At 41.3% G+C, this 72,089-nt stretch overlaps 2 protein-coding genes across 3 annotated transcripts in view; one reads left to right on the top strand and one right to left on the bottom strand.

Annotated features, from left to right (window-relative positions):
* ZNF669 (zinc finger protein 669) overlaps window positions 1-10,600 on the bottom strand; it is a 17,090-nt gene extending 6,490 nt beyond the window's left edge. The window contains exon 1 of one of the 2 annotated variants that reach the window (XM_012472738.3): window positions 10,446-10,600. In XM_012472738.3, the coding sequence (XP_012328161.2) occupies window positions 10,446-10,448 (3 nt within the window). In that variant the 5' untranslated portion in view covers window positions 10,449-10,600. Of the gene's footprint in view, window positions 1-8,591; window positions 9,008-10,445 lie in introns of those variants that run through there. The other variant, XM_012472739.3, reaches the window with a different exon arrangement.
* Window positions 10,601-37,368: 26,768 nt separating this feature from the next.
* On the top strand, window positions 37,369-52,466 carry LOC105731123 (zinc finger protein 678). Its single transcript, XM_064383703.1, is given in 6 exon segments — window positions 37,369-37,461; window positions 39,697-39,823; window positions 47,803-47,889; window positions 47,892-48,007; window positions 48,327-48,799; window positions 48,801-52,466. Coding segments are annotated over 6 exon segments (1,593 nt in total). The 5' UTR covers window positions 37,369-37,383; the 3' UTR covers window positions 49,513-52,466.
* The last annotated feature ends 19,623 nt before the right edge of the window (window positions 52,467-72,089 follow it).

Genomic DNA, 72,089 nt, shown 5'->3' with positions numbered 1-72,089 from the left:
AAAAAAGGTTTTCCTATAAGAACAGGAAAAAAAAAAAAAGAGATCTGCTTTGATCACTTTGCTCAAGACAGTACAGAAAATTCTAGCCATGAGCAATTAGGCAACAAAAAAAGGGGGAAAAGGAAGAAGAATAGAAATGCATCCACACTGGAAAGGAAGACATAAAAATTATCTCTGTTTACAGCAATCATATATGTAGAAAATCCTAAAGATTGCACACAAACACAAGAAAAAATACTCCCAAATATTTGAAACTAATAAAGTCAGCAAAGCTGCAGGATAAAAAAGTCATCATGCAAAAATCAGTTGCATTTATACATACAAACTGAATAATCTGAAAAGGTAATTAATACCATTAATATAATTGAAATAATACTCTGAAATTAGGCAAAATATTTGTACATTGAAAACTACAAAATTCTGAAAGGAATTAAAGATACAAATGACACCTTGTGTTCATGGGTCGGAAGACTTAATTTTGTGAAGATGTCACTACTACGCAAAATGATATGCAAACCCAATTTAATCACTATCACAATCTCAATGACATTGTTTTTACAGAAATAGAAAGCACCATCCTAAAATTCGTATAGAACACCAACAAAAATCAACAGTCAAAACAATTTAAAAAGCAAAGTTGGATGTCTCACTCTTCCTGATTTCAAAACTTACTCAAAGTTACAGTAATCAACACAGAGTGGGACTGCCAGAAAGACAGACATATACACAAAGGAAATGGAAAAGACAGCCCAGAAAAATACCCTCAATATGATACACTGATTTTCAGCAAGGTGCCAGGATCATTCAGTAGAAAGTCTTTAGAAAAAATGATGCTGGAAAACTGGATATTCACATGCAGAATTATAAAGCTGAATTCTAACATTACACCACATCCAAAAATGAAATCAAAATGGTAGTAGGTCATGGTGGTGCAAACACCTGTAATCTCGGCTGCTCGGGAGGCTGAGGCACAAGAATGGCTTCAGCCCGGGAGGCAGAAGTTACAGTGAGTTGAGATGGCATCACTGCACTCCAGCCTGGGCAACCGATCGAGACTCTGTCAAAAAAAAAGAAGAAGAAAAGAAAAAGAAACCTAGGGCTAGACATGGTGGTTTACACCCATAACCCTAGCAATTTGGGAAGACTAGGGGAGGACTGTTTGAGCTCAGGAGTTCGAGACTAGCCCAGGCAACATAGGGAGACCCCATCTCTATTTAAAAAAAATTCTAGCTGGGTGTGGTAGTGGCACCTGTAATCCCAGCTACTCAGGAGGCTGAGGCAGGAAAATCACTTGAACTCGGAGGCAGAGGTTGCAGCAAGCCAAGATCTGCCACTGCACTCCAGCCTGGGTGACAAAGCAAGAAAAAAAAAAACCAACAAAAATAGCCAGGCATGGTGACATGTGTCTATGGTCTCAGCTACTCAGGAGGCAGAGGGGAGGACAACTTGAGCCCAGGAGGGGGAGGCTGCAGTGAGCTGTAATTGTGCCACTGCACTCCAGCCTGGGTGACAGAGCAAAACCCTGTCTCAAGGAAAAAAAAAAAAAAGGATCGCAGACATAAAAGAGCTAAAACTTAACAATTTTTAGATAAAAATACAGAGCAAAAGTAATACTAAATTTTGAAATAATTCTTGCATATGACATCAGAAGCTCAGTCAACAAGAAGAAAAAATAGACATTTGACAGTGTTGAAATTAAAAACTTTTGTCCCTCAGGTGCTATTAATAGAATAAAAAGGCAATCTATGGAATTGTTAAAAAAAAATTGCAAATGATAACTCTATCTGGCAAAGTGTTCATATCCAGAATGAATAAAGACTCAGCATTTCACAAAATTAAAGCCCCTAGTACACTAGGAATAGAAGAAATCTTCCTCAAGGTGCTAGAAGGCATCTGTAAAACCCCACAACTAATATCATATTTAACAGACTAAAAGCAGCCAGGCGTGATGCATCTGTAATCCTAGCACTTTGGAGGGCCCAGGCGGGCAGATCACCTGAGATCAGGAGTTCAAGACCAGCCTGATCAACATGGAAACCCTCATCTCTACTAAAAATACAAAATTAGCCAGGCATGGTGGTGCATGCCTGCAGTATCAGCTACTTGGGAGGATGAGACAGGAGAATTGCTTGAACCTGGGAGGCAGAGATTACAATGAGCTGAGATTATACCACTGCACTACAGCCAGGGCAACAAGAACAAAACTCCATCTCAAAAAAATAATAATTAAAAAAAAAAAAGACTAAAAGCTTCCTTTTTATGATCAGAAACAAGACAAGGATGCTTGGTCTCATCACTGCTATTCCACATAGTAAGAGAGGGCCAGGCGCAGTGGCTCATTCCTATACTCCCAGCACTTTGGGAAGCCAAGGCAAGCAGATCACCTGAGATCAGAAGTTCGAGACCAGCCTGGCCAACATGGCAAAACCCCATCTCTACTAAAAACACAAAAAATTAGCCAGATGTAGTGGTGAACATCTGTAATCCCAGCTACTCAGCAGGCTGAGGCAGGAGAATCACCTGAACTCAGAATGCGGAGGTTGGAGTGAGCCAAGATAGCACCATTGCACTCCAGCCTGGATGAAAAGAGTGAAAAACTCCATCTCAAAAAACAAAACAAAACAAAATAGTAAGAGAGGTGCTATCAAGCTTGGAGGTACAAAATATACAAAATTTTCTTTATGCATACTTGCAATTAAATTACCTGACAATGCAGTTAAAGAATAAAGTCCATTTACTATAGTACCCAGAGAATACACAGAAATAAATTTAATAAAGTATAAAACTTCTCTGAAAACCACAAACTTTGCTGAAAGCTGAAGATCTTTAAAAAAAAAAAAAATCCCATTCTCGTGGATTAGTAGGACTAATATAATTAAGATAGCAATATTCGGCCGGGCGCGGTGGCTCACGCCTGTAATCCCAGCACTTTGGGAGGCCGAGGCAGGTGGATCACGAGGTCAAGAGATCGAGACCATCCTGGTCAACATGGTGAAACCCCGTCTCTACTAAAAATACAAAAAATTAGCTGGGCATGGTGGCACGTGCCTGTAATCCCAGCTACTCAGGAGGCTGAGGCAGGAGAATTGTCTGAACCCAGGAGGCGGAGGTTGTGGTGAGCCGAGATCGCGCCATTGCACTCCAGCCTGGGTAACAAGAGCGAAACACCATCTCAAAAAAAAAAAAAAAAAAAAAAGATAGCAATATTCCCCAAAAATCAACAGATTTAATGCAATCCTATCAGAAACCAAGGTTACCACTTTGCCGAAACTGAAAACTAGATATGGAAATTCATATAGAATTGCAAGGAACTCAGAATACCCTGAAAATCTTGAAAAAGAGCAAAGTCAGAAAACACACACTTCACAATTTCAAAACTTGCTTCAAAGCAAAGTAACCAAGATCGTGCAGTAACAGCACAGGAAAGTCATTCAGATCAATAAACACCACAGACTCCAAGAGGGTGAGATCAGCCAGTAGAAAGGCAGAGAGAGTATCTACTCCAAACACCTGTCCCTTCACAGAAACAGGAAAAACAAGCCTAACCATCAGAACAACTTTGTCAAAACTCTTGAAAACCAACAAAGGTTTACAGCAAATAGGTGAATGCAGAACGAAGAAAAACAGCAGAAAACAGCAGAAAAGCCTCTTGAAGTTTTCAGTTGTCCTTGCCTGAGCCTCCCGGCTCAGTGCCAATTTTCAAAACAGCAATATGAGTTTGTAGTTCCACAGAGAGAAGAGCAGATGTGACTTGCAAATTAATGTATCTTTATGGTATAACCTGTCTGAGGCTACTTGCAGGTCTGAAATGAGGCTCTGTTCTCTATTTCGTCTAAGCTGGGAGCCAATCAGTGTAAAAAAAAAAAAATGGCAGGAATTGCTTGAAAACAGGAAATAAATAAAACACCCACAGGCACCTGAAACAATAGATTATGACTGAGACGTGCATTACAACACCTAAAGCCCAGGAGGAAAAGCTGGAGTAAATGTTGGTTGTTTTTATTTTATTATTATTTTTTTTATTTCTTCTTTGAGGTGGAGCTTTGCTCCTGTTGCCCCAGCTGGATGCATTGGTGAGATCTCATCTCACTGCAACCTTTGACTCCGGGGTTCAAGTGATCCTCCTGCCTCAGCCTCCCGAGTAGCTGGGATTACAGGCACCCACCACCACGCCCAGCTATTAAATTGGTATTGTTAGTAGAGACTAGGTTTCACTATGTTGATGACCTAGGCCGGTCTCAAACTCCTGACCTCAGGTGATCTGCCCACCTCAGCCTCCCAAAGTGCTGGGATTACAGCCCTGAGTCACCACGCCCAGACTGGATCTTTATTAATCTATAATATCTATGAGGTATCCAACTCCAGAAATCAACTCGCCAGTTCTGTACATGATTCTGTATGGAGATCAAACTAAAGTTAAGAATTTAGGCCTTGGAGCTGGGAGCGGTGGCTCACGCCTGTAATCCCAGCACTTTGGGAGGCCGAGGCGGGTGGATCACGAGGTCAAGAGATCGAGACCATCTTGGTCAACATGGTGAAACCCCATCTCTACTAAAAATACAAAAAAATTAGCCGGGCATGGTGGCGCGTGCCTGTAATCCCAGCTACTCAGGAGGCTGAGGCAGGAGAATTGCCTGAACCCAGGAGGCGGAGGTTGCGGTGAGCCGAGATTGTGCCATTGCACTCCAGCCTGGTTAACAAGAGCGAAACTCCGTCTCCAAAAAAAAAAGAAAGAAAGAATTTAGGCCTTGGAAATGGATTAGATTAGATCTACCTGAGCTTATTTTAAAAAGAAAAAGAGGGAGAGAGAGACTGAGAGAGAAAGAGAGAGACAGGGGCAGAGAGAGAGAGACAAAACACAGATAGAGAGGCAGACAGAGGAAGAGACACAGACAGAGAAAGAAACAGAGACAGACAGATGAGAGAAAGACAGAGACAGAAACAGGAAGAGAGAAACAGAGAGGCAGAGAGAGAGAGACAGACAGATGAGAGAAAGACAGAGACAGAGGAAGAGAGAGGCAGGTGCAGAGAGAGACAGCAAGAGAGAAAGAGAGACAGAAGCAGAGAGAGAGAGACAGACACAGAGAGACAGAGAGAGGAGGAGAAAAGGAGTACTCAACAGATACTTACACGTATCTTACATGCTTTTGATGCCATCAACAGTGGCCCAGGTATGCTTTTAAAACAACAACAAGAACAACAGCAGCAGCGGCAGCAACAGACAGAGAGAGAAAAAAACAGAGAAAGAGCAAGAGAGAGAGAGAGAAAGAGAGATCGGAAGAGAACGAAGGGGGTAATCAAGAAATAATTACACATATTTTATAATGCTTACGATGCCACAGACGCTGGCCAGGGTAGGCTTTGAAAACAACAGCAGCAGCAGCAGCAGCACTCACAGATTTCCAGAAAATGAGACCTTATGAAGCACCGTTTACATCAGCCTGGGAGGCGGGGCTTGCAGTGAGCCGAGATTCATGTCACCATGAAGTAAGCGCTCTCAAATAGAGTCACTGTTTTATTGAGTTACATAAAATTCAAAACTAGGTTTGTTTGTTGGTAACATAATGAAAATTACTTCCAGAAACGCAAAGAAAAGACATATGTCTACCAAGATCCAAGATGTCGTCCAAGATCCAAGATGTCAGGAAGTGTTATAGATTGAATGTCTGTATATTCTCTAGAATTCTTATGTTGAAAACCTAATCTTCAATGTAATAATATTAGGAGGTGGCCTCTCTGGAAAATAGCTGAATAGTATTAGATGAGATATAAGGGAGTTCTATAAATGGGGTTAATATCCTTATTACTCAGATCTTCAAACATGAAACTAAAAATCTTACACACTAATCATGGAATAAAATTCTTAAATACTTGGGCAAACTGAAATTATATAGCAGCAAAATTTTACAAAGGAAATAAAAGGGAAGCAGCTCTGGTAAGAAGGCTGTTTCATCCACAGTTCACAAGAAACCCCATACTTGGTAGGTTAAATACTTTCCCATACTTAGGGACCACTCTTAGTGTGGAGATGTAACCCAGGTGGCTCACTACTGGGTAGTGAGTGATGGAAACCTGGGCAGCTGGGGAATTTAATTGTGGGAGCTCCACACACCTGCCAGTCCCCTCCTCACATCTAAGAAAAGCTCTCTCATCCAGGGACTCCCACTTTCACCACATATCAAAACTTGCTCAAACTCAGTTTAAGATTCTGACTCATTGTTTTTTTCTGACACCAAATGTGTGGAGCCTGCTGAACACCAACCAATTCTCCAACATCAACTAGTGTCTAACAATTCAATTGTGACACCACCCAGAATCAACACAGACCCCACAAATTCAGCTCTCATCCCTTAACACTGCCCTCACTGCAGATGCCAGTCCCACTCCCCAGGGGACCATCAATACTTCTGAACAACTACTTACAAATAGGGGGCTCCATAATTCCCTCCTTGAGTTCAATACTTTGATGGAACTACTCATAGAACTCAGATCAACATAGTGTTCATCTAAGTACTTTTACGTACTGGCACTTAATGTTTACCAGTTTATTATACAGGATAAAACCAAGGGATAGCCAAATGGAAATGATGTACAGAGCAAGGAAAAATGGTGAGAGGCAGTGGTAGGGGAAGGGTGGAGAGGGTAGGTAGTCCTGCTAAAACACTGTAATTACAGCTGCTTTTCTTTTCTGATTGCAAAGCTAGACACAGATTTAAAAATCTCTGTTGTTCCAATATTATCAATTAGGTGAACAATTCTGTCTTTAGGCTAAGTCAAAACATTCAACCAAACATTGCTTAGGTTTTTCTCCTTCCCCCAGGACCTTGAACTTTGTCTCACTCTCAGCTTGAGCCAACATACAACCCCTCTTTACGCCTCTCCTAAGAACAGGCTGCTTTCAGAGTAAAACATTCTCTGATCTAAAATCTGATTTTGCCACCCACCAATTTGGCCTACCTTCACACCTTCTTTCCGATTTTGTTTGCTTCTCTCTATGAAACAAAGCCCATGTCAGCCAAACATGTGAGATGCTGCAGATCTTATACTCGGTGATTTCCCCCCACTGCAATACTCCTTTAGAATAAAGTCCCTTCTTACCTAAATCTAAATTTGTTTAATTAGACAATGTCTAGAAACAGCCCCAGGACATTAACAGCTACACCCTCAGAAGGGGCATCACAACTCTCCTCCCATCCTTACCCCAAAAGCATCTGGCCATGGAGCCCCAGCTTTCCAGGGTTCTGTCGCTTCTTTCAATACAAAGAACTTTCTCCATGGTCTGTGTCAGAAGGTTGGAACACCAACAGGGAAGGCTACCCAGGAAGAATTGACTGGGCGTTCAACAACTTTCCTTCGCAGGATCAAGACCGATGTTAGCTTACAGTCACTGAGCTCAGGTCTGATTCCTGGTCAAGGCTATTTACTTAGTTTTAAATGAGAAAGTACTCAGTGTTTGAAGAAGCCAACAAATACTTGGTGTTTATGTTTATAGGAGGGGAGAAGATTTTAAGACACATTTCATGCCACAACAGGATAAGCAAAAATATCTATTCTTTCCACCAATAAATATATCATTTAATTATTATTTCCATAATATATCCTTTAGTAAACAATCACATGTAAACATTCTATGAGTTCCCAAATTCTGTCCCAAAGAATTTGGCATTAAACTCAGATATCCAGGTAACAGGATACAGAACAGATGTACTCACTTTCATAAATTCTTCACCACGCTACAAGAGGGGAACTGACGTTTTGGTGAATCTTTGTAAATCATCAATTTATCTATCACATTTTTATTTCACAAGTAGCATTTACAAAGCTAAGTCCTACAATTCCATTTGAAATTGTCCCTAAAAAGAACAGGCCTTTAAACTTACTGCAGTCACTCTGGGGAAGAAGTAAGGTAAGTAAGAATTTTTAGCAGATGAAAGACATCACTTTACCTTACCCCTTTGGAAATAGTATTTTTATCTTTCAAGCTGTACTGACAAAATGTATTTTACAGCCAACGAAAAATTGAAACTGAAATAAGTGAACAAACCTTTTCAAAGTTACAAACTCAAGGAGAGGCAGTGCTGACTGCAACACAGACTTTTCTGACTTAAATGTCAAGCCAGGCCATTCCTTCACTCAGGACATCCTCCCATACCCATCCTGTTCAGTGAAGTACTCAACGACCACCTAGGAGGCACTGGCACTGCTCTTTGCCCTCCTGTGTGCCTGAAGTGCATTTTAATTTTCAGGTTCTTGCACATGCTCTCTGGAGTGGCTTTTCCTTGTTCTTTGGGACAGTTTTTCTCTCTTCACAAGTCTGAGACAATCCAAAAAGCAGAAATCATTTTTGCCTTTTCCTCTAAATACCAGCATCCAATTGGCAGACCACCAATGCCTCTTTGAAGAATAAAAACTTGGGCTGGAGGAGTAATTTTAATGACCTAAGTTGAAGGACGTTAAATTGTATTGTCCACTAATTTCAATGTTCTAATTTTAATGTCCTAAAATTTTAATGACCCTAAGGTGTCACCATCAGGAGATCCCTCTTGGGCCAACAGCATCCAGCTGCTCTCCTGAAAGGCTCTACCCCTTACCTCAGGCTGTCCTTGGGGATGAGATGACCCAGGAGCTGATATTCACTAGACCCTCCAATAGACATGGCCATGTGGGTACTCCGCGTTATCCCCAGACAGTTCTAAATGCCAGGACTAAGAAAAGACAAGATGGTGGCTGAGGACACAACATCCTATAAAGTTTTCACATGGGAACGTCAATCCAGACATTTTGGTAAAATATGCACTTAGGAAAGACGAAGAGAGGCACGAAGATTCTTCACAGTAGAGTGTCAGATGATTTATTCTCCGCTTTCCTCTCATGTAAAATGTTTGGAAACAGAAAACAGATATTTTGGGCGGGTGCAGTGACTCACACCTGTAATCTCAGTGCTTTAGGAGGCCGAAGTGGGTAGATCACTTGAAGTTCAGAGTTCCAGACCAACTTGGCCAACATGGTGAAACCACATCTCCACTAAAAACACAAAAATTAGCTGGGCGTGGCATATGCCTGTAATTCCAGCCATTCGGGAGGCTATGGCAGGAGAACTGCTTAAACTCGGGAGGCGGAGGTTGCAGTGAGCCGAGATTGCGCCACTGCACTACAGGCTGATGACAGAGCAAGACTCTGTCTCAAAAAAAAAAAAAAAAAAAAGCAGAATATTGTTTGCTTCCTCATTAACCGTATCAAAGCCTCTCCTTTACACTCCTCCTGTGGACCCCAAACCACAAACCACGACTGTGATACCTGGTTTATGAATCGCCCTTTAACGAAGCCTCAGTTTAACTGTTCGATATAGTGAACCCCAAGTTTCTCTTCAAAGAATCAGTATGTCAGTATGTTCAGCTCTCTTATGCTTTAATTCTCCATGTTAAAGTTTAACTTCCTTGTAGTTTCAGTAAACAACCTTTTCCACCAGTTCTAATCAGTAGTTCACATCTGTTACCCCGGTCCCCTGCACCGTCCTGAGTCATCCCGGTCACCTGAGCTGGTCACCTGCTTTGACCCCTGGCCACCTGCTCTGACCTGCCCGAAACCGTTCTTCCCGCCAAACTACCCACCCGCCACTCCTGCTCCTACCCCAACCCTACTCCCTTTAAAAATAGCCAATTGGGATTAGTCTAGACTGTGCGGTGTAACCCTAGCCAATAGGAGAACGGCACAGTAGTAGGAGCGCCCCTCCCTCCGCACCAGTGCCCCTTTCCCTCCCTTGGCCAGCTGTGCGCCGCCATTGTTCCATCTGTGAGCCGCACCCTTCCATAGAAGTAAATTGCCTTGCTGAGAAAATTTATATTCAGTGCTACTTCTTTTGTGGCACCGAAAATTCTACTTATAACATTAATTTTAAGGAGAGAAAGGCGGGGCTGGAAGCCCCATGAACCACAGCACTCCCACACTGGAACCCCGCACACGGGTCACAGGCCCCGCCCTCAGGAAGCTGGAGGGCAGTGTCAGGCCCAGAGGCTGTGGCTCAGAGCGGCCTGCGGTCCAAAAGGCCTCCTGGGGCAGCGCCAGTGCCTCGGGGCCTTTGGAGGCCTCTGGAAGCACCCAGTCCTCTCTCCCTTTCTCTGGGAGTTGACAGCGCCCGTAATGATACCAACGGTTCACCTGTGCGTCCCGAAACAGCAGCGGTGTGTGCAGGGACGCCGCGTCCCGCCGGGAAGTTCCGCCACCTCGGCTGCCTCTGCAAAAATACCTTCCGCCACACAAAAGTGAAACTGGCAGGTAGAGACGGGACGCGGGGTCCGCTGCCGCCCCGCCCGGCCCGCACAGGCGGGGACTGAGACCCGGCCGCACGGGGAGGCGGTCCGCAGGCTCCGGCGCCTACCAGGCAGGTCCGGCAGGTTTCGAGCAGCCCTCTTCCCCACCTCGGACACCTGGCGCGGCCCACTCACCATTCCGCGGCTTCCCGGGTCTTCCGGCGTCAGCCAGGGATGTCCCAAGACCCGCAGGTCACAGGTGGCAGAGGCTGCTCTGTGCCTCCCAGAGCCCAGGAGAAGAACAGCGAGACGCACTGGAAGAGCCCACTCCGGCAAAGGACAAAGACGCCGCCACAGCCCGGAAGCCGCCCTCTCCTTTCCGGCGGCGTCCCTGATTGGATAGGCCTTCAGTCCCCGCCCCCCTCAGGCCCTGAGTGACAGGAGACGCGATCTCGCCTGAGGCTGACTGAGGTCAGAAGGACCGCTTTTCATTGCCGCGGTTTGTAGGCGGTGTGTCTTTCCTGAGCTGGCATCTGACCATGCCCGGAGGGCATTCGCATTTAACCTTGCATACAAAGTTATGGGTATTTGTGCATTACATATTTCTAAAACTGGAAACAATATAATGACAATTCTGTAACTGCCAGACGGGTTCATCTTGCTCTACCGACACAGAGCCAATTTCTTAACACGGGAATTGCATTAAAGAGTAATTCACGCAGAGTGCGGGAGACCAGAGTTTTGTTTTATTTTATTTTATTTATTTCATTGAGGCAGAGTCTTGCTCTGTCGCCCAGGCTGGAGTGCAGTGGCGCCATCTCAGGTTCAAGCAATTCTCTTGCCTCATCCTCCCAAGTAGCTGGGACTACAGGTATGCGCCACCACGTCCAGCTAATTTTTTGAATTTTTAGTAGAGACGGGGTTTTGCCCTGTTGTCTTGGCCAGGCTGGTCTTGAACTCCCGACCTCAGATAAGCCGACCACCTCTGCCTCCCAAAGTGCTGGGATTATAGGCGTGACCCACCGTGGTTGGCCTCGGAGTTTCATTATTACTCAAATTAGTCTCCCTGAGCATTTGGGGAACAGAGTGTTTGCAAAGTTTATTTTGCAAGGTTGGGGATGCGTGTGCATAACACAGCCTCAGGAGGTCCTGGTGACATGTGCCCAAGGTGGTCAGAGCACAGCTTGGTTTTATACATTTTAGGGAGACATGAGACATCAATCAACATATGTAAGATGAACATTGGTTTGGGCCGGGACAAACTGAAGCAAAAGTGAGCCAACAGGAAGCCAGGATGGGGCTTCCAGGTCAAGGGTAGGTAAGAGACAAACTGTTCTGTTCTTCTGGGTTTCTAATTAGCTTTGCCAAAGGAGACAATCAGATATGCATTTATCTCAGAAAGGAGACAATCAGATATGCATTTATCTCAGGTAAGCAGAAGGATGACTTTGAATAGAATGGAAAGCAAGTTTGCCCTAAGCAGTTCCCAGCTTGAATTTTCCCTTTATCTTAGTGATTTGGGGGTCCTACTTTCCTTTCCAATTTCCCACTCTTCTTTTTGAAAGTATTTTTGAGAAAGCGTTTTAGTAGAAAATCAGTCTCTGGTCCCAGGTTTTGTCTGATCTCTCCTGGCTAGGATGGTTTATTTTTAGAAGGCGGTTAAGTTTTATGAGAGAATATAGGGGGAGGAAAGGAGAAAAACAACAACGAACAAAAGAACAATCCTGGAGATACCGATATAAACCAGATGACTCTGAAGTCCATACGTCAGTTCGTAGGGCTTTAGGAAAGCTTAGTTTTCAGTGACTCCAAATTAGGTAAAATGGGGGATAAAAGAAAAAAATGAAAATATTATTTTGAAGATTTATACGCATGAAAAATTAGAATTTGATCTAAACTGTAGAAAATTGAAATACATTAGGCAAAACTAGAATCTAACAAGAGGTGTACTATAGTTTTTGAAACATAATTTTTCTCTCTCCAGTTTCCCATTTTTTTCCTAAAGACAAATCATGGTAGGACTGGTTTGCTTTATTATACCTAGCCTAATTATATGTATACAGTGCAACAAGAATAATTATTTTTTACAAAGCCTTTAAAATTGGCTTTGATGGAACTTTGTTCCATTAAAGGAATCTCAGATAAGACTGTATTAAAGCTGAGCCCAGCCATAGATTTGTGCCATCAAATACCTATAAGTTGGGTAATAATCTCCTCTTGAGGTTCCAAAATCAACTTGGGGCTCTGCACCTGTCAAAAAGTGACATTCATTACCTACCACAGTTCAGGAACCCCGTACAGGGAATGTACAGACAAAGGTATGAGGCCAGATTTTCCCAATGGGTTTGTATTGGCTCCATAAGTCAAGTTTGATTCCTGAAAGGAAAGTATACCGTTCCAGTCAAACCCTTGGTAAAATAACCAGTTTCCCAAATTGTGTCCTGTTATAAATAAAAACAGATTCTCATTGCACTTATGCAAATAATTGTATTGTCATAAGTTAAGGATACTCACAAGTAGTTTCCAAATTCTGGAGAAATAGAGAGGAACAAATATGCTCCAAATTTTGTTCAGATGAGTATACTTTACTCAATTGTTAAAAGCTGTGAATAGCTTAAAAGAAAAGTTTCCTTGATTCTGGAGAAAAAAAAAAGGATCAGCAACATTTTAAGCAAAAAGTTAAAAAAATTACTTTAGTGTTCTATTAGTTCACTTCACACAGTTAACTCCTGTTCTGCTTGATATTCATGAAAATTTCAGCTCTCCATGAGAGTCCTGAAAGTTTCTTCTTCTATTCTAATGTCACAATCTCCAAAGTTATCAGAAACCTGCTTTTAAGAACACCGGTTAGAGTTCTACTGCTAATTATAAAACCACTTTCCAAGGAGGATCAAAACAAGACAACAATAGTTTATGGATGACAAAAGGTTTCAGGGCAGCCATCATCAAAGATGCAATTGACAAAAAAATTTGTTACCTTTGTGGCACAAAATAATTTAACATAACAATTATAATTATTCCTGATAATGCATACTATGTCATATCAGGATTAGAGGGGTTTCCCATGATTTTGGAATACATACCAATAACATATTTATACAAATACAGCCTAAAGAAAACCAAACACCATTTCACATCTGGCAAAGTTTCCTGTATAATTTTTATATTAAAAAAGCCAAATTATGTCATTTTGGGACTTGAGGGAACCTAATATCTTAAAGGATTAATTGGATCATTAAAGGACATAATTTATAATTTGATTTTCAAAAGTTTGTCAAATATCAGTGGCTTAAAACACTTGATATCACAGGTCATTGTAAAATAAGTCATTCATTTGACCAAAGTGATAATTCAAGGATTTCCAAAAAGGTGAAAACCATCATTCTCTAAGAGACTTAATTTTCCAAACAATAAGCCCTAATAAAAACAGTATGAAGCCAATTTTTTTTTTTTGATACAGAATTTCACTCTTGTCACCCAGGCTGGAGTGCAATGGCACAATTTCAGCTCACTGCAACCTCTGCCTCCCAAGTTCAAGCGATTCTTCTGCCTCATCCTCCCAAGTAGCTGAGATTACAGGCATCCACCACCACACACAGCTAATTTTTTTTTATTTTTAGTAGAGATGAGGTTTCACCATGTTGGCCAGGCTGGTCTTGAACTCCTGACCTCAAGTGATCCACCTGCCTTGGCCTCACAGAGTGTTGGGATTACAGGCGTGAGCCACCATGCTGGCCTAAGCCAATTAAATTTGTTTTTCAGAATTGTATACACAATCAATAAAACTTTAATTGTGACCATAAGATATAACTTCCAAAGCCTTTTATAACCTTTATAGCTTTTATTAGGAGTTGGTTAATACTTCAAGAAAACTTTGTTAATCTGATACAGGGACCCATATACTGGTCGCATCAATGTGCCTTTGACATTAATGATTAATTTATGGAGAAACTAAATTTATTTTATTTCTCAAAATCTCACATGCCCACCTCTTCTGCAATAGTCCCTGGTCCTTGAGAAGTTGAATAGCTTTAATTTTTGGCCCTGTGTCTCAGGAATGCAGTTTGTTTTTATTGACATCTTCTACCAAGCCTCAAGTTGGTGCTTTAATTACTGTTAATGTTAAAAATTTAGCAGGACTTGGTGTCCTTTTTAGACATAAGAGTCAAAGCCCTGTAACTCAATGTCACAAGTACTTTAAAAGGAAATAAGGACAGATACATGGGTGTAATAACCTTAATTAAAAAAAAATTAATCTGTTTTTTTCCTAAGCAAATGCAAAACTTAATAATAATATGACAGCTTGATCATATAAAAGGTTTTAGTAGTCATGCACGGTGGCTCACACCTATAATCTCAGCACTATGGGAGGCTGAGACAGGCAGGTCACCTGAGGTCCGTAGTTCGAGAACAGCCTGACCAACAAAGAGAAACCCTGTCTCTACTAAAAATACAAAATTAGCTGGGCATGATGGTGCACGCCTATAATCCCAGCTACTTAGAAGGCTGAGGCAGGAGAATTGCTTGAACCCATGAGGTTACAGTGAGCCAAGATCGCACCACTGCACTCCAGCCTGGACAATAAGAGCAAAACTCTGTCTCAAAACAAGATGGTTTTGTTTGTTTGTTTGTTTGTTTGTTTTTAATAAATTCTTTAACTGTGACTTATACAGATCATTCATGACATGTTTGGACTTTCTGGTTTGTCCTGAACATCCCCTTTCTTTCTTTTTTCTTAAAATTTTGTTATTTCCATATGTTTTGAGGAACAGGTAATATTTGGTTATATGAGTAAGTCCTTTAGTGGTGATTTGTGAGATTTTTGGTGCATCCATCACCTAAGCAGTATACACTGCATCCAATATATAGTCTTTAATCTCTCATCTCCTTCCCACCCTTTCCCTGCAAGTCTCCAAAGTCCATTGTTTCATTCTTAGGCCTTTGCATCCTCATAGTTTATTTCCCACTCATGAGTGAGAACATATGATATTTGGTTTTCCCTTCCTGAGTTACTTCACTTAGAATAATAGTCTCCAATTCCATTCAGGTTGCTGCAAATGCCATTAATTCATTCTTTTCCCTGCAAGTCTCCAAAGTCCATTGTTTCATTCTTAGGCCTTTGCATCCTCATAGTTTATTTCCCACTCATGAGTGAGAACATATGATATTTGGTTTTCCCTTCCTGAGTTACTTCACTTAGAATAATAGTCTCCAATTCCACTCAGGTTGCTGCAAATGCCATTAATTCATTCTTTTTAATGGCTGAGTAGTGTTCCATTATATATATATACACACATATATATATATATATGTATATATATATGTATGTATGTATATAATAATTCCATTGTATATAATATGTGTATTATATATGTATTATATATAATATATACATATATATGTGTGCATATATATATTAGGAGCATTAACCAACTCCTAATAAAAGTTATAAAGGTTATGAAAGTCTTCAGAAGTCATATCTTATGGTCATGATTAAAGTTTCTTTTGAGAATTGTTTATTCATGTCCTTAGCCCACTTTTTGATTTTTTTATTTCAGAATTAAATGTGTGTATCAACATTTGCTATATTCTCACAAACTTTTGTAATACATGGAAATTCCTGGTCCACATATGTAAGCCTCTACCTGAATATTATTTTGAAGCATTTAACCTTTTTTTTTAATATTCCAAATGTCTAAATGAAATTGAGATTTGGGTTTCTGAGATGAAATCATGGAAGGTGACTTAGAAATGCTTAAAAATTAGCCAAAACTTAAAATTAAGTTGAGATTTACCTTCAAGATTCAACCTGAATGAGTCTCTCTGTATTGCTGACAATAAAAAATAAGTCTTTAAAGGTATAAAAGCAAACTTCAGAGAATTTTTTCCCCTGGTTGACATCTAAATTAAAAGCTATAAAAAATTTTATGGGCTTATGCACTTTTTACTGTAGAATTCCAAATTTTTCTAGTTAAAATTTTTCTAAACAGATTTCTGTGCATTTGAAACAAATGGCTTTTTAGTTGAAATGCTTAAGCAGCTTTTAAAAAGTTAAAGCTGTTTTGTTTATATTTGTTTTAAATAGTTTATTTATTATAGCTACATTTTAAGAGTTTGATTTAGTTTGATTTTAGCTTCTTAAACTTTGGTTAAGAAGCAGAAAGCATTATGTGAGATTCTTGACATACACTTTCAAGAAATCTCTTTAAAATGTTAAAGGTAGAACTATTCAATTTAACATAAAATTGAATCTTTAATTATGTATTTGCATAATTTGAAAAATTGTGTCTCACAGTTTTTTAAATAAATATGAGGATAATCATCCTAGTTACCATGAGCTAACTATATGCCACGCAACATGCTAAATTCTTTGTGTATATGTATCTTCTACTCTTCAGAATTGTTTAATAAGCTTGGCAGTTTTATTGTCTTTATTTTTATAAACACTATTCTTGATTCATTATATAATCTCATCTTTCTGTGCTTGATTCTTTATGTATATGTTCATTTATGTGCTTTTATGTCTAATAATGTAATAAACATTTAGAAACTACAAATTAGAAAACTGAGATTTAAAAGTGGAATAAATTGTCCGTGGGACACCCAGGTATAAGACGCAGAGCCAGGATTAAAACTGGCATCTGTCTGACTCTAAAACCTGCAATGGTGAATACTGTAATTGCAGAAAAACTTCCTCAATTGTTCTACATGAATTGACTTATCTGTCTCTTTTTCCTCTCACTCTTCTTTATTTTTGTTCTTAGTACTCATTACTACTTGATGTGTGTGTGTAGACTTTTTAAAATGGAGATGGGGTCTTGCTTTGGTAATAATACAGGTATAGTTTTAATTTGGTATCCATTTCTCTTGATCTTTTTTTCACTGTTCTCCTAAAACAATTCCAGGCATTTGCATGTGGTTTGTAGGTATTGGTTGATACTTAAATAAATGAATGTAATTAACATATTCTGTATACCATTAGTGCCTATATTATTAAAGATGTGATAGATTTTGTGTTTTCCTCTCTCTATATTGTTATTTCTGTATTGCAGCAGTCCCCACACTTTTTGGCACTAGGGACTGGTTGTGTGGAAGACAAGTTTTCCATGAACTGGGCAGGGGGATGGTTTCAGTATGATTCAAGTACATTACATTTATTGCATACTTTGTTTCTATTATTATTGCATTGTAATATATAATGAAATAATTATACAACTCATTATAATGGAGAATCAGTGGAAACCCTGAGCTTGTTTTCCTGTAACTAGACAGTTCCATCGGGGGTGATGGAATACAGTGACACCCAAAATATGATGCTTATGTCCAGCCTGTAACTAGACGGTTCCATCGGGGGTGATGGAAGACAGTGACACCCAAAATAGGGCGCTTATGTCCAGCCTGTAACTAGACGGTTCCATCGGGGGTGGTGGAAGACAGTGACACCCAAAATAGGGCGCTTATGTCCAGCCTGTAACTAGACGGTTCCATCGGGGGTGATGGAAGACAGTGACACCCAAAATAGGGTGCTTATGTCCAGCCTGTAACCAGACGGTTCCATCGGGGGTGGTGGAAGACAGTGACACCCAAAATATGACGCTTATGTCCAGCCTGTAACCAGACACTTCCATCGGGGGTGATGGAAGACAGTGACAACCAAAATCTGGTGCTTATGTCTAGCCTGTAACTAGACGGTTCCATCGGGGGTGATGGAAGACAGTGACACCCAAAATATGGCCCTTATGTCCTGTCTACTCTCTAATCTTGCTTTGTTTGCTGTCACTACAAGAAAACCCTGCTTCACAGAGACAGGATGTTGGAAATGGAAGCAGATATTTCAGTGATACTATTGACAAAGAAATGTCAGTGCTCCTGTGGAAAACAGCAATGGCTTCACTATCCTTACTTTTTAGATAACATTTGCTACTATTGGTCCTTCTCTGTGTTCTTATTTTATTTATTTATTTATTTTGGTATCTCTCCTCTCTTCTTCCTACTCTTAAATGGTACATATAATCCTGTTCTTTTATTTCTAAATTGTTTAATGCTTTTCAATGCCTGCAGGTCTTTACTGAATACTTCCATAATTATTTAACTCCAATTCTATTTCAATAGCTAAGCTGCCCATCTGGTATTTCCATTGGTTATTGTACTTATTACAAACTTGACAAATCTAAAATTTGGTGCTATAGATAATCTTCTTGTGGTAGTTTAAAAATATGTCCAAAAATTATTTGAAACTCTTCAAAAAGTATGAGGGATCTTCAGTTAATAGGAAATGCATATTATGAAGAACTATGCATAGATTTCAAAAATATTTTGCACCTGAATAAACTTGTACTAACTTGTTATAACATGTCTGAAACAATTTGAAGAATTATAATAAGAAAACTAACAGCAATTTGAAAAGAGGTCCCATTAGAGCAACACAAATTCTGCTAAAATTAAAGCAAGAGTAAACATCAAATTTATGGCAATTTTGGGTGAGAAAATAGTAAAATCACTGATTTTTTATGACAAGTTTATGTGGACAATGCCCTCCAACATTTGCAAGTTTACAAATGAATAACTTATTTGAAAAAAGAGATAAGATGTTGAAGATAAAGCCTGTGGTGGCAGAAAGTTCACATTAATTTACCAGAAAAAAATTAATCTTGTTCATGCCCTGCTTTAAAACAACAGCCAACACCATAGCCGTCTCAATTGGTTACATTTACACAATTTTGAAAATTTTTTCACTCAATAGATTAGAAAACTCTTGCTCCCTGATCAGCTGCAGACAAGAGCAGAGCTTTCAAGTGAAATTTTACATAAGTGGAATCAAGATCCTGAAGCATTTCTTCAAATAATTGTAAGAGGAGTTCAAATACAGCGGTTCCAGTGAAATCCTCAAGGGAGAAATACAAACAATGGCTACCAAGAGGTGAAAGTGGTCCAGTCACAGCAAAAGGTGACTGGTCTAAAACAAAGCTTATAGCAACAGTGTCTTAGAATGCTCAAGGCATTTTGCTTGTTGACTTTCTAGAGGACCAAAAACCAAAACCCCCAATAACATGTGCTATTGTGAGAGTATTTTGAGGAAGTTAGGCAAAGCTTTAGAAGAAAAACTTACAGGAAATTTCAACAGAGAATTCTTCTCCACCACAACAATGTTCCTCCTCATTCTTCTCATTAAAAAAAGACAATTTTGCCAGAGTTTCAATAGAAAATTATTAGGCATCCGCCTTTTAGCCCTGATTTGGCTACCACTAACTTCTTTTTCTTTTCTGATTAAAAAAAAAAATTTAAGGACGCCCATTTTTCTTCAGTTAATAATGTAAAAAAGACCGTCTTGACATAGTTAAATTCCTAGGACTTTAGTTTTTGTAGGGATAGACTAAAGGTCCGTATTATGCTTATAAAATGTCTTGAACTTGAAGCTTATGTTGAGAAATAAAATTTATATATTTTATTTTTGTGTTTTACTTTTATTTTTTCACGTGGTGGTTCTGCTTCTAGTTATTTAAGAAATCTCCACACTGTTTTCCGTAGTGGCCGTACTAGTTTACATTCCCACCGGCAGTGTAGAAGTGTTCTCCGTTTACCACATTCATGCCGACATATACCGTTTTGTTTTTTTTTATCATGACTTGCAAGAGGTAATGTGCTATTGCACTGTGTCTTTGATTTGCATTTCCCAGATTATTAGTGATGTTAAGCATTTTTTCATGTTTGTTGACCATTGGTATATCTTCTAGTAAGAACTGTCTATTCATGTCCTTAGCACATTTTTTGTTTTTTTCTTACTGATTTGTTTGAGTTCATTGCAGATTCTGGATATCAGTCCTCTGTCAGATGTGTAGATTGTAAAGATTTTCTTTCACTCTGTGGGTTGTCTGTTTATTCTGCTGACTGTTCCTTTGCCACGCAAAAGCTCTTTAGTTTAATTAGGTCCCAGCTATTTGTCTTTGTTTTTATTCATTTGCTTTTGAGTTCTTGGTCATAAAATCCTTGCCTATGCCCATGTCTAGAAGGATTGATCCAGTGTTATCTTCTAGAATTTTTGTAGTTTCAGGACTTAGGTTTAAGTTCTTAATCCATCTTGAGTAGATTATTATATAAGGTGAGAGATAAGGATCCAGATTTATTCTCCCACATTTGTCCCAACACTGTGTGTTAAAAAGGGTGTCCTTTTCCCACCTTATGTTTTTGTTTGCTTTGTCAAAGATCAGTTGGCTGTATTTGGGTTCATTTCTGGGTTCTCTATTCTGTTCAATTGATCTATGTGCCTATTTTTATACCAGTACCACACTGTTTTGGTAACTGTGGCCTTATAGTATAGTTTGAAATCAGGTAATGCAATGACTCTAGGTTTGTTCTTTTTGCTTAGTCTTGCTTCGGCTATGTGGCTCTCCTTTGGTTGCATATGAATTTTAGGCTTGTTTTTGTCCTCTTGGGATTGCTGATTTGTTCTTGTAGTCGACCTGGAGCTAAAATTCACAATGCAAGCCTCGCATGTTGCTCTTTCCAGAGCTGCAATCTAGTCTTGCCTCCCATCCGCCATGATCCCCTGAATTCCCTTATATTTTAGTTTTTAATTCTAGTTTATGAAAACCACTTTCCTTTCCTCAAGACTTAGCATAAATGACCTAAAAAATCTCATTAAAGAACACATTTGATAATTCACCAGATACATGCTTTTGCAGGATTAAACATTTCGAGAATGTGTGGCATGAATTAGAGTGTATGATCTGGTTACCCCATGGGGAGAAGGAGAAAAACATTAGAATTCTTACCTATGTTATTTTATCTAAATTCATTATTTCTTTATGGGATATGACTTGTTCACAGTACATCTGTAAATCTCTGTGAATTACTATATGTGAATCACTTTCCTAATATACTGCACTTATGTACATGTATCTAGGACAATAACAAGAGACAGTAATTACAAAATTATTCAGTGAAATTGTGTGTTTATAAAGGATTCTGATACAGAGATATTTTCCTTAAGACATGGGGAATTATCTTTACTATTAGAGAAATTAGTATTTTTCTAAGACATGAGAAAGTATTCCTGTATAAAGTCTCAAGAAAAGGACCACCATGGAATTATTTTAATGCAAATTCATTGATGTCGTAAAGTAGGGAAAGGTGATCTTTGTCCTTTGACACTGAGAGCTGGATTTTAGCAATTTCCTACTGAGTTTAAAAAAAAAAAGTTTACGTAGTACGCCGGGACAGAAACAAAACTGGAAAAGAGTCAGGATTATTTTAAAGACATGTAGTTAATTAGCCCTGTGATAAGTGAAATAATGCTATAAAAGATGCCTATGTCTCACCCCCAGGGCCTAGAAATGTATCACGGTATGTGACGACGCAGAATTAATGCTGCAGGTGAAATACAGGTTGATGATCAGCTGACTCTAAAGTAAGAATATTAACTTGAATTCTAAGTCTGGCCTAATGTAATTACAAGGGTCCTTAAATGTAGGAGACAGCAGTCTAAGCTGGAGTCTCAGTTGAATGCTGGTTCTCTAAGGTCTGCCCAGGGCTCTTATGACGGGGCATCATTCCACTCCATCCCACCCTGTGCCTCTCCCAGTGCACTGGGGGCCTCAACTTGGAACTGGGAGCCCTCCCCAATAGACTGGCCTGGCCTGGCCATGGACTGGTGGACCTCAGTCCCAGGGTGAGATACCCCGGGCAGGGCCTCTCAGCCGGCTTTTGTACATTCCAGCCATTTAGCCTGCTGTGGTGGCCTTGCTGGGTCCCCAGCTCTGTGGGGTGGAGTTTCTCCCTTGTGTCATAGTGGAAGAAAGTCAGCACAGGGCCAGTGAATGACAAAGTCAGGGCGATGCTCTAACTGTGAAATGCCCCTAAGGCCCCAGAGGTCCCTCCAGGACACAACCCTCAGGTTGCTGCATCAGTGGGCTGTTGGCTTGGGCACCCCAAGCTCAGCACCATGTGGGGATGACACTGGGAAATGTGGGGGCAGGGATATTCATCCCTCACATCAGCACAGCAAGAGTTTCCTTCTCTGATGTGTGTGGATATCACTGCATGTGTGGGTATGAGTAGGGCCCCCATTTTATTAAGAAGGAGCCCTTCCTGGGGCCCCTGGGGAAGCGAGGGCACCATGTGTGCCTGGCAGCTATCCGGGGTGTGGAGGGGCTCGACTGGCCTCAGTCCTGTTGTCACCTTTTCGGGGCCAGCTAGACCCTGAACTCAGTGCCAGTCATACCCGGGTGCACGCTGTCCTTCACTTGAACTCCTCCAGCTCAGCCCCTGCTGGGCTTGCTAGGCCTCTGTGGGCTCTGGATGGGATCCCAGGAGATGGCAACCCCGCTGCCTGCCTCTGTCTGAAGTCCAGGGTCCCTGTGCAGGGTGGGTGAGCAGATCAGGAGTCAGCTTTCAGCTGAGCGCGAGACCCTTCCCTACTCCCCACCCCACACTGCTGGAACCACTGTGCACAGCTGGCCTAGGGGCTGCACTGGGTCCCTCAGCCTCCTGCTGGACCAGATTGAGGAAAATTCTTGTGCACATGGCTTGACCTGTTTTCAATGCCCAGTCCAAAGCAGAACTAACCAGCTATTTCCCTGGGCCGGGGCCCAGGCCTGAGGCCCCTTTCTTGGGGGACATCAGTGGCCAGTGCTTGGTGGTCCTGAAAAGATATGATGGCCAGGACTGGAGAGCTGGGGGTTAGGTCAGGAGACCCCCGACCATGGGGGACCACAGGGGCTGTCCCTGAGCTGTGTCCCTATGGGATGCAGGCATGCGTGGATGCTTCAGGAGATGAGCATGGGTCCTCTGGCTGGCAGGATCTTGGTGGGCACTGGGCATGTGGGGCCAGGTTAGGTGAGATGGACAGAGTTGGGCCTGGCTGGGGAGCATGACTGGCATGGCCAGAGTGTGCCGCTGGACCCTCACATCTAGGCTGCTCATTGGCAGGATGACAAGTGGTGGGTCAGCCATTCCAGCTGGGGCTGGGGAAGCAGGCCTACCCAGTGGGACTCCCGCCTTGTCCCGGCCCCAAACCCAGACTGCCTGCCTGCACTGGGCACTGTCTAGCCTTGGCAGGGAAGCCTGGGTGTGATGATCAGGTGTTGTGTCTCTGGGTTTCAGGCCTTGGTGGCCCTTAGGGATATGGGCAGGCACTGGGCAGGGGAGGGGGCCTGGCGGCCACCTGCATATATCTGTCCCTGGATGTGTGCCCCCATTCCGGCTTCTCAGCCCTTGGGGTGATGTGACCAGGGCTCCTCACGTGCTCTGTGGCTCTAGCTCTGACCCCCTTGCCTAGTGACTGACAGACTCTTCCATGAGCCTGTGGGGACTTTATGTGGGTCTGCATTTGTGAGTTGGGAGTCCCAACTTTCCTGTAGGAAGGAGTGCACCACCAACCACCCTAGTAGGCCCACCTGGGCCCCCTCACTCCACTGGCCTGTGAGACCCAACTGGCCAGACCTGGTGTCCTGTTTGTATTTTGCTCTTTTTCTCTGTGTGTGTTTTCTGTAATGACTGCTGTGTGGCACTTCCAGATAAGCTGCAAGGTAGAGACTGCTGCCTGCCCCAGAGAACCCCAAGGACAGACCCACAGGCGCCCCAGAATGCACAGGCAGCCTCCCCTTTCCACCCGTCTGCGTTCCCTAGCACGCCTCGGCTTCTGATTGGTCTGTGCTTTGGGAGGAAAACTCATCTTCAGGGTTTTCTCCAACAGCAGATGATGATGACGTTGTTTAGACACTCAGGAGAAGAGATTGCAGATTGGCTTAAGAGTGCGCCCTTTCTTAAAGATGGTATGCTTGGAAAGACATGGAAGGATACGAAAAAATGGCCCATTTTATTAATAGTCTCATTCAACCCCTTTGGCTGTCCTCATCTCCTGTCACTCAGGACTAAGGGGGCGGGGCCTGGAGCCCTGTCCAATCAATGACATTGACGTGGGAACCGTCCAATCAGGCGCGCAGCATGAGAGGCAGAGGCGGTTTCCGGGATCTGGCGGGTGTTTGTTTTGCGCTCCCGGTGGAACTTCGTGTCCCGTCCTCTCGGCTATGTGTCCTGAGCTGCGGGAGGCCCCGGTGACTCTGCTGCCGCAGCCTCTGTTGCCCTGTGACCTGCGGGTTCTGGGAGTTACACAGCTAAGATGCCAGCACACCCCGAAAGCCAGAACAAGGTGAGAGTGCCCAGGAGGGTGTCCCAAGATGGCGGCCCGGCCTCCCTGCGTCAGCTCCGGCGTCCGCGGCCCGGAGTCCCGCTGGCACCGGTGGGCTCTGTGCCTTCCGGGTCGGGGCCCGGCCGCCGCGGGTTTCTCCGCCCGTCACTGCGTCGCGACTTCCTCCCCGCCTCTTTGGGCAGCTGCGAAGCGGCAGCCCCGCCGGGCCCCCGGACCGTGTGCTAGTTCCTGAGGGAGGGTCAGCGGGGAGAACGCGCACTCGGTGTCCGGGACACGCGTGGGAAGAGCTGTTCCATGGGGCTCATCTTGGCTGCGAAGTCCACCCTTCTTCCTGTGAAAAATAAAGGGAGTCACTCTCACAGCGTCCAGGAGTTTCTTTGAGCAGAGGGCGTTTCATGAAGGGGTTCGCACCCAGCTGTGATTTGTGGGTTGTGGGTCTGAGGAGGAGGTGCTTGAAGGAGAGGCTTTGGTAAGGTGCATGACGAAGCAAGCCAAATTTAATAATTGACTGGGGACAGTTACACAGTCACCTTATTGGGACTGTCCAGGTGGAAATTTCCTGGTTATTTAATCAGAGATTAATTGGAGTTTTGTGATTGGTTGCACCTGGATTCTGTGTTTCCTTAAGGTAGTCATGTACAGGACATGCATTTGAGCCATTAGTTTTCATGTAGAAACTCAAGACACTAGGGTCACCTCAGTCTAATTAATTGCCTGCTATTTAATTATTTTAACCCTGCACAGGTGACTGGGTTTCCCCTGTATTTTCCAAATACATGGAAAGCAGGGTCTCAAATACACGCCCCTGTTCCCCCTAGCCGAACTCTGGCCTGCCATAAAAGACTGAATTTTCAGTTTCTTTCCGAAATTCACAAATACCAACATCGCCTCTTCAGTTCACAACATTGTCAACTATTTGTCTTTTATTGTATGCTCTAGGCACAGTATTTTAATCAATCATTTTTTTTTACAGAATGTTGGATGGCACTCTTTGTCGTTGCTGGTTTTGTTTGTTTTGTTTTCTTCCCTGAGATGGAGTCTCACTCTGTCGCCCAGGCTGGAGTGCAATGGCTCGATCTTGGCTCACTGTAACTTCCACCTCCTGGGTTCAGGCTATTCTCCTGTCTCAGCCTCTTGGGATTATAGGCACGTGCCACCACGCCCAGCTAATTTTTGTATTTTTAGTAGAGACGGGGGTTTCACCATGTGGTCAAGCTGGTCCTGAACTCCTGACTTTGTGATCTGCCTGCCTCGGCCTCCCAAAGTGTTGGGATTACAGGCATGAGCCACTGCGCCTAGCCTGTTGTTGTTGTTAAGAGGATCTTGCTGTCATCTTGGCTGCTGGAATGCAGTTACATTGTCATAGTTCACTGAAGCCTCCAACTTCTGGGCTTAAGTGATTTTTCTAACTCAGCCTCCCGAGTGGCTAGGATTAAATGTGTGTGCTACCATGCCCAGCTCATTCTTTTTATTTTTTGGTTGAGATGGCATTTCACTAGTTACCCAGGCACTCTTTAAAGATTTGTTTTCTGTTTGTGAACATTTCACGAGGGGAAAGCAGAGAATAATCCCCTGACACTCTATTGTAAAGAAATATTTGTGCCACTCTGCTTTTTATCTTTCCTAGGCACAGATACCTTGTACAGTATCTGAGTTGAGGTTCCACTTTGGAAACTTGACAGCTTGTTGTATCCTCAACCACTGTTATCCTAGTCCTGAGTTTTAGAACTGTCTGGGAATGACCCAAGATGCCCACAGTGGGGCTGTGTCTCTTGGAGTATCTAGTGAATTTCAGTCGCTGAGATTTTTCCTCCCAGAGGACAGCCTATGATATGGGGATGGAGCCTCTCAGTGGAGCAGTTGGATGTCCTGGGGCTGAGAGAAGTCTTCTGCTACACCCTTCATCTAAAAAGCTAACCCCTTAGACATTCTCCCCCAACCCCCATTTTCACTGCTGGAGACACATCAGTGGCGTTGAGGGGAAAAGACAAATAATTCCTGCCCTCTGGATTCTCAGACTCGGGAGAAAAACCAGTCCAAAGACAAGCAAAACCTACTCCAGTAAGGTGGTGCGAGAATGTGCAAAGCAAAACATTCCTGGGGCACACAGTGGGGCACAGTGCAGTGTCTCCAGACAGGGTGGTCTGTGAACATGTCAGTGAGCAGAAGCGGGGGTGGGAAAATGTCCCAAGTTATAGAATAGCCTCACTTGACACTTGAGTTGGATGTGTCTATATTCCAGTTAGCACTTCTACTCCCTGAGTTTGTCACCTTAAAAAGATTTGTTCACTGCTTTCATCATCAGTTTTATATTAAATATATATTGTATATTATCAGTGGAGCTTGAAAGGTTAGAAAATATTTACAAAGGTTGTGATTGTAGAGAGTTTTTCTGGGATTGGAAATGATTTTAATTATAGTTGTATTTCCCAAACATTGTCCATAATTACCAGACATGGTATAAACATATAAGGTGCCCACGAGGCTTCACTCCAGAGAGGCTTTCCCTCTTGGACTTCTAGTCACAACACTTGTGCAGCAAAGTGCATGCTGCCCCTAAAATCTGCAGGCAGAATGGTCTCTGCCTATTTGAGATCTGAAGTCTCTGCTAGAGAAGTTCAGGCAGACTTCTACCAAAACAGCTCCACAGGGCAGCAATCAGCCATTCCATATATTTCAATGCCCCAGCTTCTTCAGACCTGAAACTAACTCAAAGACTGCTGTACCCAGAGACCTAAACAGGGTCACTCATGTGTATCAGTTACATGACTTGAGACCTCAAACTTCTCCTTTTCCTCTTGACCAAATGCCCACAGATGTGTAGAGGGCACCTGCTGCTTCCTGACCCATCCAAGATCTAAATCTCCACCTCCAAATTCTAAATTCAGGTCATGGGATTTGAGAAAAGAAAATAACTTGTCAGAAGAATACGAGTCATTTTATTTATCAGGCCCAGAGAGATGTTATAATAAAACCATAAAGATGACCTACTCCTCATGTTGAATGTACTATTTCCTTGAAAGTGCTTGCTATTGTTACAAGTAGCTGTAAATTAACCTGATAATGCCTCACCAGACACTATAACCCACACTCTGTGTTACATGGTCACTTGCCTATCACTAATGTTATTTCTGTAAACCAATGAGAATTTCAGACAAACAACTTTGTATAAGTTCACTCTTTTGTCCTGCTCTGCCCACCTGCCCCCGCCCCCCCCCCACACACCCTTTTCCTTTTGCCCTTAAAAATCCACTTGAAGTACTGGTCATCAAAGTATATATTCAGGGCACCTTAAAACTGTACTCCCAGGTAGCAATCCTCAAAGCTTGGCCCCCAGAATACTCTAATTATATCAGTTTCACCTGTGCTTTTTTTTTTAAAAGGTCAACGTTTTGGAATGTGTTAGAGCAGCCTCCATAAGGAAATCTCTTCTCTGGTTTTACTTTACTTGCGGTAACATTCAAGATTGCTGAGCTAGGTTGATCCCACTTAGAATCTGCACAGGATATCTGACCTCTGTCTGGGATTTATAAGACAGGACAAGACTTTGGATTGAAGATGAACAGAAAACCTATGGGAGACATGTTCTGCATTGTGAGAGATCAACATAGATATCTTGTAGTCCTTCTTTTAGAGGGATTTTTTTTGAGTATTTTAGATGTTGTCCCATGACCTGTTACATTTGTGTGAGAGACTCCTGATTTAAACAGAACCTCATGGCAAAATTTTTAAGTGCAAACAAGCACATTAGCAGTGAGAAGTCAGCAGCACATAATAGCAAGAGCCATGAGTGTAACTACTGCTGCCTTTAAACTGTGATAGTGGAGTAGAGAATTTTTGTCTTTCCTCTTAACCAAGAGTTAGCTATTCAGAACAGGTGCTGTCACACCTGATTTCAGGTCCTGTGGCTCCTCTAGGGTAGATTTTTTTGCTATTGAGAATCAACTTGAGTCTGAATTTCCTGAATCACAATGAGGGCATCAATCCAGGGATACCAAAACTCTCTTCACTAGCATTGGGGAGTCTCTAAGAAATTTGGAAATGTTCTATGCAGCCTGTAGTCAGACTGTAGTCAGCCTGTGGTCAGACAAGAGGGTCTAATTTTGCTTTTATCTCAGAGTAATAAGAATGAGTTATCTAGTATTTTTTTCTCTCCTCAGAAAAGGAATCTGGTTGGTTGGTATCCAGGTTGAAATTGCTTCAGTACCCTGGTACTCAGTGTAAAAAAAAAGGAGAGGAGATCTGGAGACTCAAGCTGATGTTTTTTCAAGATTAGATTCAGATTTGAAGTTATTTATTTTTTGGCTGGGCAAGGTGGCTCATGCCTGTAATTCCAGCAGTTTGTAGGCTGAGGTGGGCTGTTCATTTGAGGTCAGAAGTTCAAGACCAGCCTGGCCAACATGGCAAAACCCCATCTCCACTAAAAATACAAAAATTAGCTGGACGTGGCAGTGCAAGCCTATAATCCTAGCTATTAGAAGGCTGACACAGGAGAATCACTTCAACCTGGAAGTGGAGGTTGCAGTGAGCCTAGATCGCACCACTGCACTCCAGCCTGGGTGACAAAATGAGACTCTTGTCTCAAAAAAAACAGAAAAGAAAAAGATTTTAAGTTATTTATTGACTACCATTATTACAACAGTGATGTTTTGTTCTTCTGTGTGCATGGGCACATGATAAAAATTTGGCCTATTATAGTTAATGTGAATTTCATTCACTTAGATAGTTCTCTGACAGATTTTATACTATAGAGTTGATTATTTTTCTCTTTATTACTAAGTACCTATTGTAGATATACTGGCTAATCTGTTTAAACTGTCATATTTAATCTGTAAGCTCACATCTCTGTTTTGATTGTCTTTGCATATGCCTTACTTTGGAAGATGAAGGCTCTCATCTTTGTTAACTGGTCAGAAAAATTGGGATGCACCCAGGCTCTGCCACTTACCGGATGTTTGACAGAATATTCCCATTGGGCTAGAATTATTGGCATCACTGGTGAGCTTGTTAGAAATTCAGAAACTCAGGCTTCACCCCAGATCTCTTGAATCAAATCTGGTTTCCAGTTATTTGTTGTACACATTAAAATGTGAGAAGTATCTTCTAACTCACCCCAGCTTTTCCATTTGATAAATACATACAACTTAGTCTGTACAATGTAAATATAGTACTCAAAGTTGGGCAATGCCTGTGTAGGTACCCTTAATTTTATACTGTATCATCTAGAAAGGTATTCTGTATATGCTGGATTTATGGATCTTACGCATTCTTCTTTCCTCAAAGTTAGTGAATACCTTTGAAAATATTTGAGTTAAAAAAATTATCTTCTTGGATAATTCTGGTGACACAATCAGGACCGGTTCTCTTTATTCTGATTTTACCTTAAGCCAAATAAAGAATTATGCCTATGGCCACTTAGTAAGTATGTAGTAAGTTGTTTTTGGTTTTGTTTTGTTTTGTTTTGTTTTTTCCAGAGACTGTTGACATTCAGGGATTCAGTCATAGAATTCTCTGGAGGAGTTTGTGATGTTAGGAAACTACAGAATAGAAATGTGATGTTAGAAAACTATAGAAACCTGCTCTCTCTTGGTGAGCATAACTTCAATACACGATTACTAATATACCCTATGAGGTGTTTTTTTTTTTCTTTTGTATAATGTTTCAGGGAGTCTCTACTTTGCATAAATGAATTTCAGATCACCATTTTCAAGAAAAACTTGGAGATTTGTTGGTGTAGAAAGTAAAATCTTGACGTTTCATCTTGTCATAACCTTTTCCTTTCTTCAGCTGATCTGTATTTTTTTTCAGATTAGTGTTAACTCCAGAAATTCAGAGGCATAAAATTTTGTTGCCTACACCTTATAATCTCATTACCACCACCTTTTTTTTTCCCCCTCCTTGGAGACTGGGTCTCTCCATGTTGCCCAGGCTGGTCTCAAACTCCTGGGCTTAAGTGATTTGCCTGTCTTGAACTCTCAGTGCTGGGATTAAAGGTGTGAGCCACCATGCCCAGTCCATCACCACCAACTTTTGATTCGGTAGCACTGGGTAGTGGAGCTAAGGACACACAAATTTGAAATAGCAGAATTTCATTCTTTTTTATGGGTGAATAATATTTGGTTGTCTGTTTATACCACATTTTCTTTATCCATTCAGTTTTTAAATATCATATGGTTTCTGTGAGAAAACAGTATTTGGTATTAAATTTTTAGACTCTTTCATAATGTTCTGTTTTTTTTTTCATTGAGCGCAGTACTAAGTTAGTAATTAAAAAATCCTAGCAAAAGTCATATTGCTTTTTCTAATGAAAGAGTCCTTGGCTGTTCTCTAAGCCAAACCTGATCACCTATATGGAGAAAAAGAAAAAGGCCCAGAGTGTGAGGAAACATGAGATAGTAGCCAAACATCCAAGTAGGTGGGAGTGGTGTTCTGGCTTTCTCTTTGACCTTCGGACATCTCATCTTTGGACACAGATAAGATGTCAAAAGGTCAAAGAGAAAGCCAGATCTTAAAATGTGATTTGTGAAACTGTGCTCCAGTGGAAATAGTTTCTGAGAAGCCCTGGTTTCTTTCTCTTGCTCTCATACAGAGATAGACATCTGTCCCGTGCTCTTAAATTCTCTAAGGACTGTATTCCCCTTCAGTGATTGTTCTAGGTTACAAGGAAAATCAAAGTCCTTTTCATGGCTTACAGACCTGGCTACTCGCTCTTTTATTGCTTTTCAGGACATAGGACTATCTGTGGTTTTTAAGGAACTCTTTGTTAAACATTTTGTAATTTCCATTTTTACTATTGTCTAAAATGTGTGAGAGTAGTGGAGATACTGGGATTTGGTTTAGAAATCCCAGAAACACCACACCCAGATGTTGTATGTTTTCTGCTTTGTAATTTTATGTCCTATGAAGGTTTCAAATGTGATTCACAGAAATTCGTATTCAATAATTTTATCAGAACACTAAGCATCTGCCCCATATAATAAAATCTAATGTTACCTTAACTTCAAAATGTTGTTTTTTAGTATTTACTGAGACTAATACTGTAAATGCTCTGTGCCCTAATTCCTAAACTGTAACATGGTTTAATGTATCTACTTTCTACATTAAAAAAAATGTACTTTGCCATTGAGGAACTTAGAACATTGCTGAGCATGTATTAACTTCCCATTTATTTCCTGATTTTTAAATAGTTACCATTTTATAATTTTCTCTCATTTAATTTGAAGCTTACTAGGATTGTGTCATTGATATGTATATGTATATATACATACACATATATACATGACACATCATTGATCCTTTACCCCAAGTCACTGGACCATTTCTTTCTGCATTGCTGAGAGTATGGGCTTATTCCTTGCACCGGATGGGTCCTGACTCCTCACTCCTGAGGCTGCCACAAAGAGGCAGGGGGGCATGCCTCCTCATGAGAGAGAACCAGAGACTGCCCCCAGAGGGAATTGGGTTCCTATATGGGCTGCCAAATTGTTAATATGTGAAATTTTTGGTGCCACAAAAGAAGTAGCACTTGAATATAAATTTCCTTAGCAAGGAAATTTACTTCTATAGAAGGGTGCATCTCACAGATGGAGTGATGGTGAGCACACACCTGGACAAGGGAGGGGAAGGGGTTCTTATTCCTGACACAGGTAGCCCCTACTGCTGTGTCATTCCCCTACTGGCTAGGTTTAGACCACACAGTCTAAGCTAATTCCAGTTGGCTATTTTAAAGAGAGCAGGGGTATCAGCCAAAGTGGTTGGGTGGGTAGTTTGGCGGGAAGTATGGCTATGAAACAGGTCAGAGCAGGTGACTGGGATGGGTCAGGACAAAGCAGGGGACCAGGGAAACAGATGTGAACTAGTGATTAGAACTGGTGGAAAAGGTTGTTTACTGAAACTACAAGGAAGTTAAACTTTAAAATGGCGAATTAAAGAATAAGAGAGCTGAACATACATACTGATTCTTTGAAGAGAAACTTGGAGTTTACTATATCTAACAATACCAAGCATAGTGATGCCCTTGGCAGGTGCTCAGTAAGTAACTATTTAATCAATGAATAATAGCACTGTCTTTGGAAGAAATGCAGAAATGAGGTTAGAGCAAACCTTAGCTCAGCCATTTTCTATTAGGGTGACCTTGGGCAAGTCCCTGATTTTTTTCTCCCTTCAGTTACCTCATTTGTGACATGGGCAATGATTAAACCTACCTGACAGGTTTGCTGGCAAGAATTTAATCAGTAAAAATTACTAAAGAACTTCAAAGCACTGGCTGATATAGTGAAAGTGTTCCATACATGTCAACTATTGACAGTATCATTTCACTGGTTGTTGAAATTTTTTTTTATCCTTTCTTTCACTCAACATTAAACCTTGAATTTTTTCTCAATTCATTGCATATATGTAAAACACACTTTTGAGTTATGTTTAATATTTCTTACTAAAATTATTTATATTTTTTATCCAGTTTATAAAGAACTTTCATTCTCCATGCAAATGAAGAATAAGTCTTTCTTACTGTCAGGTAATAATCCTAACTGCAGCATTCTTTTACATATCCTCTCCGATCATATGGAAGATTAGGAGTAATAATCTCATTTTATATTTTTTGAATGGATAGACACATTTCTGGACACTATGTTTTCTAACTTTTAACAAATATTTTAAATGTATCCATTATCAGACACTCCCACTTACTTGAAAAACATCTTTTTTTCATATGTACTATAAGTAATAGGTAGATGATAGGCAGAGAGATCACATGTATAGATACAGATATAGATTTAGGTACAGGTATACATAAAAATACTTATCTGTTTAGACACTGCTCTTTGTACAGTCATGGATAATAATCACTTTTTATTCAATATATCAACATATTTTACATCTTACATCTTCAAGTATATTTTCATTTCAGTAACATCTATACAACTGGAAGGGTAGAGCATGATGGCCGAATAGAAAACTCTACTGATGAGTCCCTCCACAAAGACCCCAGTTTAACAACTATCTAAACCAAAAAGCACCTTCATAGTAACCAGAAACTAGGTGCATACTCACAGTACCTGGTTTTAACTTCATATTGCTGAAAAAGGCACTGAGAAAACCATTGTTGATTCAAGCATTGCCATCCCCTTCCCCATCCCCAGACCAAGGCATTTTTATGCACTGCAGAGAGGAAGAGTACAGGAATTGTGAGGCATTGAACTCAGTGCTGCCCTGTTATAGCAGAAAACAAAACAGATCCAGACTCGGCCGACAACCACCAATGGAGTGAGCATTTAAACAAGCCCTAGCCAGAGGGGCATTTCTGATCCCACTGGTCAGAACTTGAGTTCCCACAAGTCTTGCAGTTGTGGGCTAAAGTGCTCTGGGACCCTAAATAAATTTGAAAGGCCGTCTAGGCCACAAAGATGCCAACTTCTAGGTGAGTTTTAGTGCTGAACTGGGCCCAGAGCCAGCAGACTAGTAGGGCATGTAGCCCACTGGCACATGAGCTAGGGCAGCTAAGGGAATGCTGACATCACCCTTCCCCCAACCCTAGGCTTCACACCTCATGTCTCCAAAAGGAGACCCTTTCGTTCCACTTGAGGAGAGGAGAGGGAAGAATGGGGAAGACTTTGTCTTACATTTTGGTATACCAGCACAGCCACAGCAGAACAGGGCAGTGGTCATAGTTATGAGGCTCCCTTTCCAAACCCTAGCTCTGTGATGACATTTCTAGACACACCCTGGGCCAGAGGGAAATCAACTGCTTGAAGGGAAAGACCCAGTCCTTGCAGAATTTATCACCTGTTAACTAGAGCCCTTGGGCCCTGAATAACTAGCAGTGATACCCAGTTAGTACACTGAGGACTTTAAGTGACACTTTGAGACTTGCTGGCTTCAGGTGAGACTCAGCACATTCCCAGTTGTGGTGGCTACAGCGTGATACTCCTGCTTCACAAAAGCAAGAAAAAGTAAGGAGGACTTTGTCTTGCATGTGAGGCACCAGCTTGGCTACAGGGTGGTATAGCACCAAGTGGGCTTTTGAGGTCCCTGATTCCAGACTTGGTTCTCGTATGGCATTTCTGGACCTAACCTTGACAAATGGGAAACACACTGCCCTGAAGAATGAGTCCCAGTTTGGGCAGCATTAACCACAAGCTGACTGAAGAGCCTGAGGGGAACACTGGTGGTAGTACGACTTTATGGTCTGTAATCACGGTAGCCACAGAGTGAGGCTCCTGTGCCTGTGGAACAAATGGAGAAGAGAGACAAGGACTGCAGTTTTTGGTTTGAGTACCAGCTCAGCCACAGTGTAACAGAATGACAGGTAGATTTCTAAAAGATTTGACTCTAGTCCCTGGCTTGTGAACAGCACCTCTGGACTTCGGAGAACTTACTACCCTGAAGGGAAGAACACAGCCTGGCTGGCTTTGACACCTAATTTTAGAACCCTAGGGCTTTGAGAAAACATGGGCGGTAGTAGCCAGGGAGTGGTTTTGGGTGAGACCTAGTGCTTTGCTGGCTTCATGTCTGATCCACCACAATTCTAGTCGTTTTGGCCACAGGGGTGCTTGTGTCACCCTTCCTCCAGCTCCAGGCAGCTCATCACAGAGGCAGAGACTGGGAGAAGGTAAAGAAAGAGAAAAAAAAAAAAATTTAATTCTCCGAGTTGAATATGTAAGTGAAGATATTATGCTCTCCTCCCTTTTTATAAAGCACTTAATTTCAAAAACTTTTACATGTAATTCTTTTCTTTGAAATGTATGCACATCATTTTAAAAGCTAAATGAATCTTGTGTCATTTCATTTGACTCATGTTTACCTTTATGTTAAACCTGGAAATCATTGTTTTGAAATAGTAACAGCAAAAGATAGAGCACCCTATTACAGAATTTCTTCTGGAGAGTAGAGCCTACCTTCAGCAGGACCCGGAAGAATCTGTAAATAGAAACAAGGATCTTAGCAATGAGAGGTCAGCACCACAAAACATTGAGTCCGGAACACAACTATACCTTATCTTTAAACTCTTACTGGAGTAGGGTGTTTTTGTCTTTCCTCTTACCAAGAGTTAGCTGATCAGGGACAGATAGTATCCCACATGAATCGGGTTGGCTGATTTACAAGGGCAGTTTAATTTACTTTCCTGGCCTCGTAGGAATACCTTGAATTGTTCATGCCTGATTCACAATGGGAACATCAGCCTAGGTTTACTAGAACCCCTCTCATCAGTATCTGAGATTCTGTGAGACATTTAGGGATGTTCTGTGCAGACTGATGATGGGGTTGTATTCTACTTTCATCTCAGTGGAAGAGAAGGCAACTAGGGGTTGTTTCTCCCCTCACAGAATGAATCTTCTTGGTTGGTACCTAGATGGGAGTTTCTTCAGTTTCCTGGTAGTTGGATTAAGAACAAAGAGGAGATTTGGAGATGCAAACTAATACGTAGGCCAATTGCTTCCATTTGATATGGCTGTTAGAAAAGCAAATGGAGCAGTCCTGGCTCCATCATCCAGAAACTTTCAGTCTCGAAAACATGTTGCCAGTTTTTAAAAACAGAGAGAGAGAGGTGCACAGGGAACTTGGGCTTCATTCGAGCTCCTTACTTCCCTAATGTTACTGCGAGTTCTGATATCACTTCCTGAATGGCCATTCTTGAACAGAATTATTATTAGTAGTAGTAGGAAGAGGAGCAGCAGCAGCAGTGGTGGTGGTAGTAATGCTTTTTACCTTGTTAGGAATAAAATGTTTATCTTTTAATATATTAGTGTCAGAAAATTCTAAAGGTTTATATTTGTTGTTATGTTACAGAATAGAGAATTGGCTTAAACAATTAAAATCACACAAACGGTGGAAGTCAAGTTTCTCATGGGCAGCCGTAGGAAAAGACACAATTGAAAGCCAGTGCTATAAAGATGTGAAGCCCAGGGTCCCAGCCCTGCCCAGATTCACCCTCTTTGAAACCTTTTCTAAACATTTTTCCGCCCTGGAATTTCCCCTCACAGAACTGATTAGGGGAGATCAGGGGTTTGGGTAGCTAGTTGTTCTTGTCACCTCCCCAAAGCTGGTGCCCACAGTTTCCCCAAATCCAAATAGATAAATGGGAGCCAAAGACTGTATATTTTGGGGGTCTTAATTTTTATTTTTTAAATTAAAATCTGTGTTCTGAAGAAATTTTACTTAGAAACCTGTTCTCTATTTCTTCAGATCCAGTAGTTGCTCTCCAAGTTATGAAAAAGTAAATATAAATACAACAGTGCTGAGACCAGCTCGGTCATAGAGACCCCAACCCAGGCGGCGATGGAGGAATTAAGAAACAGACACAAAGACAGACTGCAAAAGTGGGATCAGAGTGGGACGTCAGGGGGCTGACAGCATTTCCCAGCTGAAAGCCCAGAGCAGACTCTGACCCACGTATTTACTCTTTGTGAACAAGTGATTATTTTTAATAAGCAGGTGCTCAGTGTTTCTTCATAGAATACACAGGCACGTCGTACCTGTTCACTACTAAAATAGAAATAAGCTAGAAAGCACTCTTTGTGAGTCAGCAATGGGGTGAAGGTCATATATCCTGTATTTGGGGACTGGTTTAACTAGTGCATGACCAGTACATATAAGTAACTTATTCTAGCAGTTTTCTGCCTGAGGATGGCCTGGTGTTCCTTATCACCTCTCAGCAAACAACATATGCTCCATCACACACACATCAAGACTTTCTCCTGACACAATAAAAGTTTCTCTCACCTATATGCCACACTTTTTGTGTGTCTTTCATCTATATTTAGCTTTTATTTTATACATTTTCTTTCTTTCTTTTTTTTTTTGAGACGAGTCTCGCTTTGTCACCCAGGTTAAAGTGCAGTGGCATGATCTCTACTCACTGCAATCCCTGCCTCCAGGTTGAAGTGACTCTCCTGCCACAGCCTCCCAAGTAGCTGCAATTACAGTCACCTGTCACCACACCCAGCTAATTTTTTGTATTTTTAGTAGAGATGGGGTTTCACCATGTTGGCCAGGCTGGTCTTGAACTCCTAACCTCAGGTGATCCACCCGCCTCAGCCTCCCCAAGTGCTGGGATTACAAGTTTGAGGCACTGCACCCGGCCTATACATTTTGGATTTGCCCTGTATTTATATCTGGCAGTTATGAGATATTTCGCACCTACCTCCCAGCGTTTTATGTAGATTAATTCACATAATGTGCGGTTCCCCACTTAATGCTTTGTAATGTACTATCAAGCACATGGTACATGCTCCATAAACACTGCATTAATGTATATGTACAAATTGTTTCCCAGATGGAGATTTGCTCAGACATTGTGGTCCCCTTTAAAGGGCCAGCAGGCAATGCCATATTTCAGAATTGTGATTGGTGGTCTTCACTTTGGATCATAAATATTTGTATTGGGCTAAGAGTGTTGTGTCAGTGGACTTTGCTGTGCCTGCTTTTTCTAGCTAAGTGCTACTCATGATGGGCCTAGGAGGAGCAACATTCACATGAACAGGGACTTCTTAGAGAAGCCAGTTTATAGACCTCTTCCAAACCTACAGAATCACATTACTTAAAGTGGGGCTTTGAATAGCAAATTATATATGCACATTGAAGCTTCAGAAGCAATGCTTAGCTAAGTGGCTTTCAGCCCAGGCTTTCAATTAGGATCACATGGCCAGTTGAAAGAAATACTGTCACTTGTAATCTCCCCACAGGTTCTGTGTATTGATCTGGGTAAGAACACTGATGTTTTAGTTTCGTACCATATTATCCTAAGAGAAGGCCAGGGTTAAATAAGCATGAGGGCCCTTAGACATATTTGTGAGGTTGAGTTCGGCCTGTAGAAGGGCCTGCTCTCCTTTGGTTTGGTGTGATCAAGTCAGTGCAGCCAATATTTTTATCGTTATAGGCAGAATTGTTGGCTTCTGTGGCAGAAAAGGGCACCTGGTAGCAGGAAAAGGAAAACTCACGTTGTCACCTTTATGTAGGAGCTCATTGTTCCTGTCTTGCATGATGAAGAAACAGGAGAATAGCTGTTTTGCACTTGAAGGTCCTTCTGCCTGTGTGTGGTCATAGCAGGTGAAGGAGTTCTGCTGACATTTCTAAAGGTATATTCTCAACATGTGTGAGAATTGTCCAAATAATTTCATCTGAACAGAAATCAGAAAAAGAGGAAGAAATGGCTGGTTCTCAGGTAAATAATTACCAAGTCAGGAGCTGCGTCAACTGTTTCTCTAGAAATGTCACATGTTTAAAACTTGCAGACTTTTATTTCTATATTTGTAACATTTCTGCCTAATACATTTATTTGAAGTACTTTAAAAATTTTTCTTCTTACGATATTCAAGGGGCTCTGAAAAATATTTATTTCTTATATATTAATGTTTTATATCCATTCAGGCTTTTGAAGTGCCATAAGCAAACTTTACTACTAATTTTTGACCTGTAAAATGAATGTTTCTTTTATATCTGTTGAACAGGGGAAGGTGTGGATGCCCAAGATTTTCACTGGAGTTGGGTTTGGGTCCTTAGATTAGTTAAAAGAAAACTGATTGAATTTTGCATGACACTGATTTCGTTATGATTAGATTTGGATTTTATTTTTTGACCTATGCTATTCTAGCAGTGATGTTGTAACCACCTCCTATGTATTTTTAAACCTGATACTAGTTTTCTTTTTACAGTTGATGTTAATTTTATTCAGTAGGTTAAGTTGCTCTCTGATAGATTTCTTCACTATAAAGCAAATTAGTTTTCTCTGTATTAAGTACATTAGGGAGATTAATAACTGATGTGCATAAACCATCAAATTTAATTGGGAAGTTCTCCTTTCTTAGATTATTTGGCATATATTTTGCATTGGAAAATGAAGGCTCTCATTTAATCGTCAAATGAGCTAAGATAAATGTAGGCCCTGCCACTTAATGTTTGTCAGAATGTTCTCCTTGGTTCAGAAGCATTGGCACCACAGGTGAACTTGTTCAAAATTCAGAAAGTCAGGTTTCAGCCCAGACCTCCTGAATCAAAATCTACATTTTTAACAGAGTTCCAGTTTCTTGCTGTATGCATTAAAATCTGAGAGGCACTTCATATGATTTTTCCATCTGAAAAATTTATCCACCAGCATCTACACTGCTTTTGTAGATCTTATGCCATCTTCTTTCCTTAGAGTAACAATGCATTAGAAAGTCTTTATGTTTAAACAGTATCTTACTGGAAAATTTCTGTCAGAATAAGTTCACTTCACTCTTCAGTTCAGCTGGAGTCAAATTAAAAACTTTGTCCATGGCACACTTTGTAAATATGTGTGTATATTTTCTTCCCCAGGGACTGTTGGCATTCAGGGATGTGGTCATAGAATTCTCTCCAGAGGAGTGGGCATGCCTGGACCCTGCTCAGCGAAATTTGTAGAGGGATGTGATGTTCGAGAACTATAGAAACCTGGTTTCCCTAGGTGAGGATAACTTCAGTACACAACTTATTCTTCACACTACAGATTTTATATTTTTCACTTCTAAAATGTTACCTGAGAGTTTATCATTTGCATGAATGAATTTTTGATCTTGGCTTCTAAGGAAAACTTGGGAATTTATTGGTGTATAAAGTGTTCAGAATGTTTAATCTTGACATAAAGTTTAAGGTAATTTAAATTCTTACTCTGGATGACTGTAATTCCAGAACTTTAGTGGCATAAGATATTGCTGCCCACACCTTAAAATCTAATTACACTACCAAGTTTGGATTCAGTAGTATTCGGTAGTGGAGCTAAGAACCTATACATTTTTGGGAGGCCAAGGTGGGCAGATCATCTGAGGTAGGAGTTCAAGACCATCCTGGCTAAAATGGTGAAACCCCATTTCTACTAAAAATACAAAAAAAATTAGCCACACATAGTGGTGCGTGCCTGCAACCCCAGCTAATGGGGAGGCTGAGGCAGGAGAATTGCTTCCACCCGGGAGGCAGAGGTTGCAGTGAGCCGAGATTGTGCCATGGCACTCCAGCTTGGGCAACAAGAGTGAAACTCTGTCTCAAAAAAAAAGAAAAAAGTTTTTTAAACTTAATGTCAGAAAATAGTATTTTTGGAGTAGTTTTCTAGAACCTTCTAAAAAAAAACTTTTTTTCCTCTTGAGTACAGTACTAGGTTGGTAATTGCATCATCCCAGCCAAGAGTCATGTTGTTGTTATTATTGTTTTGAGACAGTCTCACTCTGTTGCCCAGGCTGGAGTCAGTGGGGCGATCTTGGCTTACTATAACCTCTGCCTTTCAGGTTCAAACAATTCTCCTGCCTCAGTCTCCTGAGTAGCTGTGACTACAGGTGCACAACACTACTCCCAGCTGATTTTTGTATTTTTAGTAGAGACAGTGTTTCACCATGTTGGCCAAGCTGGTTTCAAACTCCTGACCTCAGGTGATCATCCCAACTTGGCCTCTCAAAGTGCTGGGATTACAGGTGTGAGCCACCATGCCTGGCTGTGAGGAACTCTATTTTATACCATTTAATTCTCTTTTTGCATCTTGTCTGAAATTTGTGAGAGGAATGGTATATTGGCATTTGATTTGAAACCCCAGGAACACCACAAACATATGTAGTATTTTCAACTTTATGGTTTTCTATCCTATGGAGGTTTCAAATGTGATTTTACAGCTCATACTCAGTGATTTTGTCAGAACACTAAATATAAGAAAATCTAAAGTTATTTTATTTCAAAATGTTATTTTCTAAGTAAAAACTGAGATTGATAAACTATGCCCACATTGTTATAATATAAACAGTAATATAATTTAATATATCAACTGCCTATATTTTATTTTATTTATTTATTTATTTTTGAGACGGAGTTTCGCTCTTGTTACCCAGGCTGGAGTGCAATGGCGCGATCTCGGCTCACCGCAACCTCCGCCTCCTGGGTTCAGGCAATTCTCCTGCCTCAGCTTCCCGAGTAGCTGTGATTACAGGCACGTACCACCATGCCCAGCTAATTTTTTGTATTTTTAGTAGAGACGGGGTTTCACCATGTTGACCAGGATGGTCTTGATCTCTTGACCTTGTGATCCACCCGCCTTGGCCTCCCAAAGTGCTGGGATTACAGGCGTGAGCCACTGCACCGGCTACTGCCTATATTTTAAAAATATACTAGTTATTAGGGAGCTTGGAATATTGCTCAGCATATATTAAACTCCCATCTTATACCTTATATTTAAATAACTTTTAAATTTGTTTTTATTTACTACTAAGCTTACTGGGACATACACACATATACATGTATGCATATATATTTATTTGTGTAACAAGTTTCACAAAGAAAAGTTATATATGTCCAGTATAAAAATTTGATATGTGTACATATTGTACTATAACACATTCAAATTGATTTGGAGTGAGAATTCCTAATATCTACTGCCTTAGCAAATTTTAAGCATACAAGACATTATTAACTGTAGTCACAGAGTTACACATTCAATCTTTTATTTATTTATTTATTTATTATTTTTTTGAGACAGAGTCTTGCTCTGTTGCCAGGAGCCAGGCTGGAGTGCAGTGGCGCAATCTCGGTTCACTGCAACCTCTGCAATTCTCCTGTCTCAGCCTCCCGAGTAACTGGGACTACAGGCGTGCGCCACCATGCCCAGCTAATTTTTGTATTTTTTTTAATAGAGACGGGGTTTCACCATGTTGGCCAGGATGGTCTCGATCTCTTGACCTCGTGATCTGCCTGCCTCGGCCTCCCAAAGTGCTGTGATTACAGGAGTGAGCCACCGTGCCCGGCCTCGATCTTTTAAACTTACTCATCTTAAAACCGAACAAAATTTTCAGCACTTTGGGAGGCCAAGGGGTGGGGGATCACTTTAGGTTAGGAGTTTGAGACCAGCCTGGCCAACATAGTGAAACGTCATCTCTACTTAAACTACAAATATTAGCTGGGCATGGTGGCAGGTGCATATAGTCCCAGCTACTCAGGAAGCTGAGACAAGAGAATTTGCTTGATCCTGGAAAGTGGAGGCTGCAGCGAGCTGAGATTCTGCCATTGCACTCCAGCTGGGTGACAGAGGGAGACCCTGTCTCCAAACAAACAAAAACTGAACACCACTTTCCCACTTTATTTACTTCTAGGTCCTTCCAACTCCCTCTGTACTCTGCTTTTACCAGTTTCACCATTTTGGATTCCCTGTATAAGTGAGGTCATGCAGTATTTGTCTTTTGGTGTCTGGCTTATTTTACTTAGCATAATGTCTTTCCAGCCCATCCATGTTGTTTAGATGGCAGAATTTCATTATTTTTATGAATGAATAATATTTATTGTGTATGTAAACCACATTTTCTTTATGCATTTAGTGTCTAAAAACAGGTTATTGTCATATCTTGGCAATTGTGAATGATACTGTAATAAACATGAGGATGCAGATATTTCTTTGAGAGACTGACTAAATTTCCTTTGGTTATATACACCTAACTGGGATTGCTCAATTTTATGGTACTTGTATCTTTTTCTAAAAGACTTCATACAGTTCTTATAATGACATCACCAATTTACAACTTTTAAAGTGTACAGTACAGGATTTCTATTTCTTCACAGTTTGTTTTGTTTTGTTTGAGATGGAGTTTTGTTCTTGTTACCCAGGCTGGAGTGCAATAGCAAAATTTCAGCTCACTGCAACCTCTGCCTCCTCTGTTCAAGTGGTTCTCCTTCCTCAGCCTCCCAGGTAGCCAAGATTACAGGCATGCACCACCATGCCCAGATAATTTTGTATTTTTAATAGAGATGGGATTTCACGATGCTAGCCACGCTGGTCTTGAACTCCTGACCTCAAGTGATCTCCCAGCCTCAGCCTCCAAAAGTGCTGGGATTGCAGATGTGAGCCACTGTGCCCAGCCTATTTCTTCACATTGTTGTCGAAATGTAATCTCACATATATATATATATATATATATGTATTTTTTTTTTTCCCATCCCTCTTTCATGTATCTGTTGGCATTTGTATGTCTTCACTGAAAAAATATTTATTGGGTCTTTTGCCTGTTTTTCAATTTGATCATTATTATTATTACTGTATTTCCTTTGATTTGTATGAGTTCCTCATATGTTGTTGATGTCTCCCTTTTAATCAGATATTTAGATTGCAAATATTTCCTCTCATCCTGCAGGTTTTCTTATTTTATTGTTTTTCTTGTTGTGCAGATGCTTTTTAGTTTCATGCAGTCCAACTTGTTTATATTTGCTTTTTTTGCTGTACTTTTGGTGTCATATCCAAAAAACCATTACCATAACCAATATCAAGTAATTTTTAAAATATGTTTTAAGATTTTTAAGTATTCTTGTTTGATATGTCTTAATTTTATTTTAATTTCTTGGTATCGTATTAGAAAAATGCTCTAATTTCACTTGCATATGGATATTCTTTTTCCCCAGCATCAGTCATTGAAGAGACTATGTTTTAAGCATTGTATATTCTTGATGCCCTTGTTAAAGATTCACTGATCCTATATGCATGGGTTTATTTCTCATCTATTTTGTTGCATTTCTTGTTTCAGTTTTTGTATGTATAACATCATGCTCTTTTTACCATAGTTTTCAAATGGAGCTTTAAATCAGAAAGTATGATACCCTCAGCTTTGTTTTTATTTCTCGAGATTGCTTTCAATATTCAGTGTCCTGTAATGCTTTATAAATTTTAAAATTGTTTTCTGTTTTAAAAATTGCCACTGGAATTTTGATATGAAGTTTTTTTTGAATCTATTGATTGCTTTGGATAATACGGCACTTTACAATAATTAGTCTTCCAATTCATAAACATTGGATAGCTTTACATTTATTTGTTTTTTCTTCAGTTTCTTTTTTCAGTATTTTCTTTTCCAATAAAGATCTTTCAGTTCTTTAAATTTTTTGCTAAGAAATTTATTTAGATGTTATTGTAAATGAGGTTTTTTCTTTTTCATTAGATGGTTTGCAGTTAGTGTATAAAAACAAAACTGATATTTGTGTAGTCTTTTCTATTCCAATTTACTGAGACTTTGGTTTCTTACTTATGGCTTCCTACATATAAGATGTAGAAATAGTTTTACTTCTTTCTTTTCAATTTTTATGGCTTTAAAAAATTTTTTCTTGCTTAATTGTTCTGTCTAGGACTTCCAGGACTATGTTAAAATAGAAGCATTGATAATGGGCACAATATCACTTTGAATTGGTGTCTGTGCATTTGAAGGAGCAAACACCTCTTCCAGTTTTTATAAACTGGTTTATACAGGTAAAGATTTTATCCTGTTGGGTTCCCAGGCTGATATTTTCTGGGTTCACAGTAGAGAGGGGATATATCGGGATCCTAAGGTTGTTTCAGGGTCTACAGTGGGGTCTGCCTTTGTTGTGCTTATTTCCAGGGGCTTGTGTGCTTGTGAATTGTCTTACTCATTGGCTGACTGAGTTGTCTTCAGCACTCTGACCTGTAGAGCAGACACTTGGCCTAATACCAAGTGTTTCCATGTGTGTGGCTCCCACACAGTACTTGCAAGATTTTTGCCAGCTCACTTTGTGGGTCTCACTTTAACAGTACTGGCCATGGAATGTAGCTAAAAGGTCTAGAACCACAGTAAATGTCAAGGTCTGCAGTTCTGCATCTGTAGCCATCAGTGAGCATTTTACTCTTGCTCTCTGGATGTGCAGGCACTCTTCTTGACTATGGCTGGGAGGAGTTAATGACAGTTACAGTGTTATTTCAGAACTCTTAAGTGGAATCACGTTGAATGGGCTATTTCCTGGTCTGTAGCCAAGACCAGGGTTCCTAAAGTTTGCCACCTGAAGGAAGACTTGCTTTCTGAAAAGGACTTTCCTTGGGCTTATGCTTTTAGCAGCGTATTACAACCCCCTCCCTGAATCTGAAAGCCATCATAAATGTAATTTTCTGTGTGACACGGTCTTGCTATATTACCCAGGCGGGTCTCAAACACCTGGCCTGAAGTAATCCTTCTGTCTGAGCCTCTCAAATAGCTGGAGTTTGGTTCCTGGCTGTCTCACAACAACACTTTTGTCCACAGATGGCTCATAAAGTATTGTTGCTTTGGGAGATACACAAGAAGCCGACCTATTCCAACATCTTGCTGATTTTACTCTTCCTATATCGGTTCACTTTCCATTTATTTTTCTCTCTGCATTTCAAACTTGTGTATAATTTTTAAACATATATATTTGGGAACCCTGATGGGGAACGTATGTTCTCATTAAATCTTATTTATATTCATGAGTGCTTATAAATTACATATGTTCCCAATAAATGAACCCTTTTATTATTATTTGATGTTCATATTTTCTCTTGTGACAATTTTGGCTTAAAGTATACTTTATGAAATATAACAGTTGCTGACATACGATGTACTTTGCCCAATATAATTGTTACCTTTCCAACTATCATTTGGTTACCAGTTGCAAGGAATTTTTTCTCCTGCTTTTAGTCTATTATTCCAGTGATCTAAATCTAGTCTCTTAGAGGCAAGATATAGTTTGTGATCTTTAAAAATTTTTCCAAATCTCTTTATTCAGTCTTTTGACTTGGAAGTTTTGTTGATGAATATTTAATTAGTTGTCTAAAACATAATGACTTACTATTGTCATTTATTGTTTTATTGGATTGTTGGAGCTGTTTTTTCCTCTTTTTCTATCTGTCTTTCAATATGTTTTTCTGAGCATAGTGACATGCTTCTACTCTCTTCTTGTGTTTATGTGTATGTATATCTCTATAGGTATTTTCTTTGTAATTTCCATGAGAATTACTAAAACTTCTAAAGTTACAATATAAACTAACTGGCAATAGCTTAACTTCAGTTGAATACAGAATTTGTTTTCATTGTATTTAACATAAGCTTTATGTTACTGATGTGACTAGTTATATATTTTCATATTATATATACATCAACAAATGTTTTTTATTATTATGCTTTTTTTCAAATTGTGGAGCATAAGTAAAAGAACACCATCATTATAAAACTACAGAATTTTATTTTTGTGTATGTGTATATCTTTCCCAGAGAGTTATGTATTTGTATATAATTCTGTTTTGTTCAATAACACATTTTACTTTCAATGGGCTGCACTCCATTTTACACTTCCTATAGGACAGTTATACTGGTGATGTAGTTTTTCTGCATTTGGTTATCTTGGAAATTCTTCATCTTAATTCTGAAGGAGAGTTTTAGTCTTAATAGTATTCTTGCTTGAAAGTTTTTTTTTTCTTTCAACACCCTAATTCACTCAATTCCCTTTTGCCCTGCAAGGTTTCTGTTGATAAATTCACAGATAATCTCACAGAAGAATGCTTATAAATGACACATCACTTTTCTCTTGCTGCTTGTTAGATTGTATGCCTCTCTTTGATTTCAAAATTTTGCTTACAATGTGTCTTGTTATGGGTCTTTTTGTGTGCTTATTCTCGGTATTTTTATAACTTACATGTAAAAATTTCTGTTTTCTTATATTCTTCAGCCCCACATTTTATTTCTTGTTATATATTTCATTATTTTGTTTATACTCTCATTTCCTGATTTTATTCAGCTGTCTTTGTTCCTATTTCACTTATTTGTAGTTTTTAAGATACATATTTAATTTTTAGAATTAATTTCTTTGTTTCCTTGATTGGACCGTGTTACCTTGATAACTTCAAATATGTTGTAATCTTTGGTTTACATTTGGGCATTAACAAAATGCCACCTGTCACACTCCTTATAAGTGGGTTTGTCCTGGAGGAGGCTGATACCTATATTTGTCAGGCTAGGGACTCTGGGAGCCTCTCAAACTTCTTAGGATTTGTCTTCTCTGGAATTGTGTGTTTACTTTTCAGCTAAAGAGATTTGTTCATGCTTCTTTCTAAAAATCTGTAATTGTGTGCTATATCTGGTGTCTGTCTGTGGCACTGCGATCTCTCTCTGCTGCTGTAACAATTATTTACCTTTTGTCTTCGCAGACCAAAGCTGTCATTCAAACCATACTGCCATTTCTTTTCTTTCAGCACTCTTTGTTACGGGAGATAGAAAACAGCCTTTGGAAAGCCCCTAAAAGCCAGGCATATGGGCACATGTACAACTTTTTTTGCTTTGAGGGAGAATCCAGGAGTTGGAAATTTACTCTTAAAGACACCATGCTGTATTGGGGTGGAGGAATGGCTGTGTATATATAATGTAACAAATTTTACTTTCTATTCCATGTGGATTTTCCAGTTGTACTCACCTAGGGTGTTGCAAACTCTTAACTAGATTTTGTAGTTTTCACAACAGAGTTTTTGTCAGTATATTTTTGTTAAGTTTGTATGTTCAAAAAGGAATTAGAGCCTGTGGTATTTTATTATGCCGTCTTGCTAATATGTCTGATATAATTATATTTATTAGACTTGTAAAGTATATTTACTAGAGACAAGTAAGTAGGATAAGTTTTTATTTTTATTTCTTTCAGCTATTTTATCTTATTTTATTCAAGACCTCTTGCCAGAGCAGGACATGAAAGATTTATGCCAAAAAGTGACACTGACAAGACATAGAAGCTTGGCCTTGACTATTTGCACTTAATGAAAGACTGGAAAACTGTGAGTGAGGGTAAGAAGCACAAAGAATGTTATAATACAGTTACTCAATGTTCACCCACTAAAAGCAAAATCTTTTTTTTTTTTTTTTTTTTTTTTTTTTTTTGAGACGGAGTTTCGCTCTTTTTACCCAGGCTGGAGTGCAATGGCGCGATCTCGGCTCACCGCAACCTCCGCCTCCTGGGTTCAGGCAATTCTCCTGCCTCAGCCTCCTGAGTAGCTGGGATTACAGGCACGCGCCACCATGCCCAGCTAATTTTTTGTATTAGTAGAGACGGGGTTTCACCATGTTGACCAGGATGGTCTTGATCTCTTGACCTCGTGATCCACCCACCTCGGCCTCCCAAAGTGCTGGGATTACAGGCTTGAGCCACCGCGCCCGGCCAGCAAAATCTTTCTATGTGATCAATGTGGCAAAAATTTTAGCCGGAGGTTGATCCTTACTCAACAGAAGAGAATTCATACTGGAGAGACCCCATACAAATGTGAAGAATGTGGCAAAGTTTTCAATCGATGTTCAAACCTAACTAAGCATAAGAGAATTCATAATGGAGACAAACTTTACAAATGTGACGAATGTGGCAAAGTTTTTAATTGATGGTCACAAATGACTAGCCATAAGAAAATTCATACTGGCGAGAAACCATACTCATGTGATGTATGTGGCAAAGCCTTTAACAAGTTCTCAAACCTTACTCAACATAAAAGAATTCATATTGGAGAGAAACCCTACAAGTGTGAAGAATGTGGCAATGTTTTTAATAAGTGCTCACACCTAACTAGACATAGAAGAATTCATACTGGAGAGAAACCCTATAAATGTGAAGAATGTGGAAAAGCCTTCACCCAGTTTACAAGCCTTACTCGTCATAATTCATACTGGAGAAAAACCCTACCAATGTGAAGAATGTGGCAAAACTTTTAATCGGTGTTCACACCTAAGTAGTCATAAGAGAATTCATACTGGAGAGAAACCCTACAAATGTGAAGAATATGGCAGAACCTTTGCTCAGTTTTCAAACCTCACTCAGCATAAAAGAATTCATATTGGAGAGAAACCCTACAAATGCAAAGAATGTAGCAAAGCATTTAACAAGTTCTCAAGCCTTACTCGACATAAGAGAGTTCATACTGGAGTGAAACCCTACAAATGTGAAGAATGTGGCAGAGTTTTTAAACAGTGCTCTCACCTAAATAGCCATAAGAGAATTCATACTGGAGAGAAACCCTACAAATTTAAAGAATGTGGCAAAGCTTTTTACCACTCTTCAATCCTCAGTAAGCATAAGAGAATTCATACTGAAGAGAAACCCTACAAATGTGGAGAATGTGGGAAAGCCTTTAACCAGTTCTCAAGCCTCATTCATCATAAAAGAATTCATACTGGAGAGAGACCCTACAAATGTAAAGAATGTGGCAAAGGTTTTTACCAATCCTCAATTCTTAGTAAATATAAGATAATTTATACTGGAGAGGAACCTGACAAATGTAAAAAAATGTGTCAGTCTTTAAAAACTGCACATATTACACGTGGCTTTAGTAATTTCATACTGAATGAAAGTATGAACATAATGACTGTTTAAGGATTAAGCTTCAGAGTGCACAACACTATACTGAATGGAATTCACAAATGTAAAGGATTATAATACCTTTGTGTATTTCAAAAATCTTACTGTAAATAGAATTTTTACTAGAGGAAAACGCTTAAATAATTTCTCAGACGTTATTCAACTTTACAGAATTTTACAGGGAAAACAAAACCTCATACAAATGTGGAAAAAACATTTTTCCAAGATATATACCTTAGAAAACACTAGCGTTTATAGAATATATTTTACAGATGCAGTGAATATAAGCGAATTGCAAAATTAAGTCTAAATAAACATTACATAATTTACTATAGAAAGTACTAAGGCACTAACATTTTCAGATGTCACTTTAAGGTAGTATTGATTGTAGAGAATAATTCAAGGTTACAATATATAATTTAGTGGTAGGTAAATTTAAATGAAGCAAGAGATGATGCCTTTTTGAAGTTACAGTTACATTCAGGTTATACTTTTTTGCATTAAATGTTTTTATATTTTTTGATGATATATATTTTAATATTGATGCAATTCAAATCTCAGCCTTATTTCTATTATCTTAAAACATGTGGTCAATTGTTGCTGTATATTAGATATGAGAAATTCTGTATTAGATGACCTTCATTTATATGCTTTTTCATGAATAAGGGCATTGAAATGTAAGATTTATAAGGAAAATCTAAGTAGAAATACTTTTTGTTGATTTATAACAGTGTTGTAAGTGACTCATTAGGCATTCAGAGAAGTATTCTGCATTATAGTAATAAAACGTTTTGAATTTTAGTAGCAAATTGTTTTATGAGTTGCACTTTAATAAAATATAGCAGCTTGTGAAATGCTATTTTTATAATTCAATCTGTTTTAATAAAATGATTTTTAATGTGTTAAGAATATTTTGCATGAAATGAAGTGTATCTTGCCACCATAATTAACCTATACCACTTTATCCAAAGTTGTAATTAACAGTAACAATACACTATTTGGCAACAATGAAATGACATCTCTAGTAACCTCTTTTCCCTGTGGCTTTTAATTTCAAACAACTTGGAGAATATTTTTTTATATTATGTGCTTTGGCTTTTTCTACCTTACCTTATGTTGAAATGCTTTCCCCGTGTTGGACGTGGGGTCTAGTGGAAGATGTTTGGGTCATCATGAGTGGGTTGGTGTTCCTTCCACTGAAGTTAATGAGTTCTCTATTAGTTCATGTGAAAACTGGTTGTTAAAAACAAAAACTGAAAAACAAAGCTGATATACCTCTTCCTTTGTCTTTTGCTGTGTAACATACTTGATGCCCCTTTGCCATCTATCATGAGTAAAAGCTTCCTGAGGCCTCATCAGAAGTTAATCAGATGCTGATGCCATGCTTGTCTAGCCAGCAGAAATGAGACTAATGTCTTTTCTTTATTATTTAGCCAATATTAAGTATTCCCTTCTAGCAGCACAAAATGGACTAACATACCATAGGTTATATTTTTGTTTTCCTTCTGTAAATACTGGACAATTATATTCTCATATAATTTTCATTACAACCATTATAATCACCTACTGTAATGAGGATTATAAAGGAATATAATGAAAATCCATATATTTTTAATTCTGAATGACTATTTGCCAAATGTCATACTACATTTTTCCTTTGAGCTTGTGACCTGTTGCCTGTAAAACACATACCACATTTAGTTTTGATTAACATGGAGTTAATTTTATAAGTCTATCACTCTAAACCTAAGTGTTAGCTTTAAGAGAATTATAGAGCTTGTAATTGTATTTGTATAGGTGTGTACCTTTTTTGGGAAGAAAACAAAAATACTGGAACAAAACATAATTTTGAAAGTATTGATAATTTACTAGCAAAGTAGGAATTTCAGATATTCTGAAAGTAAATATTTATTCTCTGCTTTGTATTGAATTTACTTCTTTAAAATGTTATGGTTCCTGGCTCAGACTCTTCTCATACAAATGCTGTTTTCTTCTTGTCTGTTCATGCTAAAACTAATGTGTAGTTTTCTCATTCCAAACTTCATGAAATTTTCTTTATATTCCTGAGGAATTCTAAGAATAATTTTCATAATGTTTATTAATGCTCACAAGATAATTTTACGATGTGAGTAATTCTACCATGTGTGTGTAGCTATGTTTTATTTAATTAGTGTATTGTATTTCTGTATTTCAATTAGAGTTCAGCTAATTTTTATTTGGTTTTTGTTTCCATGCTTTATCATTCAGTTAATTGTATGTGGTGTTGAAGGTTTAGCATGATGTCAGATGTCCATTTGTCATATGTGGCCTTTATTGGCGTGAGGTATGTATGTTCTATATGTAATTTGTTTTGAGATTTTGTCATAATGTTGAATTTTCTCAAAAAAAATTTTTTTTTTGAGATGGAATCTTGCTCTGTCTCCCAGGCTTGAGTGCAGTGGCGTGATCTTGGTTCACTGCCGCGTGAATTCAAGCGATTCTTCTGCCTCAGCCTCCCTAGTAGCTAGGATTACAGGCACCTGCCATCACGTCCAGCTAATTTTTGTAGTTTTAGTAGAGATGGGGTTCACCATGTTGGTCAGGCTGGTCTTGAACTGCTGATCTTGTGATCTGCCCTTCTCAGCCTCCCAAAGTGCTTGGATTACAGGTGTGAGCTACGGCGTCTGGCTGAATTTTTCTCAAAATTTTTCTGCATTCACTTAAAAGTTATAATTTGTTCCAAGGTCCTTCATCTTTATCAGAATCTAAGAGGATGCATCTCTATCTGCAGGAGGACATTAAGGCATCATACGTTACATTCTCTGTCATCTAATGTCTCCTGTGAGTTTCTGACTCCTCAAATAAAATTGAGGCCCAGAAACTCTCAATTGCTTTGTTCAATGAATAATTCCAAATGTCTGGAAATGTGACTATTCAAACTAAATGCTTAAGTATGTGTATTTACTAAATAAATCTCAATCAGAACCTTCTGAGATATTGTTTGCAATGTGAGACCCCCTCCTAGTTTTTCACCACCAGGGTAAATTCACATATGCATTTCTATTCATATAGCATATGCATATAGTGCACCAAACAATTCTGAAAGCTTTCAAGCATTGCACTACTTGACATTCAAATATACTGCAAAGCGATAGTAACTGAAACAGCCCAATACCACCATTTGTCTGTGTCAAGCACAAAGACTAGGGAAAAGAAATGTGAAACCTCATTTACAAATGCAGAAAATGGATTTGCTTTTGATATGCTTTTCCAAACAATAAGAGACGTGAGACATTGGGGCATGTTACAAAGAGTTTCAGTAAAATTCAGAAGATTAAATAAATATGGACAACCACAGCATGCCCAGAAGCCTTTTTATGGAGCCAGGCATGGTTGAACTGCTTTCCATGTCTCAGGATGTTAGTTCCTACAAGAACCCTATGAGCTTTGTTTTTATCCATTTTCAGAGAAGAAATGTTCAGCTGAAAGTACTGCAGTAATATTGGGGACAATTCAAAAAAAGCCATTAGGCGGTTATCATCACTGTGCCTTGTAAAGAACAAACATTGAGCTTCTAAACAGCTACTCCAGGAAATGGGCTATGGCAAAGTCTTGGCTAGAAGCCTATGAATACGGTAAAAAGATGGTCCCAGCCTGCAAAGCTGAAATCAGGAACTTGACTAGCTTCTCCCAACCCTTGCCTGGTGGTCCACATCATGTAGATTTACTCTAGATGCAGCTTAGACTCATTTTTATACTAGGTGGGAAACAAAGAGGGAACTACAGTCAGTAATAGCATGAGCCTCAGGTGTTTTCGGGACTGAAATTCAGACCAGGAAACTCCAATCCATCAGTGCATGTGGAGGACATGAGTTTTTATGGAGAAGGTTCTAGACTTCCAAAGTAAAATTTGAGGTGTGGGGGTTGGGGACTCATTCAAACATTAACAGCTTCAAGACATTTTTATGGCATCTGCCAGCTGTGGAGCAACAGCATGCATATATTAACAGCCTGTATGAAGAGCATTATTACTGTCAATCCTGAATAACATCCTCATTGTAGAGATGAGAAAAAGTCTTTTACACATCAAATGGCTACTGAAAGCACCTGGTTCAGAATTGAGAATGTGCAGACTGAGAGTGCTATGAATTTTCCTCTAAGCTACCTGAAATTCTGTTTGCTGTCACATGGAGGAAAAGAGCCTTGGAGAAACCTCCTTTTCTTTGGAAAGAATACACAGAGCAAGATGATTTACAATAGCCCCTTTGACCTAAAGCACATACTTGTTTTCTTGAACATTAAGGGGAGTCTTAACAAACAGCTATAGCAATTCTTCATCTGGCAACAAGACAAATGCTGGGAAATTGCAGGGTCATGGATGTGAGCAGATGACTCAGGAAGAGAAATCCCAAGTAAGTATTAAATAACTGAAAGGTGACTCAAACTTATCTGTTAAACAACTAGAAATGCAAGGAATTACATGATTTTCTTTGCCATACAGATACCGTATTGGCAAAAAAATTATGTCTTAACATTCAGGGGAGGCTGGATATAGGGAACCAGGAATACCGAGACTGCCAGCGACATTATACTTGCCAGAGCCCTTTTGGAAAGTAATCTGGCTGTACCTATTAAAGTTTGCCCCGTGCATATTCTTTCACCAAGTAATCCCTTCCTAAAGGTGATTAGTGTATATTATGGGCCGAATTGCATTTTCTCCCCAAAATGTTATGTTTTCATGTTTTAATATCCAGTGCCTCAGAATGGGAATATATTTGGAAATGTGATCTTTATAGGGGTAATTAAGTTAAGTGCGTTGATTGGAGTGAGCCCTAATCCAGTAAGACTGGGGTCTTTATAAGAAGTGATGGTAAAGCTACAGAAACATAAAAGAAGATCCCGTGAACACAGCAATGGAAGACACCCATCTACAAGTCAAGGAAAATGGCCTTAGAAAAAATCACCACGGACATAACTTGATGCTAGGTTCCTAGCCTCCACAATTGTGAGAAAAAAAACTCTGTTATCAAAGCCCTGAGTTTGTGATGCTGTGTTATGACAGTGTGGCAAAACTGTTATACCTGTTAAGATACATACAATGTTTCCTGCAGCACGATTGAAGTGGAAATAAAATTTTTCATGCAAGGTTCCACCAGCATTAAAAGGCTGAAACATTGTGGGTAACAGTTTTGATTATGAAAGAAAGTTTTGATAGCAAGACGTGAGGGCAGAGCTTCTGCTCTGATGGGACTATAGGCATGAGTTGTCTGATACGACATTCCAGAGAAATGCATACAATACCTTGACCTTTTTGGGTTAACTCACTCTCACCTTTTGTAAACACCTGCCTTATAAAAGTACTGGTGTGTAAGGTATGAAAAAGGTCTGCCAGGGCACTGGAGCTGCCTGCTATAAGAGATACCTGGGTGCAAGGAGTTAATAAAAACAGCAACATATTAAGATACTCATGGCCTAGTGTAAAGTAAAAGCAACAGAAGAATGTCTTTTCTGATATTCTCACAAATATGTGAACAGGGATTTGCACGTAACCATTTGCCATTTGGGACTCATGAAAGCCAGATCCTTTGGGAAAGAATGGTGAGTTACCCTGGTGGAAAAGCCCTAGGACAGATCCCAGGGCGTCTACATATTTGGGTCTGGGTCTTGAGTTTGCTTTTGTCTCCTCTGATCCCTGTCTGCAAAGACCTTTCTGAGACCACTCCCACCATCACCTGCATGGGCCTCCCGGGAGATGCTCCATGTTCCTTCCCTGCATTCCCCCTGCAAAATGGCCAGAGACTTAGACTCCCACACAGTAATAGTGGAAGACTTTTAACACCCCATTGTCTCGATCTTCCAGGAAGATAAATGAGAACAGAAAATTAACAAGGACATCCAGGACTTGACCTCACATCTGAACCAAGCAGACCTAATAAACATCTACAGAACTCTCCACCCTAAATCAACAATATACATTATTCTCAGCACCACAACCATACTTGGTGTAAAATTGACTACATAATTGGAATTAAAACACTCATTACCAAATGCAGTAGAACAGAAATCATAAGTCTCTCAAACCACAGTGCAATTAAATCAGAACTCAGGATTAAGACTCTCAAAACCACACAACTACGTGGAAACTAAACACCCTACACCTGAATAACTACTGGATAAATAATGAAGACAGAAATAGAGATGTTCTTTTGAAAGCAATGAGAATGAAGATACAACATACCAGAATCTCTGGAAAACATTTAAAGCAGTATTTAGAGGGACATGTATAGCACTAAATGCCCATAAGAGAAAGGAGGAAAGATCTAAAATTGATATGCTAATCTACAATTTAAAGTAATACAGGAGCAAGAAGAAAAAAATTGAAAAGCTAGCAGAAGATAAACTAACATTAGAGCAGAATTGAAGGAGATAAAGACACAAAAACCCTTCAAAAGCAGTGAATCCAGGACCTGGTTTTTTGACAAAATCAACAAAATAGACTGCTAGCCAGACTAATAAGAGAGATGAATGAAATAGATGCAATAAAAAATGATAAAGGGGGGATATCACCACCGATCCTACAAATATACAAACTACTGTAAAAGAATATTGTAAATACTTATATGCAAATAAACCACAAAATCTAGAAGAAATGGATAAAATCCTGGACACTTACACCCTCCCAAGACTAAACCAGGAAGAAGTTGAATCCCTGAATAGACCAATAATGACGTCTGAAATTAAGGTAGCAATTAATAGCCTACCAATCAAAAATAGCCCAGGACCAGATGGTCTCACAGCCAAATTCTACCAGAGGTACATAGAAGAGCTGGTGCCATCCCTTCTAAAACTATTTCAAACAATACAAAAAGAAGGAATCCTCCGTAACTCATGTTTTGAGGCCAACATCATTCTGATACCAAAACCTGGCAGAGATACAACTAAAAAAGAAAATTTCAGGGCAATATCCCTCATCAACATTCATGTGAAAATCGTCAATAAAATACTGGAAAACCAAATCCCTGCAGCACATCAAAAAGCTTATCTATCACAATCAAGTCAGCTTCATCTCTGGGATGCAAGGCTGATTCAACATATACAAATCAATAAACATAATCACATAAACAGAGCCTAAGACAAAAACCATGATTATCTCGATAGATGGAGAAAAGGCCTTTGTTAATATTCAACAGTGCTTTATGCTAAAATCTCTCAATAAAGTAGGTACTGATAGAAGGTATCTCAAAACAGAGCTATTTATGACAACCCACAGCCAATATCATACTGAATGGGCAAAAACTGGAAGCATTCCCTTTGAAAACTGGCACAAGACAAGGATGTCCTCTCCCACCACTCATATTCAAAAGAGTATTGGCAATTCTGGCCGGGGTAATCAGGCAAGAAAAAGAAATAAATGGTATCAATAAAGAAAAGAGGAAGTCAAATTGTGTTTATTTGCAGATGACATGACTGTATATTTAGAAGACCCCCACTGTCTCAGCCCAAAAGCTAGTTAAGCTGATAAGCAACTTCAGCAAAGTCTGAGGATACAAAATCAACGTGCAAAAATCACAAGCATTCCTATGCGCCAATGACAGACAAGCCAAATCATAAGTGAACTCCCATTCACAACTGCTACAAAGAGAATAAAATACCTAGGAATACAACTAACACGGGATGTGAAGGAACTCTTCAAGGAGAACTACAAACCACTGCTCAAGGAAATAAGAGAGGACACAAACAGATGGAAAAACATTCCATGCTCATGCTTAGGGAAGAATCAATATTGTGAAAATGGCCATACTGACCAAAATAATTTGTAGATTCAATGTTATCCCCATGAAGCTACCATTGACTTTCTTCACAGAATTGGGGGGGAAAAACTACCTTAAATTTCATATGGAACCAAAAAAAAAGAGCCCATATAGTCAAGATAATCCTAAGCAAAAAAAAAAAAAAAAAAAAAAAATCAAAGCTGGAGGCATCATGCTACCTGACTTCAAACTTTACTAAAAGGTACAATAATCAAAACAGCATGGCACTGATACCAAAACAGAGATATAAACCAATGGAACAGAACAGAGGCCTCAGAAATAATTCCACACATCTACAACCATCTGATCTTTGAGAAACTTGACAAAAACAAGCAATGGGGAAAGGATTCCCTATTTAATGAATGGTGCTAAGATAACTGCCATATGCAGAAAGCTAAAACTGGATTCCTTCATTACACCTTACACAAAAATTAACTCAAGATGGATTAAAGATTTAAACTTGAGAAATAAAAACCTTAGGAAAAATCGAGGCAATCTATTCAGCACATAGGCATGGGCAAGAACTTCATGACTAAAACACCAAATGCAATGGGAAGAGAAGCCAAAATAGGCAAATGGGATCTAATTAAACTAAAGAGCTTCTGCATAGCAAAAGAAACTATCATTAGAGTGAACTGGAAGCCTACAGAAGAGGAGAAAACTTTTTGCAATCTAGCTATCTGACAAAGGGCTAATACCCAGAATCTACAAGGAACTTAAAGCAATGTAGAAGATAAAAACAACACCATCAAAAAGTGGACAAATTAATATAAAGAGACACTTCTCAAAATGCAGCCAACAAACATATTTTTAAAACCTCATCATCACTGGTCATTATAGAAATGCAAATCAAAACCACTATCTCACACCAGTTATAATGGCAATCGTTAAAAAAATCAGGAGACAGGCTGGGCGCGGTGGCTCACGCCTGTAATCCCAGCACTTTGGGAGGCCGAGGCGGGTGGATCATGGGGTCAAGAGATCGAGACCATCCTGGTCAACGTGGTGAAACCCCGTCTCTACTAAAAATACAAAAAATTAGCCGGGCATGGTGGCGCACGCCTGTAGTCCCAGCTACTCAGGAGGCTGAGGTAGGAGAATTGCCTGAACCCAGGAGGCGGAGGTTGCGGTGAGCCCAGATGGCGCCATTGCACTCCAGCCTGGGTAACAAGAGCGAAACTCCGTCTCAAAAAAAAAAAAACAAAAAACAAAAAACAGGAGACAACAGACGCTGTAGAGGATGGGAGAAACAGGAATGCTTTTACACTGTTTCTGAAAGTGTAAATTAGTTCAACCATTGTAGAAGACAGTGTGGCAATTCCTCATGGATCTAGAACCAGAAATAACATTTGACTCAGCAATTCCACTACTGGGTATATACCCACAGGATTATACATCATTCTATTATAAAGTCACATGCACACGTATGTTTATTGCGGCACTGTTCATAATAGCAAAGACTTGGAACCAACCCAAATGCCAATCAATGATTGACTGTAAAAAGAAAATGAGGCACATATACACCATGGAATATTATGCAGTCATAAAATAAGAAGAGTTCATGTCCTTTTCAGGGGCATGAAGCTGGTAATCATCTTTCTCACTGAACAGAAAAACAAACAACACATGTTCTCATAAGTGGGAGTTGAACAATGAGAACACATGGACACAGGGAGGGGAACATCACACACTGGGGCGTGTTTGGGGGTGGGAGGCTAGGAGAGGGATAGCATTATGAGCAATCACTAATGTAGATGACGGGGTGATAGATGCAGCAAACCACCATAGCACGTGTATAACTATGTTAACAAAACTGCATGTTCTGTACATGTACCCCAGAACTTAAAAGTATATTTTTCCGGCTCTCACATGAGGCCTAACAAATCAAGAGTCAGGATATAGCAAAAGAACATCTTGCTCTCTTCAGCATTTCCTACTGAGTGAGTTGACTACTAAGATGAAGTTTCACTCTTGGTGCCTAGGCTAGAGTGCAATGGCGCAATCTGGGCTAACCACAACCTCTGCCTCCCGGGTTCAAGCGTTTCTCCTGCCTCAGCTTCCCAAGTAGCTAGGATTACAGGCATGTGCCACCACGCCGGACTCATGTTTTGCCTTTAGTAAAGACAGGGTTTCACCATGTTAGGCTGGTCTCAACCTCTTGGCCTCAGGTAATCTGCCCACCTCAGCCTCCCAAAGTACTGTGATTACAGGCGTGAGCCACTGCACCCAACCTGATGTGAAGGAATTCTTTTATGATTTTAGAACACAGCAATGACATTATTAGAACCCTGTTGCTCAATGTTAAGCCTGCCACCACCATATTAGATTAGGGAAAAGAAAAAGACATTTCTCAATTAGGGGAGTGACAGTGGGAATGGAGAGTTAGAAAGGATATGAGGTAGAATTTTGAGGGCAGGGAAGATAAAGGGCCCATAATGATCTTCATGTTTGAGCCTGAGTGATTGGGAGGCTCAGGGTAGTATAAGCAGTTTAGATAAAAGAAAACATAGTGGGCTGGGGGAATAAATTTAAGGCATTTTGGAGCTGATGGGATCTCTGGGAAACCCAGGTAGAGATTCCTACTCACATCGTCGTCTCAACCTGTATTTTGAACTCCAGGTCAGCTCGATCTGGTTCCCATCCCCACTCCTCTCAGCTAGGAAACGCCTACTTTGGTGACCAGGCTTGTGTGACTTGAGGGAATAAATACTTCAGCAGCTCTCCCTGAACTTCATGCTGTGTGCATAAATATTATGGCAACAAACCTAGTGGGTTAATCTAGGGATGATTATCAGAACCTTGCAACCTTACTCTGGCTTCTGTGCTCTACCTCACAGGACTAGCTTTTGATTTTCTCTGATTGTCCCTTTTCTGAGGTTCTGACTCATACGGCCTCCTGGGACAGAAAACCCTGCCCCAAGTCTTGTGCTGAGGTCCTAATATCCATGGAGAAAACCTAGAGGATGAAAGTTCATCCTTAAAGAAAACTGGGGTTTTCTACCTGTTCTATTAGCCTAGGTGACATGTGGCTTATGATTACTGATCATTTTTAAGCCCTGTAGGGTTGGCTCAACTGTTCTTCCTGCAAAGCTCAGGCCCCATGCCTATGTCATCCTCAGAAAGGGACCGTGGCACTCTCTCCACTTCCAGATGCTACTTCAAGTTCAACACCACACTATGCCAGGAACTCATAAAGTGAGCTGACCAGCAGGTACACAATACATTCTACCTTACACTTACTTGGGGTTTTTGATGGAAGCACCTTGCAGCCTGCCTACTTAATTTTCAACAATCCCATAATTTTTCACCTCTGACCCTCCCCTGCTTGTAGATAACCCACCACTGGACATATGACCTTTTTGCTACACTGGAGGCTCTAGACTGCTGCTATTCCTATCTCCTGTCTTGCAAGACATTTCGGCTAGACATATCTTGCTTCTAACAGTGCCATCATCCAATTCCATGAGAGCTCCTTCTGCATTTATGGTTTGAGGTTTGCAGAAATAAAACAAACTGAAGACAGGGTCTGGGAGAATTCAGGTCCTCAGTGACTGAGTTAGTCAACCACATTTAGTCACTTTCTTCTCATTCTAAAGAATTCACATAATTAAAACTCTTCCCAGCCAAACACTAAATTTTGCACATGCTGCTTGAATTACTGTGCAAGCATTCTATGAATTACTGTAGATTTCATAGAGATTAATATCTCACTAAAACTATTCCTCTGGGTAGGCTGAAGCCAGCAGCTGTGGAAACTCAACATTTGCCTTATCCAGTAAAGCTTTAGGACAGGGCTGCCTTTCACACTTCTCAGATATACTGCTAATTTGGAAAACATTAACATTCTTGACAACTATGAGCTCTTCAAATATTTTATAGTTTTTCAAAAATTTGAAAACGAAAAGGTAATTGCATGTATTTAGATCAGAAATTGCTTGCAGTTGCTAGGATTTAGTATAAAGGCTTTTATTCAAATGTTTTAGTTAAACATATATTTTTAAAACACATACAAATGATATTATGAAGTATATGGGGGGGAAAAGAAAAGAAAAGCTTTCTCTCTACATTTTATTTTTAAGACCAGAACTTAAGAAATGAGAGGTATGCCACCGAGGTGACTGCCAGTGTCAGGCAAGGGTTTGGCAGAGAACAACTGAAGACAGGACCAACCAATGACAGGCCATACTATAGGAGCAAGAGGAAGTTTCAGGGAAGAAAAGGCAATGAAAACAGAGGTCTCAGCAACACTAATAACAATTTTTAAAAATTGAGACGGAGTTTTGCTCGTCACCCAGGCTGGAGTGCAATGGCGTGATCTTGGCTCACCGCAACCTCCACCACCCTAGTTCAAGGAATTCTCCTGCCTCAGCCTTCTGAGCAGCGGGGATTATAGGCATGCACCACCACACCCAGCTAATTTTTTATTTTTAGTAGAGATGGGGTTTTTCCATGTTGGTCAGTTTTGTCTGAAACTCCCGACATCAGGTGATCTGCCTACCTCAGCCTCCCAAAGTTCTGGGATTACAGGTGTGAGTCACCTGACCTGGCCAATAACAATTTTCTTACACTTTCCCAGCTTCTTCTTAGGAGATACTACCAAGATGAGTATTCTTGACATTACCCTTACAGATTCTTAAGAGAGTGACTCCCGTTGGCATACTGAGATTCTGGGAAGGGATGAGGGCTTTGTAGTTATCACAAGAAACCTAAAATTCCAAACAGGTATTAAGCACTGGCTTAGGTGAATAAATATTGTAAGGTATATTGCCAAGTTGAAATGAGAAAACTGAGGCCAGCATAAGAAAATGAAAATCCAATTTATTCAGCTCCTGGGTGAGGTTCTATGGTCCGGGAAGGGTAGCCGGAGAAGTCACGCTGGACTTCTCAGGGCATGGGGTTTTATAGGGAGTGGAGGTAGTCGATTGGTTATCAGGGAAACAAAGAAAAGACAGTCTCATTGGTTATGGGGAGACAGGACACTGACGGGGTGAGCCGCTACTGGTAGCCAGGCGGGGTTATTGGTAGGTGGGCTGGCTGAGGACGTCCGTGGCAAGCTGCCATTGGGCAAGTCTTTGGTGGGATTTTTAAATTTTAGCAGGGTTGAGTGAGGAATGCAGAGGTAGGTGTAGGGAGCCTGCATGGAGAGGCCAGATGCTGAGTAATGTGTTCGGAATGATTACGTCGTTATCAGGTGCGGAGAGGGATGGGCGTGTCCATTTGGCTCCTGGTGAGGCAACCGGCCTTACATCCCATTTTTGATGATATAGGACGCCGCTTCTTCCTGGCTACTTCCTGCTGAACAGGGGCGGAGTAGGGAGGTCAGTTGGCCGGTGCCTCGGTCGGGAGTTGGACATAGGGGTGAAGCAGCATCTGATTTACGGCCACCCTGGAGATTTCTCTCATGCGAGCTTGTAAAAACCTAAGAAAGAATGGGGCTAGCATTAGTAAAAGACAAACCACGACGAGGGGAATGATAACGGGGGCTAGTCAGGTAAGTATGGGAGATTGCCACCAGTTAAGGGAAGAGCCCGGTGTATTCTGTATCCTTCGGAGGTCTTCTTGGAGGCGGTAGAGAGTACTGACATTTTCTTCTACTAGGCCTGTTTCATTGATGTAATAGCAACATTGTTCATGGAGAAACAGACAGGTACCTCCTTTTTCTGCCGTTAGTAGGTCAAGGGTCCGTTGGTTTTGGAGAGTTACCTGGGCCAGTGAGGTGATTTGTCGCTGGAGGGAGGCCAGGGAGGCAGCTGATGCTTCAATGGCCACACGGAGTTTGTTTTCCAGTTGAGCGGCTGAAGTGACACTGTAGCCTAGGGTGCTGCTTCTGATTCCAGCAGCTGCTAAGGAGGATGCTAAGGAGAGGCTGACTACTATTGGGAGGAAGACAGCTCGTTTGTTTCGGTGATGAGGGGAAGGTGGAAGGAGGGATAGGAATTCAGCTTGCCCATATACCTCTAACTGCGGGACTAGGGTGACGGGCACACAGGGGAACGGGGAGGATGTTTTGATAATTTTGGTTAGGGTTCCATTACACCAAAAGTATCCTCCTGGAGGCGCATAAAAGGAAGATTTTATGTTTACCGTGGTGTTGCACCTGTGGCTAGGGTTGTCAGCTATCCCATAACAGAGAGAGAGAGACTGGGAGTGTATTTTGAACAAGGGGATTCCTGCTAAGGTGGTATCAGGTCCTGTGGGCCTTTCTGACAGGTTGAATCCGGTCCAGAGGGGAACTGCAGCTAAGGGGGGGTTGTTGAGAGAGGCACATAAAAAGCTGTTGGTGAAATTTGTGGCTTTGGCCAAATTTAACATGTTAGCTCCCTGCTGTACTAAAGTTAGCCAGGAGAAAGTTTGGGGAGTGTTACTCGAGGGCTTGAGTTGGCTAGTTAAGGTGGCTTCATTCTGCAGGATGGTGTTGCCTAATGAGTTGAGTCGGTCTATTTCTACTGGCACTACGCGAGTATAGGACCGAAATATTAGCCACGTACCACTGGGGCGGCTGTCTGTAACCCAGGTGTATATTTTACCTGCAGTTCCCTTTTCCCATCGGTTGTCCCAAGGATCGCGGATAGTAAGGGATACCATACCTTGGCGTTCGTTCGTGGAGAGCAATACACTTTTTGGGGTATTGACTGGTTTGAAGGTTGTGTGCTTAACACATGATGCGTATGGGCATCCGCCATAGGTGGTATTCCACCAATGACAAAAATCCTCGGTTTGATCATATAGAAAGCAGAGGGCAAAGTTATTCCAGGAGTTTTTGATGGTATTGGACTTGGATATTGGGAATTTAAATTGTACGGCTGATTGGCAGCCTGTGGGCTGGCAGTCTGCTTGGGCAAGGTAATGAGTTTTAGTAGTGGGGCCATCTGTCCAGGACTCTTGAAGGTAGAACCGCCAGACATAGTAGGGACTGGCATTAAGGGGAAGGACTAGAACGATTGTGATGAGAAAGGTTTGGAGGGTCAGAGGGTAACGGGCAGGGGCCACGCGTGAGGCGAAGGCGAGTGGGGCCCAAGGGTTCGGACCTCCACTGGCAATTCTAGGGGGCCAGTTTGAGGCGGGACACATGGTACCAAGAGGTGTGGCCTAAAAGTTTCACAGCAGTTGGGGCAGTCAGGATAACGATGTAGGGTCCCAACCACCTGGGCTGCAGAGACCCTGGCTTGAGTTCCCAGAGGAAAACGCTGGCTGGAGAGGTACTGTCAGATGGGAGTCCTCCAGTCCTGGAACCACAGGGAAAGTGCAGCCTGTGTATTCCCTGAGTAAGTGGCGGAGGAGAGAGAGGTGGGGGGGGTAGGAAGCCAGAGGAGGTGGTTGTTCTCGGAGATTGTGAGAAATCAGAAAAGGCCTGCCGTACAGCAACTCAAAGGGGCTGAGACCCGTTGGCTCCCGTGGGGTGGCTCGGACCCAGGCCAGAGCAAGAGGTAGGAATGTGGGCCAAGAGTTTTACCTCTTTGGTGAGTTTGGCCAGATGGTTCTTGAGGATGCTGTGAGCCCGTTCAACCTTACCCAACAACTGAGGGTGGTACGGGATGTGCAGTTTCCAAGAGATGTTGAGAGACTCAGCGACCAGCTGGACTACCTGAGTGGTGAATGCTGGGCCGTTGTCTGACTGGATGGTTACAGGTAGGCCAAAGCGAGGGATGATTTCCTGAATTAAGAGGGAGGCTACCGTGTCCGCAGTTTCCTTGGACGTAGGGAAGGCTTCAATCCATCCAGAAAAGGTATCTACAAAAGTTAGGATATAGCGAAGCTTTTTATTGAGAGGGCAAATGGGTAAAGTCAATTTGCCAGTCTTGGGCCGGTAATTTGTCATGCATCTAGTGAGTAGGGAACTGAGGCCATAAGCTACCCTGAGACGAGACTTTAGAGCAAGTGACACATTTTGTGTACTTGCTAAATAGTCTGTTGTAAGCCCAGTGAGAAAAAGAGCGGCTGTACATAGTGGTATAACTCCTTGGGCCCTATATGCAAGGATTGGTGTATTTCAGTAATTATTTTTGAGGCCTGTTTCCGGGGAAGGACAATTTTGTTGTTTAGGAAAATCCAGCCCTGATCAGACTCGGTCCCTCCTTTTAATATGAGGGCCTGTTTTTCTGATGGCGAGTAAACTGGTGGCGTGGCCGTGGCGAGGAAAAGGACCGGGGTGGGGGCTGGTGTGGTACTGGTTAAAGATTTAGCTGCTCCATCTGCCCATGCATTGCCCCAGGAAACAGTATTCTGTTTGGGCTGGTGCCCTTGGCAATGAATAACAGCAACATCTTTGGGCACTAACAGGGCATTTACGAGATTAGAGATTTGAGTAGCATTGATTATGGGAGATCCTTTTGTAGTGAGGAATCCCCGTTCTTTCCAGAGGGCAGAATGACAGCGGATAATAAGAAAGGCATACTTTAAATCAGTATAAATATTCACTCGTTTTCCCTGTGTAAGCGTTAGAGCTTGGGTTAAGGCAATGAGTTCCGCCTTTTGTGAGGTGGTTCCATTGGAGAGTCGGCAAGCCTCGAGGGTGGCTGAGTCTGTGACTACTGCATAAACTGCTTTTCGCTGCCCCTCAGCTATTATTATGGAACTCCCATCCACATAGAGTGAGGTCTGGGTCAGGTAGAGAAAGTTCAGTTAGGCCTTCGTGGGGTTTGGTAAGCGTGTTTATGAGTTCAGGACAGGAGTGCGCTTCGGAGACGGAAGAGGAAGCAAGGTAGCCGGGTTGAGTGGAGAAGTAGGATGGAGGCTGACTGAAGGATTTTCAATGAAGAGTAGATGAAACTCCTGTAAACGGGAGGGTCCTAGATGTGCGAGGGATTTGGAGAGAGGAGGTCAGTTAGTCGGTGAGGTGAGAATACCAAGATGGGCTGGACTAAGGTAAGCTTTAGGGATTCTTTGGTCACTTCTGTTGCCACTCCTAGGGCCTGCAGTCAAGGCTGCCATCCTCTGACCGTGGGATGAAGCTGTTTTGACAAAGAGGCTACAGGACAATAGGTGGGGCCAAGAGATTGGGTTAAGACCCCCACTGCCATTCCTTGTTTTTCATGAGTGAATAAGTGGAAAGGATGAGTAAGATCCGGCAATTGAAGAGGAGATGCCATGGACAGGACAGTCTGCAGGGTTTTAAAGGCTTGCTTCATAGCCCCTGGATGGGAGAGAGGTCCCATGGGGGTGTCTTTAGCTGTCGCATACAAGGGCTTAGCCAGAGTGGTGAAGTTAGGAATCCAGTGACAGAAAAATCGTACAAATCCTAGAAAGGAGAGGATTTCGTCTGCCGTCTCTGGGGGCTGCAGTGCAAGTAGTGCTTTCTGGCAGTCTGTTGTTAAGTCCTTAGTTTGGGGAGTAAGGTGAATACCTAAATAGATCACCGAGATGACCAACAGCTGTGCCTTGGAGGGGCAAACCCGGTACCCCCTAGATCCCAGAAAATTAAGGAGTGGCAGTATGCCACTGTGACATGCAGAGGGAGGGGCTGCACAGCAACAGGTCATCCATGTACTGTAAGAGGAGACTTGGCTGAAGGGGGCAAGAGGTGAGGTCAGTTGCTGCCTGTCCAAATATGTGAAAGCTGTCTCTAAAGCCCTGGGGCAGGACCGTCCAGGTCAACTGCTGCGACAGGTTAGCGTCTGGATCGGTCCAAGTAAAGGCAAAAGAGGAAGTAAGAATTCGGGTGAAGGGAAATGGTAAAGAAGACGTCCTTGAGATCAAGGACTGTAAAATGAGAGGTATTAGAGGGAACATGGGATAATAGGGTGTAAGGGCTGGGAACCACTGGGTGGAGGGGTACCATTGCTTCATTAATTAGGCACAGGTCTTGGACCAGGTGATAGCCGCTGGACGCCTTTTGCACTGGTAAGATAGGGGTGTTACAAGGGGAGCTGGTGGGGATAAGGAGTCCCCGGGTTAAAAGTCGAGAAATGATAGGTTTTAGACCCTGGTGGTGTTTTTTTGAGATGGGAAACTGAGAATGGGAGGGAAAATGGGTGGGGTCCTTGAGAAATATTTTAACTTGCGTGTGATGTGTGGCTACTATAGCCTTAGAAGCATCCCATACTGAGGGGTTAACTACCTCAGGAGTGATAGAGGGGTTGAGGCGAGGGGTCATGACTGGGTGTACTGTCATTTAAAGTTAATACTAGGAGATGGGTGGAGGATGGGGTCGACTGTAGGGGGCCAGTGAGTTGGGGGGTAGCCCCTAAAGTCTGGAGGATATCCCGTCCTAGTAGGGGGACTGGGCACGAGGGTATAATCAGGAAGGAGTGGGTGAACGGATGTCCCTTGAGGTTACAGGTTAAGGGATGGGTCTGGTTGGAATAAGAGGGCTTTCCGTCAATTCCCACGACTGAGACCTGGGAAGGTATACTAGGTTCTGAGTAGGAAGGCAATACAGAATAGGTAGCCCCCATATCCACCATGAAGGAAATGGACTTATCCGCAACCTATAGTGTTACCCTGGGCTCAGCAAGGGTGATGGGGGTCTCTGAGTCCAGGCTGCATCAATCGTCCAAGAGGCTGAGTTCAAGCAAAGGGACTGCATCCTTTGAACCGGCTTACCCCCCACATAGAGGTACGGGGGTTGAGCCTGTAGTCCGGAGTGGGCAGTTGTCCTTCCAATGTCCAGTTCATTTGCAGACTGGACAGGGTCTGGAAGGCGGATGTGGACGGGGCACTGCTGGGCTCAGTGTCCCTCCTGGCCACATCTGAAGCAGGTCCCAGGCAGGACCTTTGAAGCAGTCTGGGCAGGTCCCAGGAAACCTTTTTGGAGGAACTTTGAGGAGTTCCTCACACCAGATGCTGGGTGAGCTGCTGGCCTCAGGGCTGCTACAATGGCTTGGGTTTGGGGGTTTACCTGTTGCTGTAAATGGGCCTAGCAGATGGCCTCAGCCTTTTCCTCTTGGCCATGAAAAACTTTAAATGCCATATTTACCAGGTCTCGTATGGGAGTCTGGGGGCCCTCCTCTGCCTTCTTTAGTTTTTTCCTAATGTCTGGTGCTGACTGGGAGATCAAATGGGCCACTAGGAGGGTGGTCCCAGCTGGGGAGTCTGGGTCTACTTGGATATGAAGGACCATAGCGTTAGTTAATCGGTCAAGGAAGGCAGCTGGGTTTTCAGTAGGACCCTGAGTTATTTTATGCAGCTTATAATTGACCACCTTTTGAGCTGCGTCTTGCATGCCCGCTAGGAGACTGCAACATTTGGTCTCGGCGGCAGCGGTCATTTTGGCCGGTTTGATAGTCCTAATTAGGGTCGGCATCGGGGACCGCCGCTGCACCTACGGGCACTTAGGGATCAGTGAGGTGTACCTGATCAGCGTGTGCCCGAGCTGCCACGTGGATGCGATTATGCTCATCAGGAGTAAGGGAAGAGGACAGAATTACATAAATGTCATGCAGGTTAAGTCATAGGCCTGAGTAAGATAGTGGAATTCTTTAGTGTAAACAGTAGGATTGGCAGAGAATGACCCTAAGCATTTTTCAATGGTGGACAAATCAGAGAGAGAAAAGGGAACGTGTACTCGGATGACACCTTCCGTTCCGTCCACCTTGCGGAGAGGGCAAAGGAGGGAGCTTTCATCAGTGGGAGCGCTGTGCAGGTGAGTGTGAGCACTAACAGGAGAGGCCATGTCAGGACCTGGGAGAGCAAGAGGTGGTTGGGGTTTTGGAAGAAGAGGAGCAGGAGGGATTTGGGATTTTGTGTAGAGGGGACAAAGGGGGGAACTCCCATCGGTGGGAGTGCTGTGTGACCAAGTGTGGGCACTAACAGGAGAGGCTATGTCAGGACCTGGGGAAGCGGGAGGGGGTTGGGGTTCTGTGTAAGGCAGAGGATTACTGGAGGTAGGGAGAGTTCTTCAGGAAGATCAGGGTCAGAAAAGGAGGAGGAGGTTGACGGTGGGGCTGAAGGCAGTTTGGGGGAGTTCTTTGCCCGGAGTACCTGGGCCATACTGCAGGAGGAGCAGAGGCCGGGGTGGGCACGGAGATGCCAGAAAGCCTGAATGTAGGGAACTTCTGTGCACTTGCCGTTCTTTTGGCAAAAGTTGTCTAAGTCAGTCAGGACATTAAAGTCGAGTGCGCCCTCTGGAGGCCACTTGGACTGATTGTCCAGAGGATACTGCGGCCAGGCTATGGTGGAGAGGAAGAGTAGCATTTTCTTTTTTATAGACAAGCCCAGCCTGGGTAGATTTAGAACTAGGCACCCTAGTGGCGACTTAGGTTCTGGGCGGGACCCCTGGTTGCCCATGATTTTTCTCTTTTTCAGCTGATTAAGGGTGAAGGGTGGATACAAAAAGGTCTTATACCCAACAAGGGCAGAAGAGCTCTTTCCGGAGGGGGTGACTGAGAGAACCTACAAGCTGCACTGACTATAATGAGAAAGAAAACAAAGAGGGACAGGGCTAGAGCTATCTGCCACATGGGAGAATTTGAGGAAGTAGCAGGAACGGAGCTAGAAAGTGAGGTCTTAGTGGTAGAGGAAAAGTAGGAGGAAAAAGGAGAACAGAGTTATTTCTAGAGGCAAAAATTCAGTGAAGGTTCCCTGTAGCCAGTGGTCTGTTACCCACTGTAAGATATCTCCTACTTCGAGGGAAGCAGGCCTAAACTGCTGTATATCGGCTAACAGGAGCCTAACAAAGTTGGCGAATTTACAGTAAGGACAGGGCCATATATAGGATTGTCAAAGGTTGGTTCCCCCATAGATGGGAGACCAGTCTGATGCCTTCCTGGCCACGTCCCCGAAGGGATATTTCAGGGGCGTCTTGGCTAAGGTGTACCCATATAACCCCCGGGCCTGGTCACCTCAGAATTTTTGGTCCTGAGGTGAATCACTGTTATGCCTTATGACGTCCCCGTGGAACTGCGGGTTGAGGCCCACACAAGCCCCATAGCCGTTAAGCTGTGGGACTACATATAAACTGACTCTCACACTTGCTCAGGAACAGAAAGAGAAACTAAAAGTACTTAAGTGGGAGCTGGCTTGCCAAAGGACGAGTTTTGGAATTAAGAGCCAGGGTCTGGTCCAGGTCCTGGGTAGGGCCTGGAGTTGTAAATGGGGCTTCTGATTACCCAAACCTCACTTGCTGCTGTGGAGATGATCAGGAGGCATCCTGGACTGCACTACAGAACACTGGAGAGGGTTCAGGAAGATGGGGACACCTCCCTCAGGTTCCTGACCCCCGGCAGACCCCTTACGGGGAGAAGACAAGAGTGTATGGACGTCTCCTCTACACTCAGGTCCTCGAAACGGAACTGGGGCCCTGGGCCCACGGCAGGAAGGAGTCCCTGATGCAGCCACAATTATGGACAGGGAGTCCATGGAGCAGGCAGCGGGAGAGGCTATGGGCAACAGAAGTCTTACCTCACAGCAGAGCGTTTCCCTTGTCTGGCTTTAGGTGGAAGAATCAGTTTCCCTCCCCCGAAGGGGGGTCTTACAACTTCCCCTGGGTTTCAGCACGACTTGGAAGGTATATTGCTGAGCTGAAATGAGGAAACTGAGGCCAGCATAAGAAAATGAAAATCCAATTTATTCAGCTCCTGGGCGAGGTTCTATGGTCCAGGAAGGGGGGCCAGAGAAATCGCACTGGGCTTCTTAGGGTGTGGGATTTTATAGGGAGTGGAGGTAGTCGATTGGTTATCAGGGAAACAAAGAAAAGACAGTCTCATTGCTTATGGGAAGACAGGGTGCTGAAGGGGTGAGCCGCTATTGGTAGTCAGGCGGGGCTATTGGTAGGTGGGCTGGCTGAGGACGTCCATGGCGAGCTGCCATTGGGCAAGTCTTTGGCGGGATTTTTAAATTTTGGCGGGGTTGAGTGAGGAATGCAGAGGTGGGTGTGGGGAGCCCGCATGGAGAGGCCAGATGCTGAGTAATGTGTTCGGAATGATGACATCGTTAACAGGCGCGGAGAGGGATGGGTGTGTCCATTTGGCTCCCGGCAAGGCAACCAGCCTTACAAATATCTCATACACTTACACACAAACAAACACACATTCACCTACTCACATCCCAATATGCCTACTCTTGCCAAACTGAAGTATCTTCCTAACACAAATCAAGTTTCTTCCAGAGAACGTCTTATGATTACTAAGATGACCACATGAGGGCATCTAACCATAACCAGATGAACTCAGCCTAAATTGCTGACTTATAGAATTGTGGCCTAAATGAATGGTTGTTGTTTTAAGCCTTTAGATTAGAGGTTTATTTGGTTCAAAATGGTAATTAATACATAAGTAGAGTTAGATCCTTTTAGAAATCTTTCCCAGTAAACTTTCAAGTAAAGATGGTATACATTGAGCAAATATACCTACTTTCATCTATCTTTGTCCCCAAAAAACTTGGAGTAAATGATAATTTTAGAAGTGCATAAATACACATAAACAGGAATCAAGTACAGGAAGAATAGACAAGATACAAAATTTTGGAAGCTAAAAAGCAAATAGCATAGGACAAAAGATTGAAACAGGTGTATATATTTGTCAAACCTCATCAAACTGTGAACTTAAAAGATAGGTAAGTTTCTCTGAAAAAAAAAGTGGTGATATTAAATATTTCTCTACTTTCATCTACAATTGAAATTGATTTATTATTTTTGGTATTAAACATAATGTTGACATTTCTTTTTTTTTTGAGACGGAGTTTCGCTCTTGTTACCCAGGCTGGAGTGCAATGGCGTGATCTCGGCTCACCGCAACCTCCACCTCCTGGGTTCAGGCAATTCTCCTGCCTCAGCCTCCTGACATTTCTTTAACACCAAATTTTGACATTTGTTTTGAGATAAATACATTATCATAAGAAAATATTTCTTTAATCTTATTTAGTAAG

This window comes from Aotus nancymaae, unplaced genomic scaffold, assembly GCF_030222135.1.
Source record: "Aotus nancymaae isolate 86718 unplaced genomic scaffold, 86718_ANA_hifiasm-v0.15.2.pri h1tg000032l_1, whole genome shotgun sequence".
Taxonomy (NCBI): domain Eukaryota; kingdom Metazoa; phylum Chordata; class Mammalia; order Primates; family Aotidae; genus Aotus; species Aotus nancymaae.
This window is presented reverse-complemented; position numbering and strand designations above follow the sequence as displayed.